This window comes from Andrographis paniculata, unplaced genomic scaffold (assembly GCF_009805555.1).
Source record: "Andrographis paniculata isolate CXL003 unplaced genomic scaffold, ASM980555v1 Contig5END, whole genome shotgun sequence".
Taxonomy (NCBI): Eukaryota; Viridiplantae; Streptophyta; class Magnoliopsida; order Lamiales; family Acanthaceae; genus Andrographis; species Andrographis paniculata.
This window is the reverse complement of record NW_026137595.1, coordinates 2762529-2834617: the sequence shown is the minus strand read 5'-3', so window position 1 is coordinate 2834617 and position 72089 is coordinate 2762529. Positions and strand designations below refer to the sequence as shown.

At 32.3% G+C, this 72089-nt stretch overlaps 8 protein-coding genes across 11 annotated transcripts in view; 6 read left to right on the top strand and 2 right to left on the bottom strand.

The window, feature by feature from the left end:
- Positions 1-2229, bottom strand: part of LOC127258810 (protein TIC 62, chloroplastic) — a 5952-nt gene extending 3723 nt beyond the window's left edge. For both annotated transcript variants that reach the window (XM_051285813.1, XM_051285814.1), the window contains exon 1: positions 1864-2229. In XM_051285813.1, the coding sequence (XP_051141770.1) occupies positions 1864-2155 (292 nt within the window). In that variant the 5' untranslated portion in view covers positions 2156-2229. The remainder of the gene's footprint in view (positions 1-1863) is intronic.
- A 43-nt stretch (positions 2230-2272) lies between these two features.
- Positions 2273-7247, top strand: LOC127258811 (pseudouridine-5'-phosphate glycosidase). 3 transcript variants are annotated; one of them, XM_051285817.1, is made up of 14 exons: positions 2273-2434; positions 2545-2638; positions 3015-3125; positions 3815-3897; positions 4172-4231; positions 4312-4372; positions 4551-4657; positions 4736-4813; positions 5385-5430; positions 5517-5637; positions 5750-5835; positions 6291-6374; positions 6515-6529; positions 6752-7247. In XM_051285817.1, the coding sequence occupies exons 1-13, from the start codon at positions 2369-2371 to the stop codon at positions 6517-6519; spliced, it is 1002 nt and encodes a 333-aa protein (XP_051141774.1). In that variant the 5' UTR covers positions 2273-2368; the 3' UTR covers positions 6520-6529; positions 6752-7247. The 3 variants fall into 3 exon arrangements, with proteins under 3 accessions (XP_051141774.1, XP_051141772.1, XP_051141773.1); XM_051285816.1 differs by lacking the exon at positions 6515-6529 and having other exon boundaries at positions 2274-2434; XM_051285815.1 differs by lacking the exons at positions 6291-6374; positions 6515-6529; positions 6752-7247 and having other exon boundaries at positions 5750-6058.
- On the bottom strand, positions 7092-8188 carry LOC127258812 (protein GAST1-like). The gene is made up of 4 exons (XM_051285818.1): positions 8029-8188; positions 7829-7864; positions 7706-7739; positions 7092-7561 (listed from the first exon to the last, which is right to left on the bottom strand). Exons 1-4 carry the CDS (start codon positions 8092-8094, stop codon positions 7380-7382), a joined length of 318 nt encoding a protein of 105 aa, XP_051141775.1. The 5' UTR covers positions 8095-8188; the 3' UTR covers positions 7092-7379.
- Positions 8189-13539: 5351 nt separating this feature from the next.
- Positions 13540-24423, top strand: LOC127258845 (DDT domain-containing protein PTM-like). The gene is made up of 9 exons (XM_051285877.1): positions 13540-15544; positions 15636-16244; positions 18204-19365; positions 20375-20663; positions 20756-20880; positions 21101-21561; positions 22056-22084; positions 22559-23179; positions 23777-24423. The coding sequence occupies exons 1-9, from the start codon at positions 14022-14024 to the stop codon at positions 24007-24009; spliced, it is 5052 nt and encodes a 1683-aa protein (XP_051141834.1). The 5' UTR covers positions 13540-14021; the 3' UTR covers positions 24010-24423.
- A 10311-nt stretch (positions 24424-34734) lies between these two features.
- Positions 34735-48378, top strand: LOC127258843 (magnesium-chelatase subunit ChlD, chloroplastic). The gene is made up of 16 exons (XM_051285875.1): positions 34735-35072; positions 36201-36379; positions 37077-37161; positions 37235-37551; positions 38240-38363; positions 39048-39140; positions 44207-44302; positions 45033-45173; positions 45274-45471; positions 45589-45744; positions 46109-46216; positions 46655-46789; positions 47132-47287; positions 47463-47583; positions 47664-47759; positions 48128-48378. The coding sequence occupies exons 1-15, from the start codon at positions 34791-34793 to the stop codon at positions 47747-47749; spliced, it is 2277 nt and encodes a 758-aa protein (XP_051141832.1). The 5' UTR covers positions 34735-34790; the 3' UTR covers positions 47750-47759; positions 48128-48378.
- A 144-nt stretch (positions 48379-48522) lies between these two features.
- Positions 48523-50358, top strand: LOC127258844 (transcription factor BEE 1-like). The gene is made up of 6 exons (XM_051285876.1): positions 48523-49056; positions 49167-49277; positions 49360-49425; positions 49505-49573; positions 49661-49738; positions 49810-50358. Exons 1-6 carry the CDS (start codon positions 48676-48678, stop codon positions 49933-49935), a joined length of 831 nt encoding a protein of 276 aa, XP_051141833.1. The 5' UTR covers positions 48523-48675; the 3' UTR covers positions 49936-50358.
- An 11754-nt stretch (positions 50359-62112) lies between these two features.
- Positions 62113-63168, top strand: LOC127259020 (metalloendoproteinase 1-like). The gene has a single exon (XM_051286143.1). It carries the CDS (start codon positions 62201-62203, stop codon positions 63119-63121), a length of 921 nt encoding a protein of 306 aa, XP_051142100.1. The 5' UTR covers positions 62113-62200; the 3' UTR covers positions 63122-63168.
- A 2513-nt stretch (positions 63169-65681) lies between these two features.
- On the top strand, positions 65682-67251 carry LOC127259122 (uncharacterized). Its single transcript, XM_051286268.1, has 5 exons — positions 65682-65810; positions 65919-66179; positions 66235-66525; positions 66685-66888; positions 66961-67251. The coding sequence occupies exons 1-5, from the start codon at positions 65682-65684 to the stop codon at positions 67249-67251; spliced, it is 1176 nt and encodes a 391-aa protein (XP_051142225.1).
- Positions 67252-72089: the final 4838 nt, after the last annotated feature.

The following is a 72089-nucleotide window of genomic DNA, read 5'->3' as shown; positions in this document are numbered from 1 at the left end:
ATAGAGAGTCCCAAGTCAATCCAGAGCTTCAGGCGTGTGAGTCGCAAGTTCATCATTCTACAACTTAGTTATATATATACTTAGATGATCATAATAGAACTTTTGGCGACATGAATCTCAAAGTATTAGTCTTGAGCAAACCCAAGAAAGAGATCATGCATGACAAGCATTCAAATTCACTCTTTGGCAAACTTTTCAGCTTCAAGTTTGTAATTAGAGTCTCATCTGTATCTAAGTTCAGAAGTCATACCATTGTTTCAATAATGCATATGAAGTTTCATTCAAAAGCATGTGAGAAATGATTAAAGTCGATTGTGAGGCTAAAATGTTGATTATCACACTATTCACTTGAACTCATTTGTTTGAGGGCATCCAAAGTACAGCCAAGTAACTGGAGGTTGATGACAAGGAGAGCTTGACACAAATGCATCCTCAGTCAAAAGTAAGTGCTGTTAAATGAATTGGACAAAAATTTGTTATTAAGTTTGTTGGCCCCGAAAAAGAAAGACCTTCAAAATGTTGCATACAAAATCAAGCAGAGTACGCTTGATTCAAACAAACAAACAAGTGTATAAACTATTATTTGAATTGGGCTGAACTCAACTGAAGATAAGAAATGCTTGATCTTGAACCAGGATTAAAACCCAAAAAAAAAAAAAAAAGAAAAAGAAAAAAAGGAAGTTAGACACTACTTGATCAAAAGCTTTGAGTGAAGTGGTGGTGACGCCTAGCCTAACCAAGAGTAATTTGTTCCTAATGGTACAATTCTAATTTAAGCAGTGGAAAATGAAGACTAAGCAGAATGCTGTAGTCTAGAAGTAGCCCTTGTGGGGACACGCCAAAGCAGATCACTCGGCGTGTATCTACTTCCTTTGCTCCACTATTTACTTATATGCCGTTTTGCAACTTGCAAGTGTTCATCCCATTGTTCATACAATCAAGCCACCAACCGGAGATATCGTGAATAACCCTTCCCTGGACTCTACACCGTCATCGAGAGTGCGAGTATCATATATAATTGTTACGCACAAAAAATAATAATAATAATGGTAGCAGGATCTTAAAGAAAGTCAGACAATGATCGGACTTAATAAAGTCAGATACAAAGGTCGGTCGAAACAGTAAGTCGGGCGAAGAAGAACGGCTGATACTGAGGTCGGTTGAAACAGGAAGTCGGGCGAAGAAGGTCGGTCGAAAGAGGAAGTCGGGCGAAAAAGGACGGCTGATACGGAGTTTGGGCCAAGCGAAAGATCTGTTAATTAGTCGCTTAATTAAGTGAACAGTAATTCAGTCGCTTGGTTGAGGCGACCATTGAATCGTCTGGAGAGATAAGATGTTGGTCACTTGTTGGGGCTCGTCTGGAGTATCTCTGGAATGGTCGGTGGGTCAATGGTTGGGTTATGCGTTTGGGTCAGTCGGTCAGCCGCAGTCTGTTTGAAGGATACTGGGCATTTTGGAGCATTCGTTCGGGACTAGCCGTCCATTTAAAAAAGTAAGGCGCCCAGAGGCGGTCGGTTGGCCAATTGAGTTCTGGAACCCGTGGAAGCGATTGGCAAAAAGGTTAAGAACGCGTGTCTATAAAGGAGGAATTGGCAGTTGCTGTAACTAAGCCACGGTTCCGAAATGTTTTCTTAAAGGAATATTTAAGATTCGGGTATGTTCCGACAACAAATTCAAAAGAATTGCCTTTGATCACCAACTCTAGTTTTATTTTTCTTTATTTATGTATTAGTGATTCATAATATCAGACATTAATTATATCAAATTCGGACCTATTTTCGAATTTTATTTTTTTATTGTTGAAAATTGCATCAACAATACTATAAAAAAACAGAACTAAAAAGCGTGAAAAGGGTAAATTACCAACGCCACCGGTTCCTCCGACGACAAGAACAAGCTTCGAGGAAGAGGATGGTGAAGTGGTCGTTTCATCCTGTGTTGACTCGGAGGTCATAGATTCAGCAACTTGTTCGCTTACAGCGCCGGAACATGACACGTATGATGTCAGTGGAACTCTTCCTCTAAATGAACACTCAAAAGCAGGAAAGCTCAAAGGAACAATCGAAAACCGGGGAACTGTTTGCCAGCATTTGTTGAAAGATTTCCTTGCAACGAGACGATCAAGAGTAGGAGCGAGGGAGAGCTTGGACGCCATGGACGTGCTCCAGAACCTTGGAGAAGACACAGGAATGATGTTTGTATGGCGGACGTTTAATTAACGAACAGACCGAGTAAAATAAATAAAACCTCGACTTTTGAAATAAGCGTAGTTTAGAAACACGACTTAAAACCTCATAACCAAAACACGTTTTTTACTTCTGAAAATCCTCTCTTCCGACGCCGACGCAGGGGAGAAGATCAAACAAGAATGGCGGCATCTTCGGCTCTCTCCAGAATCGCGAATCTCGGAAGGCACTTGAACCCTACCTCAAAGGTACGATGGTTTTCGTTTCTTTGAGCTGAGTAGTTCAAGAATGCTTCTTTTAATTCAAGAAAAACCCATCTTCGAGTACTCGTTGCCTGATCAGTTACTAGTTTGTGTAGGGTGAAGCGAAAGTTAAATTATCCAAAGAGGTTTCGGAGGCTTTATCAGCGGGGAATCCGATTGTTGCGCTTGAATCGACGATTATTTCACACGGTACTCTGCCCGAAACGAGTGTTTTTATTTTCGTATGTTGATTCAGTAGAGGTGGACGATACAGCAGGGAATTGCAGAGATTAGTGTTAGACAGTGCGTTCCATGAAAATGCTGGACGCTTTAGTTGTCGGTAATTGAATGTGCAATTGTGTCGTTTTCATTGCATATTACAGTTGAGTTCACTGATAGACAGCTTCTGTTTAAAAAACTGTGGTAATCTACCGAGTATTTATGGAGACACATATATACGGTAGTTCTGTTTCTGGTCAATTTCTAGTAATCATTATCTGTACAACGATTTTTGTGATATAATGACTAATGGTTCCTGTAATATGTGCAATGAAATATCTAATAAACCCCTTAATCATGGACTTAGGGATGCCGTATCCACAGAATTTGGAGACAGCTAAAGAAGTAGAGGCAGTTGTAAGGCAAAATGGAGCTGTACCCGCTACTATTGCTATTTTGGATGGAACACCATGCATAGGTATTTAATCTGAACTTTTTTCATCTCCACTTTTGAGCCTTTTAGTTTCAGAAAGCCCAAACATGAAGTTTTCGATTAAATAGATCTTTTGCATGTAAGTGCTATCAGCTATGAATGATTGAATCCAAAGTTCTGTTTATTTGAAAACTTATGTAGATTATACAAAGGATGCAATACTTATTGAATGCTGTTGGTTTGAGTTAATAATCCTACATATTTAAATAGAAGAAATTCGTCATTTACCCTTTTTTTTCTTCCCATGGTGCTCGATTTTGCATCATAACCAATTTATCTAGTTAGAATGTGTTTGAACAAGGTGAAACTTGGCATAAGTAGTATAATAACATTTTTTAGTTTTCCTACTGTATTTGTATTGCTTTTCTATATAGAATGTTTCTTCTTCACAACACTAAAGTCATGTCCTTATTGTAGTGGATGGATGCATGATCATATAAGATGTGAGATTTGTAATTGAAGGTTTAGGAAATATATGCTACCTAGCCCATTTCCTTTCCATGGGGGATTATGAGAATAGGTTTCTCTCTCCCTCCATGTTGTAGTTGTGTACTTGTGTGTTGTTTCTGTGTTTATTTCTCCAGCTTCCTTGGTGCTTCTTCACTTCTGAAGCCAAGTGAGGGAAAATTTAATTTACACTAATCTAAATTGTAATATATTTATATATATTAAAGGTTTATCAGCAGAAGAGCTTGAGAGGTTGGCTGTCCTTGGAAGAAAAGCTCGAAAGACAGCTCGCCGGGACATTGCACATGTTGTAAGCATCTAATATCCGATTACATGTGCCTGTCCATATCCTTTTCACTGCTATGATGTAAAGTGTTGAGATTGGACTGCTCAATGTTGATCGTGAAAATCATTGCCTTACTGAAAATGTTTTAGGAGTATGTGTATTAAATAGTTTAGATAAGATATTAGAGCTGTGTCGCCAGGAAATACCCACCAGTTGGTGGTATTCCATTTCTTAGACTTGGATCTTATTGTCTATGAAAAGGTAGGACTTTAAACATGATGTAAGCCACCTTTGTCAGGTGGCTACTGGAGGAATTGGTGCAACAACTGTCTCTGCAACCATGTTTTTTGCTTCTATGGTAATTATTGTTGCTTGTTCTCTCTTTCTCTAGATAATTCTTTATAGAGCCTGTATTTTTTATTATTCAAATATTCGCAGGCTGGCATTCCCATTTTTGTCACGGGGGGCATTGGTGGAGTACATCGACATGGAGAGAGTAGTATGTTTAGTTTCTTTTCTAGCAGAATAGTATACAGTCCAAGAGCATTTTAGAAGTGTCTGATCTTTCTTGCTCTCTGCTTGGTTTTAAGGTTCATTTTATTCAATTTCATGAATATGAAACCAGCATGTCTTGCGATTTTGATTTTTTATTGATTGTTATCTTCTTCCTTTCGCAGCATTGGATATTTCTTCTGATCTCACGGAGCTTGGAAGGACACCTGTTGCTGTAGTTTCTGCTGGTGTCAAATCAATATTAGATATTTCAAGAACCCTTGAGTATTTGGTAACCCCCAAACCCTTTTTGCTCTTTAACAATTATTAAAAACTGTCTTTATTTTCTAATAAAACTAATTTGCTTTAGGAAACTCAAGGAGTCTGTGTTGCTGCATACCAGACCAATGAGTTCCCTGCCTTCTTCACTGATAAGAGCGGCTACAAGGTACCCATTTATATGCGGCATACTGGATAGAGATTGCTTGTGTTTCTATCTCACATCATTGTGCTAGAATTCCTTAATCTGTTCAGATTTTAGACCATGAAGCATCATTTGGGGTGATATAATTTTTTATTTCATATTACCTAATAACTGATCCATTCAAACAAATTGAGAGTTATTTGGCATGGAATTCTGTTGGTGTTTCCAAATTAGAGTTCTTTCTTGTTCGGTGAAATTCACCCTTTAATATTATCTCATATCACATCACTTCCATGAGAAGAAAAGCAAAAATATCTAAGTATGGATGTTTAGACTTGAAATCAATGGTAGAAAAGGATAATATAATGTTGATAGGGTGAGCTCGTAAAAGAACATTTTTGTATACAGTTCATGAGATGTTATCATTAGCCATTACTTCACCTCTCTTCGCAAGCAATGGAAACCAGGATTCAGCTTCTGGTAAAAGTGTAGTTCTGGTTAATTTTTTGCATATATGTATATTTACTGGCATTGCCAAATTCTGAAGTTGCAATCTAATCTTATGTTCTTCATTTTCGTGTTTCCATAAATTTAGGCACCTTGCCATGTTGATTCACCTGAGGATTGTGCTCGACTAATAGGTGTAGCATCCTTTGTTGTCTTTTTGTTATTCCTTCTCTGCCTTGTTATTGATGCTACTTTTGGGCTGATGTTCTTAACATCACAGATTCAAACATTGGTCTTGGCCTGGGCACTGGAGTTCTGATAGCAGTCCCCATTCCCAAAGAGCATTCTGCTTCAGGAAACATAATTGAGTCAGCAATACAGAGAGCTCTTAAAGAGGCTCGGTAGGTGTTTTTCCCGCCTTATATTTGAATGATTTATGCTGCTAATATTGTTAAACTAGTTAATTAAATGTTTAATCTTAGCAAATTATAATTGTCTGGATTTGTGACACAGGGAGCATAATGTGACTGGCAGTGCTGAAACGCCTTTCTTACTTGCTAGAGTGAATGAGCTCACTGGGGGAGCATCCCTTGCTGCAAGTATTCTTTATAAAATCATTGGGTGTGTTTGTTTGGGGGTTTGGATTTTGAGTTGGTATTTGAGTAGTAAAATTTTGTATTGGACTATTGTATGATGTGATATAAATTGGTGTTGATGTGATGTTTTGAATGTAAATTGATTTTTAGTATAATATAAAAAATAAAAAAAAAAGGTATTTGATCTGATGTTTTTAGAGTGAAAAAGCTTGATGAATAGTAGAAATCCTGAGAAATTTGGCCAAAAGAGCACACCCATTCAGTTTCATAGCCAAAAATTAAAGAAAAGAAAATTGCAAAAACTAATTAGTCTTGGCCAATAGTTGCTACCCATCATCATTGGCTGCAATATTTTTTATTTATTATGATTTATGGAATTTTATTCCAATTTAAGCTCAACTGCTTGCTTGGCTGCAAAGTTTCCTTTTATTTATTTGAATTTCCTTAATGGTCACAAGACATTGCTCTAGTGAAAAACAATGCCCGCGTTGGTGCACAGATTGCTGTCTCTCTCTCCCAAATCCAAAATCATAAGCGTAAAGGTTAGTTCTGATCTTTCACTATTCCTATCATTTTGATTTTTGAGTGCATATGTGAAGGGATTTTATGAATCTCTAGCATCTTTTTCAGTTATCCCTTTGAACAGAACCTTAACCTGTTTATGTCCTCCTTCATTATGCAGGTTGACCGTTTGATGGTATTTATTCTATATACGTAACTTTACGTATTTATTTAATATCATTATTATGGTTACTATTATTTACATCCAAAATTTTATATAGCAGTAGTTTCTGATTGTTTGGCATTATAATTACATGCTTGTCGTTCATATTGTTGTTTTCCTTATTTGTCTTGAGTCCTTTGTTTGACAAATAACTGTAGAGAAAGTTCCAAAAGACTTACTAGTGTCATTATCCAGATACCTAAAGGAAGCATCAGTGCCAACAGTTTGTTGAGAAGGAATGGGTGAAACTTCAATTTCTCTCCTTGTAAAGATCTTACCCTGCAGAAGAATAGAAGAAATGGTTTGGAGATATGTGGATGTTTCTTGCTGCTCCCACTGCAAAGAGCACTGAGGAACAAAACTGATGGCAAATTGTTCTAAATCGGTTGTGTTAGGACACCTGCATCTGAATCTTAGTGCTTTTATTTCACCTCAACATTATTTAAGATATGTGCATTCAGATGTATAAGTGTCAAATATTTTCTGTGACACTATATTTTGTGTTTTGCTGGAAGACTATTTATAAGAATAACCAGAAGTATAAAATGCTCAGCTCCACGAAACTTGGATTTCCAATACATAGGTAGAACTCCAGAGTTAAGTTACACAGTCAAACAATTAGTGTCTCCCCACCACATTCTTACAATGCATTCTTTTAGCATTGGAAATCCCATAAAACATTAGGCACAGGGCAATATAATGAAAGATAGATAGTGAACTTCCAGTGAAGAACCAATGGCAGGAAGCTGCTGGGAAGTCCAAGAACATAAAAACTTGATTGCTTAATCAGTTGAGCAATAAGGTTTTGGTTCCATTGGAGCCTCTACGGGCATTTGGGGCCACCCCTCTTGGTCTTCCAGTTGTTGTAGCATGGGCAAACTTGCTTGTTGCCGTATGTGCCAGGAGGCACACATAAACACTTGGCACAGCATTTCTGGCAGAAGAACATGCATGGCTTCTTGAACGATGTCTTTGAGCATCTATTACTGCATCTTGGGGCACAGTCTGCACAAAAGATATTGAAATCATATGATATGGAGCTACATTGTGACCAGGTATGATCTCCTCAAAATTCAGTAATTTATTGCTTTGATATTTTTGGGGACACACGCACACACTATATATATATAGAATGCGTTTGTCACTTACCCTGAAGTCGAAGGCTCCTTTCGCTTATGCCATACTGTGGTCAAACGAATAAATAAAGATTTATTAGATATCCAGGGAAAGAACACAGAAGTTTCTATCTACTTTATGAAAATAGGTTTTTACTTGGTGTTGAGAAGCTGGCGTCTTGGAGCTGGATGCCTGAAAAATTATCCAAAAATACAATCTAAGAGTATTGCAATAGTTCTTTGAATTTTGTATAACATGCACTACGAAATTGAGTCAGTGTGGTTCGTGTTTGATCCCATGGATGTCCTGATATATTCCTACTAGTGTATATGCTTAAGTGACTGTTTATGACTTACCTGGTTGTGGGTTACAAGTGTTGCAATGAGTAGTAGAAACAATAGGAAGGTTAGTTTCCTATCCATTTTTCTTGGGCCAACTGAAAGAGAGAGAAGACAAACGAGGGATGAGTTAGTTGTTCGAGGTTGTAACAAGAAACACAGGTATTTATAGAGGATTGTCAGTGTGCTTCTCAGTCGTCAAATGGATAGATTGGCACATGTTACTACAGAAAGTTAGAACAGTTGTGAAAGCCTATTTTTGCCCTTGCCCTACATCCCAACTCCTTATAATTGCACATGTAGCAAAATCTAATGATCTTAAATGACACGATTAAATCACTCGAAGCTTAAGATGTGCTATGTTATTTTGGTTATTGGGATATATTAATTTACATGTCTTAGTAAGAACACTTGCCGGTATATACTTGATCTTGAGTTTGAATTCAAGTTTGCCGTGAGTACAATAGCTTAAGATAACATCAAAGATTGAAGTTTCATTTGTCTCGAATTTACTTGAAGTAGCAAAAAGATTGAGCATTTCATTTCCCAATAGGCATTAAAGTTCTCATCGTTCCCTTGTGCTGAATAGATCAAATAATCTATCAGTTGATTGGTAATTACTATGCAGGGCCATGGATTTCAGATGCAGAGGGCAGGCAGTAAAGATGGATGAAGTTTGTACAAGCAGAGCAATAAATGTGGGGCAGCCATGGGAGGCATGAGCCATGTGCAAGAAGAAGCACGAAAGCGATGTGTGAGCCCATCGACATGTGCTACCACATGCCTGGCCCCAATTGCTCTCTCTCTCTCCTTTCTATCTCCAGTGAATGATGTTGGCATTCAGACAAAATGGAACAAGTGTGACAGAAAAATGGCCTAAGTTAGTGTAAGTCTATTCCTAATCCAATGCTATGGTAGTGAAGTGAGAGAGGCCTTTTAGAGTTGATATGCATATTTGCTTTTTGTGTGGATGAATGTGGGGTTGGCCATAGTCCATAGATAGGGCATTTCTTGCACTTTCCCTCTTGATCATCATCATCAAGAACTTTTTTGGCCATATGTTGGAGGGCAGATGCAGATGATGCATGTTAGTGAGTTTATAATGTTGCATGATCGTGATGCCATTTTGGGCAACTTGTGTTTGCTGTATGTCTGTCTGTTTTGCACTTTCTCCATTTGGTGTGAATTCTCTACACTTGTGTAGCGGGGTGGTAACTATTGCTGTGGTTGTTTGGCTTAAGGCATGTTTGAGCAATTCAATACCAGGGAATGAATGCATTTAAATATCTTAGTTAATCTACTTAGGCACTGTTTGGTTCGATGATTTAGAAGGGGAAAAGGAGGGAATTCTATGTTGTTTTTCCCTTTTTCTTTTTTTGGTTGTTCATCTGTTTTGTAAGAGCAACCAAAATGATTGCTCATCCAGGCTTAATAACTCCAAGTTATCTAAAATCATAAAATTAATTGCAATGATCTTTTTTAGTTATTCAAACAAGAAAAACTTAAAGCTTCCATGGCAGGTGAAAGAAAGAGAGAAGAGAAGTGGAGAGAAAAAGAGGGAAGGGGGCAGAGGAAGAAAGAAAGAATGTGAGAGAAAGAAGTGGGGAGAGAGAGAACAGGGAGAAATAAAGTATCGACTGCACCTGGCCAAATTTATGTGCGTAGATTTCATTGGGATTTTTTTTTTTTTTAAAAAAAAAATATATATTTACGTATTTTTGTGGATTTAAAAAGATCACAGAGCCAATATATGGATTTTATTAATTGGTTTAGATAAAATTTTATAGATTTAATTGAATTTTTTTATAAATTTATATGAATTTTATAGAATTATAAAATGATTTGTTTATTAATTTATATAATTACATAAACTTATGTAAATAAAAATTTTACAAATATAATATATTTATTATATATTATTTTATTTTTATAAAACATAGGTAATATTAATATTTTTATTATATATTTCTATATTTTTATAAAATATAGGTAATAATAAATGTATATAATTATTAATGATATAGAAATATTGTAATATATATAATACTAGTATTTTGTATATTTATATTTTTAATTTTATAACTTTTATTATGTTATCATTCAATATATCAATTTGGGTCTGTTTACTTGTGGGTTTTTTTTACCTTAATATTACTATTCCAAATTTTTTTTACCTTTTCAAAAACATCAAATCAAATATTCTTATTTATTTATTATATTGCATTAAAATTTTATTTTACATTAAAATATCACATCAAATAACTATTTCAATTCAAAATTTTACTATTCAAAACTAAAATCCAAAATCAAAATCTTACAAGTAAACACACATTTTATTTTTATATTTTTTTTATTAGTTATTATTATTATTCTTTTGTATATAATTTTGTAAAAAATAAAGATATAGATTAAAAATTTAATAAATTACACACATTCATTATATTTATATTATATGCACAATTTTTTATACCTTAAAAAAAATTATTCAAAATATTTACAAAACAATCACACAAAAAAAAAATTGCATTTACAATTTTGCATAAGAAATAAAATTAAAAAATAAAAAGTAAATAAATATAACTAACGGTTCAACTAAAGAAATATATATATTTAGTTAACTTTACTAAAAAAAACAATAATACGTATTTATTATGATAATAGTAATTTTCAAATATTATATTTATAATATAAAAACACATATTTTCAAAAAAATTGATAATAATTTATTAATATATTTTATTTTTAAATTATTACCTTTTATTAAATATTGAAAATAATATTAATAAATATTATTATATTCTTTATTATTTATATATTATCAATAACAATAACAATAATAATAATAATAGTTTTAAAAATTCATCAAAATCTCTCTTTATCAAGAGAGATTTTCTTCTCTACAAATTTTTTATAATTATCTATTAAAATTCAATTAAATAAATAGACTTTAAAAGTCTATAAATTATTAAATACCTTAAAATTTTAAAATTTTTTTAGAAATATAGATTGAATATTCCAAATTTTAAAAAATATTGAATACACTAAAATTTTAAAATTCAACAAAATTGTTTTTATTATTTAGAATTATTATTATTTTCTAAACATATTTCCCAAAACCATATTTCATTCATTTATTGGGTTTTCCATTCTCATGCTATACCACAAATTTTCTTTTGTAGCAATATCTAGTTGGGCTTTGAAGATCATCGGATGGCCCAAGAAAATTTAAAAGTTCTATATGATTTACATTGGGCTCAAATTTAGGCCCAAAAGTATAAAGCAGATTGAACTTACAAAATAAAATAATTTATATGTGAAGATTAATTATTTTAAAAATTATAGTAGTAAAATATATTAAATTAATAAATGCTACAATAAAAAAATATTTATATATGTGAAATAAATAAATAACTTTTAAAAATAAATAAAATTATAAAATTATCTATCACATATAAATTATTAGTGTGTCGGATTTAATTTGTAAATTATTAGAGTTTGACCATAATTTATTTGGAACATAACCGAAGAATAGTAATTATGGGTTCGCATGTCATAAAAAATAATGTCTTCATGATCTTTAAAAAAAATCTCACTAAAAAAATTAAGTTTTCGATCTAAATGAGGTTATTTGAAATTTTATAATAGACTAAAAAATAATACTCCTTTCGTCCCGCTGCATGGTTGCCATTGGCTTTTTGTATGTTGATTTTTTAATATTAATAATTATATAAGACATAATAGAAATCGAGAAAAAAAGACAAGAATATGTTTATTAGCCTCTTATAATACCGATACAATGATATTTTTAGAGTAAATTATTCAAATATAAAGATATTTTTAATGTCAACTATAACGACAGAAAAACCAAATGACCACCTTGCTGAGGGACAGAAGAAGTAATTTTTTTTTTTTTTTTTTTGTAGTTATTAGTTAATAAAAATGTATAAATTATTTTAACATTTTTTGCTATACTACTTCATGTATAAATTAATTGTACGTGTATGTTTGTAATTTTTATAAAACAAATTATATTTTGCAATAATAGAAAATAAATACTTTCACAGGGTAGACAAAAAAAATATACTAAAAAGTTTTTAGTTACTGTGGATGAAATTGTATTTGACTTTATTTTAAATATTACATTAAAATATAGTATTTATTTTAAATATTATATTTAATATTACATCAGATATATATATGGTTTTATCTAAAATATTCTCAATATATAAAAACGTATTAGATGAATATATTACCTAATTAATCCCATATAAATAAAAGTATGTATAAGTAATTATATACTAATAAGTTTTTTAAAAAGATTTCATTTACCTAAATTGAAAACATATATTATTATTACAATCTCCCTAATGCAATAGATTGTACTTCATCGGTCCCATATACCGTGTCTGCTACACTGTAGACACGATATTTTAGGAGGGGTGTAATTAGTAGATAATTAAAAATGTATTAGTAAATATAGTTATCCTATAATATAAATAATTATAAATTAAAATTAAAATAATCAATTATTTTAATTAAAATTTAAAAAAATAAATTAAAAAGTTTAAAATGAGATTAAAGTGTGTAATAATATTTAAAAAAATAAAAGTGACGTGGAAAGTAGGATGGACAAAAAGTCAACATGGTATGTGAAAAGAATGAAGTATTAATTTAGAAAATATTGAATAAATATAGATCACAATTTTTTTTTTTTGTTTTTCTTTTTTGTTTTTTGTTTTTTTTTTATTTGTGTATGCATTAGAATTATTATTTAATTTCATTTAGTAACACATATATTTTTTAAACTTCATTATACCCTTTTTGAAATGGTATATATAAAATAACATTATGATGATAATAAAGTTAGATTTTGAAATTAAAATTATTACAATATATATAATCGAACTACACTAAATATTACTCCCTCCGTCCCATGTAATATGAGTGTATTACTGTAGACACAGAAATTTAAGTAAAATATAATTAGTAAATAATTAATAAGTGTATTAGTAAAAATAATTATAAATAAGATTAAAATAAGTAAATAATTTAAATAAAATTAAGAAAATTATAAAATTTAAAATTTAAAATATGATTAAAGTGCATAATTATATTTCAAAAAAAAAAAAAAAGGATAAGTTATGTGGAATAGACGAAAATATAAAATAGGAACAAATTATATGGGACGGAGGGAGGGAGGGAGGGAGTTAAATATTTCATACATATTTAGTAATTCAAATTATTGTCATGCTCCAATGCAACACAATAAATATATAATATTTATAACACAAAATTTATTTTATAATGTTACTTAATTATGCTTACTATTGGAATGTATAGAAAGTAACAGTAATTATTATAAATTAATATCAAATTCTATTTAAAAACACTTTCCAAACAAAAATAAAAATAAAAATAAAATCCAGATAAATAAATATTAAGACAAGAATTAATTGCGATAAGATTTTTAAGCCTTGCATTTATTGCAAATCCTACACAGAGTCTCAAAAATCCTCAACGGTCAAACCCTTTCAAACAATTGTACACTCCGCTTCCCAAGTTGTACGTCAAGAACGGACTTTTCAAGACGGAGTCGAATCCGCGCTGTAATAAGATGTACCTTATGCAACAGGAGCTGTACGTCGGAGTTCCTCGTTGAGTCCGGAGCCACAACCGAGTCACGCAAAAAGGGCAACTCCACCGAGTGATGATGAGTATATGGTAGTCCCCACGTTCTTCCAGCGTCACTACACCAAACTTTTTTTCCAAATCTAGAGAGAGAAACAAACACCCTCCTAACCCGCCAACCATTTTTTTTTTTCTCTCTCACGGGAGTGCTGAGGAGGAGGGCTTTTGCGGAGGGATCAAATTGTGCTGGGCTGTGTTGTTCTTGCATTTTTATTTTTACTCTTCTTGAAATTCAACTGGGGTTCTGCGAAATTTTAAAAATTTTGCCCTTTTGTTGTCTATTTTTTTTTTTTTTCCCGGAGGATTATTTATGAAATTTTGGAATGGAGTATATTGGGAGAGCGGTGAAAAAGGAGGTTCGAGGGCAAGACCCACTATTCGGTTTGGTTCGAGGGTACGAGCCGGGAACTGGGATTTTTGAGGTGGTGTACGACGGCGGAAGTTCCGAGGAATTGGGATTTCTGGAGCTGTCTTCGGTGCTGGTGTCCGGCGGGTGTTCGTCTCCGCCGCCGTTGGGATCGGACGATGGGGGCAATCCGAGGAAGCGGCGCTGCATTGCTGATGAAGGTAAGGGTAGCGATAACTTAGTAATTCTTGGCGGTGTTTCTGATAATTCGGTGGTTAGGGATGGGAAGCCTGCCAATTTTGACTTGAATTTGAATGATGACGACGGTTGTAATACTTTGAATGATGATCGTGGGTTTAATTCTGTTGAAATTGGGGGTGAGATTGGCGGCCTGGATTTGAATAAGGAGGTGAACTTGGAGGTGGGGGAAGGCCCCTGCCTGAACAATGGGGTTTCGGGAGGGGTTTTGGGGCCGAAGAAGCAGATGATTGATTTGAATGTCGATGTGAACGAGGGTTTTAAGAATTTGGGGGGTGGGAGCGGGGGGATTTGCTTTGATTTGAATTTGAAGTTTGTAGAGGATGAGGGAAGTACCCTGGCGGAACGTGGGGTGGGAGTTGAATTGAATGAAGGTGTTTGTGGCGAAGAACGTGAGCGGGCAGGGGCAGATTTAGCAGTGGCTGATATGGAGAGTGGGAAGGGGAATGTCGAAGATCTGGAGAAGAAAGAGGTTAGCCAGCCGGAGAACTCTGCTACAGAGGTTAGCCATGGAAATGTTGCTCCAATAAGTGCACCGAAGAAGAGAAGAGGGAGGAAGCGAAAAGATTCGACAAATAGCAGCATTGAAACAGCACCAGTTTCACCCGATTTCCCTAAATCGAACACAGAAACAGATAAAATGGATGTGGAGCTTGAAAGCATTAAAGAAACTCCAATAACAAATGGTAATGGTGCTGATAATGGAGTTTTGGGAACTATGACGAGGGTAGGGAGGGGTAGGAAGAGGAGGGCAGTACAAGAGGGTGATGTTACATTACCCACACCAGAGACGGGGCTGAGAAGGAGTAGCCGAAGAGCAAAAATAGCTGCATCTTCTGAACCAGATCTAGTTCCTCTACAGTTAGGAGATGGTAATAATCATCAGTTGTCGTCTCCTGCAATTAGCGTGGTGTCTGATGAGAAGGTTATGGCTCCAGCTCGTAGAAAAGCCATTGATTGTGCTATGGATCCCCCGAAGGTGGATTTGCCTCCTTCATCCTGCGATCTTGATATCAATGGGGTATCTATGCTGGATGTCTTTTCGGCTTATTCATTCTTGAGGTCATTTAGCACTTCATTATTTCTAAGCCCCTTTGGACTGGATGATTTTGTTATATCTCTGAAATCCAGTGATTCGACATTATTATTCGACTCCATTCATCTATCCCTCCTTCGGACAATAAGGAAACATCTGGAGTCACTTTCGGAAGAAGGCTCTGCATCGGCATCAAATTGTCTCAGGTATTAAGTTCACTCTAGTTCAATAATTATACATTTAAATTCCATTTTGATGTTCAATACTTATTATATTCTATATCATATTTTGATTCAGGTCTCTCAATTGGGACTTTCTCGATTTGATTACATGGCCGGTGTTCCTGGTCGAGTACCATTTATTGCACAACCCAGGACATGTACCTGATATCGGCGCTTGTAATTTGAAGCTTTTCTACGATGACTACTACAAGCTGCCAGTGTCAGCCAAGGTTGAGATTCTGCGTCATCTCTGTGATGATGTTCTTGAAGCAGAAGTATTTAGGTCAGAACTCAACAGAAGAATGGCTGCAACGGATCAACGGGCTGAGCGCAGCACAAAATTCGACACCTTGAAGAGGAAAAAGGCTGCTATGGATGCTGCTAGCAGTTCCTGCATTACAGAAGAGGACGCTGAAGATCCTTTGGATTGGAACAGCGACGAGTGTTCACTCTGTAAAATGGATGGGAACTTAATATGCTGTGATGGCTGTCCAGCGGCTTTCCATTCAAGGTGTGTGGGGGTTGTCAGCAGCCAGCTGCCTGAGGGTGAATGGTTTTGCCCTGAATGCTCGATCGAGAAGGATAATCCTGGGCTGAGAGTCAGGAAGTCTGCTCGAGGGGCTCAATGCTTGGGTGTTGATCCGTGCGGGCGAGTTTATTACAGCAGCTGTAGTTATCTGTTGGTGTAAGTTCCTTTTAAAAAAGTTATCCAAGTTTTTAAGTTATTTGATAATTGCATAATTTGTAGCATAAGAACATATTTAACTTTGTGGATTGGGCTAGTGTTCTGTTTTCATTTTTATTTTTATATTTTCTACATTTACAGTTTTGGAAATTGCTTCCCATGGTCAAAAGGCAGTGAATTTTAGACAGTATATCTTATTCCTAATATAAGTAAGTGCAAAAACTTTTCTATAAAAATCAACGTGGTTTGAATGGAGAATCTGTTCTATCATGGCCATACCAAAAGATATCTTTGAGAATGTTTTGATATGTGCGATGAAATAAGTGCAACGTGCTCTTTACATGTCTATTAATCTATTTTGTTGTTGATGTGTACAATGTGAAATAGTTTTTGTAACTGTAATCATGTTCCATAATTTGGTACTGAAGTCGGCCTTTCTTGATGATTCTAACATAGATGACTTAGGCCTTTATTATATCTCTAGGACCATAGTAGAAATTGAAGATAGAGCTAGATTAGCTTTAATCGGCTTGATCTAGTATCTCTTTCAAATTTATTTATTTATTTCATGGTTAACTTTCCTTTCCTTTCATTTTAATTTTCATTTCATCTGTTCCCAGTGGAATTTAAGCTGTAATCCCACCTCCAAATGACGTAGAGATGATGTAAATGACATTTATCTACATTGAAATGGGCTTTCTTTCAATATGGAATCTTGCTTTCCATTAAAAATTTCTCGACTGCTTGTTTTTTATTAACTCAATTCTAGATTTCTGTTTAATTGGAAGTCAATCTTTGTTGAAAAACATTAGTTTGGATATCATCCATTTCCTAATGCTATTTAGGTCTCTAATATAAATTAAGAGAATAATATGATTTTAGGCACTGGGTGTTTATTTTTATCATGTTGACCATATATTTATTTCACATATTCGCATGTTCATGTTTTATCTCTATTTTATTTATATATATTTTATTATTGTTATGATTTTTCCTTGTGAAGCATGTTGTTTTGAGTGTTTTCCAGTTTTTCTTTCTTTTTATCATATCATTAGCTTCTTTTTTGGCACCGATAACAATCTGTTCCACATTCAATAATATCATCTGTAACTTTATTCTCTCAAAATGAATATATAACTATGTAATTACGAAGTATCCAAGAATGGAAAGTCACCCTTTCATGTTAAATTAAAACAGCCAATCAACCTTTCTCCCTAGATATACAATTTCTTTTCGAAAATAAATCTTTTCATGCTCAGCCCCGCAGGTGCTGAAAATTAACATGATACTTGTTGTGTTGTTTAGTCACAGTAATTTTCTTAATTTTATTTTGGAAGACATGATACATTATTTATTCATGCACGGACATGTGCATTAGGTAATGTTTCTAATCTCAAATTAGGAGATAATAATGTTATAAAGCCATTTGGGCATTTATCCATGGACTCAATTGGTTAAATGGGCCGAATCATGTGAACTTTGTTTTGTTACGTATTTTTATTGAACATCTCTTTGATATGTTACTATCTTTAAAAAAATTTACAATTAAAGTTAGTAATTTTCCATCTTGTAAGTGATATCTCTTTATTTACACTCAAGGTTATAAATGCAATAACACATTGTACAAATTTCTACTTAGATGTGATTCTTTTATATTGATGCTATTAACTAGTTTGTCATAATTGGTCAACGATTTAATATCAAGACTACCTCAATGATTCCATATTTATTCTCTTTGATTAGCTATGATTGTTTTATAAGCCAAATGCCGTGTTTTGTATGATTATTCTTATTATTTTTCCACCAAAAGGGTATGCCTTGTAAATTTTCTATATATATTATATGTGTCATGGTAATAATTTATGATGTTCATGTAAAATAATTACAGCAAATGCTGATTTAAGTTCTTATGATAAATTTATTTTTATTATGTATTGATCTGGGCCCACTTACTTGCAGATTGGAGCTGTGCAATGATGAATACTTATCTTGGACCTACAATGGAAATGACGTGCCTTACGTTATTGAAGCATTGGAATCATCGCCATTAATATACGGGACAATAATAAATGCCATCTGTAAGCATTGGAATATAGTTCGTGGAGTTAATGGGGCCAGACTTGATTCGGACACTCGTTCCTCCTCTCTACAGTCCATGTTACCTGGAAAAGGCCGAGTTCCTCCAATGTGTTCCGTGCCATCGGAAACTCATAATGAGAATGGTGCCATTGCTGAAAATAGATCTGTTGATGAGTTGACGGTGCCCATTAATTCCTGTAACACGCAACCTGAAAATGCAAAGAGCTGTGCTGTTGTGCTGGAGACTGGTGATGTTGGAGCAAAGATTAATAATCAGTTGGCAAGTTCTGAAGGATCAGCCGAAGTCTCTCAGATGTTCGTACAGTGCGATACCTTAAAGGAAAGTGGGCCGAATTGTTCAAAAACATGTTTAGAGGTATCAGATCAGTGTCTTGGTCAGGGAACCTTTGCAAATGCTGATCAGTATATGGCGCCGACTTCAGTAAATGTTGAGAAAGGGAAGAATCTTAGTTCAGAAAGTTGTGGCTATGCACCGGACACTGCATACTCTAGAGAAGTCCCTGCTGAAGTTTATAATGCTGTTAATTATGTCAATTCTTATGAATTTGCTCGAACACCATCGTCATTTTATGAGGAATGGTCATGTAAAGCAACAGATAAGACCTCTCAAGATACGTCAAGGTCTGCGGGTGACATTGTCGCCAGACAGCTGAAAGTTGTGTCAAATAGATCTGCTGAATTTTCTTGGGCAAATATTCAAACCTCAAAGATGAACTTGAGGAAAGAAAGATGCGGTTGGTGTTTGTATTGCAGAGTTCCTGAGGAGGAACGGGATTGCTTGTTCATTATGAACGATAGTATTCCAGCTGTAGAAAACTACACAAATGAAGTTCTGGGAATCCAGTCAGCAAAGAAGATCAAAAACCACCTTGTCGATGTCATGTGCCATATTATTTGCATTGAAGATCATCTGCAGGGGCTTCTGTTGGGACCATGGTTGAATCAAGAATTTTCAATGCTTTGGCGTAGAAGCGTTCTTGAAGCGGCTGATCTTGCTTCCTTGAAAAATTCGCTACTCATGGTATGTAAAATATTATCACTACTGCATTTTCTTAATAAAATTACATCCCGTTATATATATATATATATATATACCCTTTTCAGTATTAAAATTCTTATATTGCTAAATTGTTTTGATGTGAAATTGTATCGTTAGTCAATCTGACAACGTCTACGAAATTCAAGGAATTCAGCTAGCTTGGAAACTAAAACATCCCCAAAAATTTATATAGATTTCCAATAGAAAATTTATGCTTCTGAATCACTAGATCATGTCATATGTTAAGCCATGGTTGATTTGTCTTGCCATATCACATAGATTGGGATGCGTGTGGCCATGTTTATTATTACATAGGTAATCCTTTTAATAGATTTTTACTATATGTAGAAGAAGTGACTGCTTTGGAAGATCAGAAAAAGCATCACCAGGATTTGGACTGCAGTATGAGTCACTTGAATGAAACTATAGCCTTTTATGTTTATTTTCATTTTAATAAAAATATAAAAGATGAAGATCGGCCTTGTGATTTTAAATTGGCTTCTTAGGTCAATTTGTTTGTTTCTCTAAATGATGCGTCTGTAATCGTGAATACTTGTTAATGTTCAATTCTAATGGTTAATGTGTTCTTTTGCATCCTTTCTATTAGATATTGCCCTGTTTCTATATGTATCTGCTACAGTTTCACAGAAGTGATTTTGATATGCAAAGATAAAATGTCAGAATTATTGTTAAATGATTGAAAATTTGATTCTGGAAAATAACAGAAAAGAACTTAAATGCTGAGGAAGCTTAATGCTGGTCGATGCTCTGATACACTTTGTTACTGCCTTTTAAGGACATTGTTATTACCTTGGAATGACCTGAAACTACAGCCTAAGAGATGGAACAAATAATACTTGTGTCGTCTTCTGGATTGCAAATTTACCTGCGTTGCAAGATATTTGTCATTGGCATACTCATTTTCATTTTCGTATTTATCTTCGAGTTTTCTATGATATATTGTTATCTGATTATGACTTTTTGGAACCAGCTGGAGAAGAACTTGCATCACCTAGCCATTCCTGCTGATTGGCAAAAACAAGTGGATACTGTTACTACAATGGGTTCTGCCTGTCACATTGTTAGCAGTTCAACAAGACTGTCTTCGAAGAATGGAATGGGCAGGAAACGAGAGAACCCTTCCAAGGTGGAGACTTCCCAATCTTCTAATGCTGCAACTGGGCTTAGTTTATTCTGGTGGAGGGGTGGAAGGGGTTCACGAATGCTCTTCAATTGGAAAGTTTTGCCTCACTGTTTGGCTTCCATGGCTGGCCGGCAGGGTATATATTTTCTGTTTCTAACCCTATGTTAAGCTTGTGATCTTATGGCCTGAACAATTTATCTCATGATGTTTCAAATTGAACTATTATAGGTGGGCGTAAGAAGATACCGGGCATTATATACCCTGAAAGTGGAGAATATGCCAAGCGAACTAAGTGCGCTTCATGGAGAGCTGCTGTTGAAGCATCAAGAAGTGTGCACCAGCTTGCTCTCCAGGCATGTCCATGTGATTTGTATTATCACTATTTGCTTTATCTAGACAATTAAATGAATAGTTATTTTCACCTTACTAAATTTCTTTCTCAAATCGGCATGGTTGTGTGAATGTACTGCATTTGTAGCTGTAACTACTAGATCGGTCTACATATGGTAATTTTGGTTGTATTTACTGATAATGAGCAAACGAAATGCTTATATACATATTTTATATCTGCAGGTTAGGGAGCTTGATGCAACTTTAAAATGGGCTGATATCGGGAATAACAACCTTATCTTAAAGACGGATAAGGACACGAAAAAACCTGTCAGATCATTTAAAAAAGTTATAATCCGAAGGAAGTCCTCAGATGGAGGCACGATTAAGTACCTTCTGGATTTTGGCAAGAGGAGATTTATTCCTGATGTTGTTGTGAAACATGGATCGATAGTTGAAGATCCATCGAGCAAGAAAAAGAAATATTGGTTGGAAGAGACTCATGTGCCGTTGCATCTATTGAAATCGTTTGAAGAGAAAAGAATTGCTCGTAAATCTAATGTGGTGAAATCTGGAAAACTTCGTGAGAGCATTGGAGTGTTGAAAAAACCTTTCAAGAGAAAGGGCTTTTCATATCTTTTCTCGAGAGCCGAAAGATTAGAGAATTTTCAGTGTGGACACTGTAAAAAAGATGTTCCAATCAGGTATATAAAATGGTTTTTAATTATATTATTATTTTTTTATTTCTTTCCAAACAAATGAAACAGTAGATGGCCAAATGAATATTTTTTTCTCTTATTTGTTGGGGGGGAGGGGGGGGGGGGGGGTTCCTTTTTGTTTTACTTTTTTTCCATTTCGAAGCTTTGACATTTCATTTTTTGGAAAGTAGAATGGTTTTATACATGAAAATTGTTTAGAATACAGGGATTTAGGAAGTGAGTTAATTTTTTTTTGTCTACTTTTAAGAAACATTCGAAAATGGAATTGAAGGGAAGTATATAGTCTTACACATATTTGTGCTTGCTCACAATTCCTTTGATGAGAAAGTTGTTTTTGCCTTTTGCCTCTTAAACTCACATAAACGATTTCTTTACTTTCGAAAAGTGTTAGAACATGTTTGCCTGAAATTATTTTTGATGTTGCGGCAGAGCATTTAATTCATTACACTGTACTTATATCACCACTTTTTAATTCGCAGCGAAGCAGTGAGCTGTCAGCATTGTCGAGGTAAAATCTCGCTTACCCTAACATTATTTGATTTCTGGTTTTTATGTAATTTAATGTATGTTGTATGAACCCAATTTATATTGCATATCTTATATCCTCGTAATTATTGGCAGCCGAGAAACTGTGTTATCTGATGTTGGATTGTGACTTAAGTATTATTCTTTTTTGTTTCTAAAGTCTTTCCTATAAACTCTTTACACTCGTTAATGTAGTGCGAATGTTATCCAAATCGATGTGCTATAAATTGTTCTAAATTATTGCACACCTCATTTCCTATCTTCTTGTCTTTCTTCCTTGAAATGATCTCTTTTCTAGTTTTAATGGAATGGGTATGGCACTTCTTGCAGTTATTTGTTTGTTTATATCTTCTTTACATGGCTAATTGATAACTTACATATTTGAGCTATTTTTATTTCTTAAAATAATAACTTATTGATTAATGGCTGTTAATTTAACATTTGGCATGTATTTCAGGCTTTTTCCATCGAAGACATGCCCAGAAATCCGCTGGATCCATCGCTTCCGAGTGTACATACACCTGCCATAAATGCCAGAGCGCAAACATCGTGAAAATTGACGGGAGGAAGTCGAAATTCGAATCCGCAAAACAGAAGAAGAGCTTATCAACACAGCCGAAACCTCTACAGCAAGCAAAGGCGAAAGGGAAACGAAAAGGAAAGGGGAAGAGGACGGGAAAGCGACTTGCAAATAAGAAGACAGCAAAAGTCCAAACAGGTATACCTTTGCGGCGTTCTTCTCGGAATGCCGCTCGCGTCGCCAGGCATTGTTTGCAGAGTGCGATCGTAAAAAGACGAAAGAGAGGCCGCAAAGCTAAATCTGCAAAGAGCCCGATTAAGAAGCCCAAAATTAATAATTGGAAGAGGAGGAGGTCGCCGGTTGCTTGTAGTTTCTGGTTGAATGGCGTTCGGTTATCAAGGAGGCCAAACGACGCTAGGCTAGTCGATTTCAGGAGTAAGATGCTTCTTTTGCTGCCCGGGGAGGCTAACAACCACCACGATAATCCGACGTGCAACCTCTGCGCCGAATCGGAGCATAATCCCGAGCTGGTCTACGTGGCTTGCGAATTATGTGGAGGTAACAGATTTAATTTCCGTAAATGTCTACTTTACAGCAACACATAGAGCTGTAAATGAGCCGAACTAAGCCAAGCTTGTCATGTTTGAGTTCGGTTCGTTAAGGACTCGAGCTTGGCTCGTGTTCGTTCATTAAGAGACACGAACTGAAATTTTTGTTTAAGTTCGGCTCGTTTAGCAATTTTTTTTGTTTGTGTTAGGCTCTGCTCGTTAAGAGAATTTTTTGTTTTATTTATTTAAAAAACCAAATTAAATATATTATATTTGTAAAATTATAGTTACTTATTAAATATAAAATTATTAATTTATTTTTTTTGATAAATATTGTCGAACGTTCGCGATCCAGTTCGAGTTCGTTCGTGAATATAATGAGCTCAAATTTATATTTGTGTTCGGCTCATTTAGCTTAACAAACAAGCTCAAACAAGCCGAACTGAACTAAGTTCGCAAATTGTTTGTTTGTTTTCCAGCTTTAGAACACATAATTTTAAAGCTGTTAAATCCCGATTTATTTACTTTCCTCGCTGTGTATCAAATAGTTTGGCCGAGCACAATTCAGTCTGGCTGATTTCTTTTTTTCTTGTGCATTTACTTGCAGTTTGGTTTCATGGCGATGCTTTCAATCTGACGGACGATAGAATTGAAAACATTATCGGCTTTAAGTGCCCCACATGTCTTAAAAGGACACCTCCCGTCTGCCCTCATTATTTTCCTACAGAAAACAAGAAGGCCGATCCTGCTAGAACTAAAACTGATAAGCTCTCGGATTCAGACAATGCAGCCAAGGGCAAACTTTCGGGATCCTCAGGTGAGTCACAGCAGAGAGAGTGAATTATAATCTGCTGAGAAAATATTTTACCTGGCAACAAAGATCTAATGAGCTCGGCGAAGTTAAAGGGAGTGGCGTGTGTTGATTGTTGTCGATATTCGTTAATCTATTCCCTGTTTGGACAATCCTGGAAGAATGGAACTGTTCGAGATCGTGTCTGCAAATAGATTTTTGGCATCGGTCGGGCGAGCCGGCCGTAGGCAGGAGAGGAGAAGATAGATGAGAGATTGTGTTTGTACATTACATTGTAAGGAATTGTGCTGATACAACAGATGGTAAAATTACCCTCTTGTAAAACTCAATATTTGCTGATGGCCAATAGTTCATTTAAATGATTTGCTATAGCAATCGATTTTGCTCCCTATGTATCTTTCTTTTTGTATTTTGGATGTTTTAAGTTTGTTTTTTCATTTTTAGGTGAAGTGATTCTTGGGTTTAATTTTTTTGTATATAAGTGAAATTTTAAGAATGTGGTGCTTTAATTTTATTATTCAAGTGTTTGGCTAATAACTGATTGCAATACGCGTTTCATAATTGGACTTTTTTCTTTTTTACCGCTACCGAAAGTGGTAAATTTTGATCGAACTTAATAGTTTGCAAACTAAGTTCAACGAATCATGTGTAGCAGGTGACATGAGGTGTGAGTTGATATGACAAAAATGACAGGTAAAATTATTGTAATTATCAATATTTTTGATTGATTGAAAAAAAAAAAAAACTATCTTTAAGAGAAATAGTAGAACATTTTGAAAATTTTTAACTACTAATGAATACAATATTGATTTTGAGCAATTATGAACATAAGCATTCTCCAAATTCTGAAGTATTTCAATTTCAAGTTTATTAAACTGGTAAATTTATATTATCAAATACTTTTTACTTTATTTAACTATGAAAATAATTTCAACTCAAAATATATACTTTTACCTTAATGTATATTAATTTTATTATTTTTATTCGGTCCATTTAAAAGGTATTTTCTCCGTTCCAGCTAATTTGTCTATTTGAGCTGGGACACGTAGTTTTAGATATTATGTAATTAATAAATAACTTAAAAGTGTATTAGTAAAAATAATTATAAATTTAAATTAAGATAACTAAATAGTTTAATTAAAATAAAAAAATTATAAATTATGAATTTTAAAATATAATTAAAGTGTATAATTATATTTTTTTAAAAAATAAACAATTTATATGGGACAGACAAATATGAAAAGAATGGACGAATTAAGTGAGACGGAGGGAATACTTTGTTTATATTATAGTAAAAAAAATTATATATAAATACAAAATTATCGTAACTTTTATAAAAAAATGTTAATTCATTTTGTATTTATAGGGACAAAAATATTAAAGTTATCTTATATTTCTACTAATTAGTAAATACTACTCTCTTCGTCACACTACCTTGTCATACTTTCTATTTTCGTATATTCCTCGTATTATGTCACTTTGATTTTTTGGAAAAATATATTATATTTTAATTATATTTTAAAATTTATAATTTATATATTTTTTAAAATTTTATTAGATTAATTAGTTATTTTAATTTTAATTTATAATTGTTTGTATTATATTATAATTAATTTTACTAATATATTATTAATTGTTTTCGAATATCTTTTAAATTCTTGTGTCTACAATAAATGTGACACTATTTTACAAATTCTCGTGTCTACAATAAATGTCAATAAATGTGACACTATTGTATGGATGGAAGGAGTACTATATTATCTTTCTATCCACAGCAAAAGAAATAAAATGTACATTCAGTTAGAATGGAGAGTATAGTTTTTGTCAATAAACTTCTGCACAAGGGTATATGCATGTATGTGTAGTGAAAAGAGTTTATCAAATAAAAAAAAATTTGATATATTTTTCAATTTTATATTATAAAAAAATACAATATATACATAAAAAATATACTATATACTCTATTTATTTAAAAAAATTTAACAATTTTACATTATTATCTGTCTTATTTAAAATATCTATTGTACTTATCAGAATAAAAATATAACTATAATTTTTTATATATTTTTATTAATTAATAAAATATTATTATTTTTTACGTATATTATAAAAAAATAGAGATTTTTTTTTTTTAAATACACCTTACATAAAAAAAAACAACTCAAAATCAACACACAAAACAATACATAATACTACGGCAAAATTACTTTTTCGAGTTAATAATAATAATATGTTATGAAATATACACGTAGCTCACACGCAAATGTATATACTTTATATGATTGGATTTTAAATACATTATTCATTCTATTTTTTTTTTCTAAAAACATTAAATCAAACACCTATTTTTCATTTTTAATATTATACTAAAAATCAATTTTACTTTCAAAATATCACATCAACACCTATTTATATAACATTATATAATTATCAAATTCAAAATTTTTACTATTCAAATTCTAACTCAAAATCCAAACTCCAAACAAACACACACTATGGATCCTTTTAATCCAACAAGTTGCCACGTAGTCAGATAATGGATACATTCACAACTATATATATATATGTAAAAATCTTTGTAATTAATGAATAAGAAAATAAATTTTATTTCACAAACATCCCACTTTATTATTCTCTCGGCGCAATTCTCCCGTTCCCTTTATTTGCATTAATTACTCTTAGATATAATATATATATACACTTACATATGTATTTACATATATCTATATATACTTTGAAAGTACTGCAGATAGTATATATATATTTATACTATCTAATATTAGCATGAAGACTCTTGCATATTTTATTTTTGGTAAATTTTATATTTATACTATTTATATTATCTATTTTCTACACTATGAAAAATCTTGCAAACTTTTCTTTTAAACATTTATCTCTCACCGCAATAATTTTTTTACTTGATTCCTGAATGTAAAAATGCATCTGGTTTCTCTGGGCTTTGTTCATATAATTATCAGTGAAAATACGACTACAAGCCAAGATCGAGCCAAGATTTTTATTTTCATTCGTCACCATTTGGACATTCTTTTACCGACCGAAGATTTGACGGTAAAAGATCAACTTGATTTGTAGAATGAATTAAGGGAGAATTTTGGACATTTGAAATATCACTCTCCCGAAAGCCCGACATGATTGACTTAACCTGCGATTGCAGGATTTTAAAGCTGATACAAAGTACAATTTTCTATCTATCAGATTATATTTCAGTTGAAACTCTGCAGATAAAATGTTATTAGGAATGATAAATTGGAAAAGACTCTCTCTACCTTCTATGCTTCTAATGTGGTGCTGCAATAGCAATATCGTGAGAAATTTTTTCAACAATACTCACAACTCATTGCATGTCTTTTATTAGTTGAAAAAAATGATAAGTTATTGATGCAAAATCATCAGTCTCGGCCAACTGGTTCTAGTCCGTTCCCTGAAGTGAATGCGACATTTTCTGAACAAAGCAGTGGACATGGTCGCCGTCATGAGAGTCAACGTGGTCGATATACCCCTTACAATCACCATAGTTTTGACATCAACGAGAAGCATAATAGACCCCAATATGGGGATGTAGCCGAAAAGGCTAAACAGGGAAATAGACTAATCAACATTTGTCATCAGTGTGGCATTGAAGGTCGTTGGGCCAATAGTCCAATACCTGCAGAATAACCAAACACCTAACTGATCTTTATCAAGTCTCACTGCAGAAGAAGGGAAATGAGATCGAGATTAATCACGTTGATAATGACGACGACCCCGATGATGATCTTCCGGATTACGACACAACACATCTTGACATAGCGAATTTTTTCGTAGATCCAGCAAACCCCCAGTGATAAACATATTATGTCATTTTACATTATGTCATTTCATATTTTGTAATCTTTGAAATTATCGCTTGTACCTTATTGTATTGTATTTTTTAATAAAAATATTTGCTTTTATTAATACTGCATTTATTTATATTTAAGATGAAATAGATGCCAATCAAAATGATGCTAATATGTGTTTCATTGACAATGCAATGACGCATACTATATTGAAATATGAAAAATATTTTTACCATTTGAAAAGAGAAAAAATGAATGTCAATTACAATAAGTGGTAATGCGGAATAAATCGAAGGCTCTAGAGAATCCATTAGATTCCCTCTCGCAGGGACGAAAATTGTGATATAGTATGCACTGTTGGTCACTAAAGCTAGAAGAAATGTACTGAACTTTAATGCATTCGAAAAAATAGTTATCACATTCTGACTATAAGTGATATCGATGGTGAATTCTTGTTGATCACCAATATCATTGATAAAAGAATTGCATCATTGAAAGATTACCCTCACTCTCTACTAGTTTATATTATGCCACATTACGTGTTGTTGAAACACACTTCACGGTATATCAAAAGACTACCAATTTTCAAATATGGCATGATCGTCTTTGACATCCTAGAAGTATTATGATGAGACGAATAATTGAGAATTCGCATACTCATTCATTAAAAGGTAAAAAAATATTAAACTCAAATGAGTTAACTTGTGTTGCCTGTACTCAGGAAAAATTTGATAACCAGATCATCGCCAACTAAAATATGTATTGAATCATCTACATGTTTAAAAAGAATACACGGGGATTTATGTAGACCGATAGACCAATCATGTGAGTCATTTAAATATTTTATGGTGCTTATTGATGCATCTATCAGATGTCCCATGTCTGTTTATTATCTACTTACAATATGACATTTGCGAGATTACTTTCCCAAATTATTAAATTACGGGCACAATTTTCCGATAATCCAATTAAAGCTATACGTCTGGATAATGCTGGTGAATATTCATCGAATGCAATTGATGATTATTGCATGTCGATTGGGATTAATGTAGAACACTCAGTTGCTCATGTTCATACACAAAATGGTCTGGAAGAATCATTTATTATAATATTGCAATTGATTTTTAGATCATTATTGATGAGGTCTATGTTGCCCGTTTCAGCTTGGAGACATGCAATCTTACATGCAGGAACACTTATAAGAATGACGCCGACAAACTATCATAGCTATTCCCATATTCAAGTAGTATTTGGTCACGAACCAAATATATCTCATCTATGTATTTTTGGTGCTGTTTATATTCCTATTTCACCCCTTAAACGTACAAAAATGAGTCCATAATGTAGATTGGACATTTATGTCGGATATGGATTACACTTAATTATAAAATATCTTGAATCTATGACGGGTGATTTATTCACTACAAGATTTAAAGAATGTCATTTTGAAAAATCATATTTTTCAACATTAGGGGAAGATAGAAATGAATTGAAAAGAGATATTTATTAGAAAATCCCATTTGAATTTTTGTGATCTTCGTACAAAGCAATATGAACTAGAAATTCAATACATTATACATTTGCAAAATATTGCAATAAGTTACCGGATTCTTTCAGTGACTCAAGCAAAGTCACTCGATTATATATCCAAGCTGCTAATGCTCCGGCTAAAATTATTTTCCCTGATGGACAAATTACAAGTGCTAATGAATCAGCAACACACTTAAATGGTGGTAGATCACTCGGTTTCAAAGACAAACATCCTCGAAAGAAAAAAGAAATGAATGATGATAATCACATCAGGATTGACAATGATAAACCTCAATCTAATGAGAAAGTCAACAATGAAATACTTGTTCCAGAAGAGCACGATCTTGAAGAACATGATGAAATTATTGAAAACTCAATTAACTATATCACTTCAAGAAAATATTGGAACCGTAAAGAGGCAATACTTGATAATGTCTTCGCATACAGTTTAACACTTTATATAATGGAAGAATTGAGGATTCAGAGCTAAAATCGTTGTATGAATGTCAGCAAAGAAATGACTGGCCAAAATGGGAAAATGCGATTTAAAACCTCGAAATGCATCTTTTAGAAGTAGTTACTGAATATTTTTATGACCATTGGATACTGATATCTATATGAAAGTTCATGAGGATTCAATATGCCTGAAATATACAAATTAAACCTAAAGGAATCATATCCCATCAAATTGAAAAAGTCATTGTATGGACTTAAACAATCAGGACGAATATGGTATAACGGTCTCAGTGAATGTTTAATAAAATGTTATATTAATGATCCAATATGCCCATGCGCTTTTATCAAGAAAAATGGATCAAATTTTGTCATTAATGCAATATATGTTGATGATCTCAATTTAATTGGAACTTCTGAAGAGATCCAAATTGCAATTGAATATCTAAAAAATTAATTTGAAATCAAAGATTTTGAAAAGACAAAATTTTATCTGGGATTACAAGTGTTATGTTAAGAGTACACCAATGGTGATCATTTCTTGATCCCAATAAAGATCCATTTAGACCAAAAGAAGAAAATAAAGAAATATTTGGCCCCGAGATACCATATCTCAGCACTATTAGCGCATTAATGTACCTTGTAAATTGTACCAGACTAGATATATTATATTCAGTAAATTTATTGGTCAGATTTAGCGCATCATCCACAAAGCGTCAATGGAATGGTATCCATCACATTTTTTGTTATCTTCAGGGGACTCATGACCTCGGTCTATTTTATTTGAGTGAATCTCGAAACGAATTAATTGGTTATGTTGATGCAGGTTATCTGTCTGATCCACACAAAGAAAAATTTTAAACTGACTATTTATTTACCTGTAGTGGAACCACAATCTCTTGGAGATTCGCTAAATAGACGAAAATAACTACTTTCTTAAACCATGCTGAAGTTAGCAATGCACGAAACTAGTCGTGAATGCGTTTGGTTGAGGTTGATGACTGACCATATTCAGAAAAATTGTGGCTTGATTTTAGATGATGTATTACTTCCTATAATAGTATTTGAAAATAATGCAGCTTGTATCGCTCAGTTAAAGAGATTATATATCAATGGTGATCAAATAAAGCATATATCTCCGAATTTTTTTTACACTCACGATCTTGAGAAAGAGTGGTGAAATTAATGTGCAAAAAATCAGATCATCTGAAAATTTTGCAGATTTATTTACGAAGGCACTATTGACTGCAACATTCATCAAATTGGTGCAAAGAATTAAAAATGCGTCAGCTGAAAAATATTAAATAAAGTCCAAAATAAGGGGAGCGCATTGATATAAGAATGTTGTACCATTTTTCCGTCACTAAGATTTTTTTTCCATATGATTTTTTCATAATAAAATTTAAACGATGCATATTCTTTGTTTAAAAACATCTATGGGGAAATGTCATACACATAATGAACAACAAAATCATACGTAATGAACAAAAAGGTCATTCGCGAATTATTTTAAACCTGATGTATAATATTCTTTTGCCTATAAATAAACTGATGTTATATATTGCTTTCAATTCAATAGAAACACAAAATTCATTTATTACATTACAATTTTTTTTTCTCTCTCTCTCCCTTTCTCTTTGGGTGTGTTTATTTGGGGGTTTGGATTTTGAGTTGAGATTTGAATAGTAAAAATTTTGAATTTGAATAGTTGTATGATGTGATATAAATAGGTGTTGATGTGATGTTTTGAATGTAAAATTGATTTTTAGTACTCCCTCCGTCCCACATACTATGTCCACGTTGCCGTTTCTGTCCGTCCCACATACCATGTCACTTTCCTTTTTTGAAAAATGATTATACCTTCAATCTCATTTTAAACCTTTTAATTTTAATTAAACTAATTAGTTATCTTAATCTTAATTTATAATTATTTATATTATAGGATAATTATTTTCACTAATACATTCTTAATTATCTACTAATTACACCCCTCCTAAAATACCGTGTCTACAGTGTAGCAGACACGGTATGTGGGACGGAGGGAGTATAATATAAAAAATAAAAAATAGGTGTTTGATTTGATGTTTTTGGGGAAAAAAATAGGATGAACAGTGAAAATCTAATCCAATCCCCCAAACAAACACACCCTTAATATTAAACGCATTTGTATGTTTCTTTTTATAAGTTCGGTAAAATTTTGGTTTGAATTTGATATTAAAATAATGTTTGATGAGATTTTTTGTAAGATAAAAAAATATATTTTTTTCGGAAAACGCAGAGTCCAAATAGTAAAATTTGGAAAATTTGGGGTAAAAAAACATACATGATCATGTATATTATCTTATATATATATATATACATTCTCCGTCCGTCAAATTTGTTTTGAATTTTCTTTTTAGTTCATATGCTAAATTTATCACATTACAAATTTTAGCAAAGTTAACAAATCAACATTTAATTATTACCCTTAATTCAAGACTTATTTACAACAAATACCACTAACTTTATTATTTTTTCCTCTTTTCATTTAATTTCATTCTTAACTAAATTTTTAAAAATACAGTCAACTATCTATCGCTTTTTTCAATAAAATATTTATTTTATTTATTTTTTTAAACTCTGCGCCAGAACCAAATTTGACTATTTTTAGTGGACGGAGGGAGTATAATGTATTGATTTGACCCCATAAGCGGGACCAAGCATGTTGCCGCCAGAAGCCCGTATTGCTTTTAGAGAATCTCCTAATTATTCCGGAGCAATGTTCTTCACTCTCAAGAAATTGTCATCTTTTGTCCCGTAAAAGATGACCTGGTGGTGTAGGGGTTGAATTTGTGACCGTGAGGTCATGGGTTCAAACCCTCGACGCCTCAGGTCACCTGTCACACATAATTTGCCTAGTCACACGGTGGGGATCTACCCAGTGCGCACTTTTGGGTAACGGCTGCGGGTTCCTACGTCGATCTCTTTTATTTGACTAAACATAAATGATCGATATCAATGTAACTAGAATTGGCACGATCCCCCAAACTATACTTTTTAATACTTACCAATATTATTACATTACTAGCGTGTAAACCCGTGTGATGCACGGTTCATATAAATTGTTAAAATAATATTAAACAAATAATTAATTATATTGGCAAATATTTTATAAAATGGTACAAATATTTTTAAGCATTCAACAATTCATACTAAATTTACCATGTGACGAATTCTTCTTGTTGTATCAATAAAGATATAATTAGTAGTATACATATATAAACACAATCTATAAATATGTTAATAAACTCTAATGCTAATTATATATCATTTTCTGTTATATATTTAAAAAAATATATTAGTATGCTAAAATAATTAACAATGAAATAATATATATGTATATTTATACGTGTAAAATATGTTTTATTTTGTAAATTTTTTAATAGAATAGTTGACATCGAAAGATAAATTAAAATTGTTTGTGTGACAATTTTAAATTCATACTTACGGTATCGTATTTTATTGTCTAATTAGCCTTATATCTACACTAAAGATTGTATATAAAATATAACTAAAAAAAATTACGATGTATTTATAGTTATATAAACATAAAATCTTTGTAAAATTAGTTTCAATTCAGATATTTTGAACATCAATATGATCAATTCATCCAATAATACGGAAAAAACTTAACATTCATATAAAAAATAAAAAAAGTTAAAATTATAAGTTGAAAAAATTAATTATAAAGTTAGTATATATTGTACAATAATTATGTAACAATTTTTAGTATAATTATTATATAAAAAATATATGACATAATTAAATTATTTATACAAATTAGAACAACTACTAAAGTAAAATAGATAATTTGTTTTAAATACTAATTTTTATTTTTTTAAAAAAATTAATATATAATCATTTATCTTAATTTTTTATTATCAATTTAATAAATAAACAAAAAATAATGTAATTTAATAATTAGTATTTATAGTTACTGAAATATCAACTATAATTATTCAAATTTATTTTTTAAAATAAAATTAGACATTAAACTTATAAATAAAAATATTATATTAAAAAAATCAATTCATTTCAAATTTTAAAAATTGACTTTTTTTTTAAAAAATTATTCAAATATATATTAATTAAATATAATATACGTGATAGATAAGAGTTAACAATAAATTTACATATTAAATACAAATCCATCATTCTTCCCCATATATGATTCATTTTATCTTTTTGTGATATTTTTTATTTTTAGTAAATTTATTAATCTTAAATACACTTGACAAATATTAATCAATTTAATTAAATTTCTAATGTTTTACACGTATGACCTCCTCAAAACCCTTTATTTTTATATGTCTTTCCAATTAACAAATATTTTATTTACCTTTAAAACTCTCCATTTTTTTACAAAAATAATTTATAATAATTATAAAATATAGTCTATAGAATTAATGATTTTTTAACGTAGAAAAAAAAAAAAAATCAAAACTGTGAATTTTCAATTCTTCTCTATCTTCATATTTTTTTAAAATCAAAATAAATATAAAAATAAAATATGTTGAGAAATATGTTAAAAGAAATGAGAATATGAATTTCAACAAAAAAAAAAAAAAAAATAATTAAAATTAAACTTTAACACTATAAAAAAAAACTGTAAAAATTATATAGCTTTTAAATATTATATTATCATAATAAAAAGTTATAAAACAAAAAGAAATAAAAAAATAAAAAAAATCCAAAAAATATCAGAATGGAGGAATTAAGAGTGATTTTAAATATATAATATGTAGAATATAGATTATAATATAACAAAAACAATATAATCAATATTTTTTAGATATATATTAAAATCGTTGGGCAAACGGCTAATTAGAAACGCGATTCTTAGGTAGAAGCGCCACATTAGTTTTCGACGTAAGGATAAGATGGGATTGCGTCTAGTTATGGAGGGGAATCCCATTCCTTCCGAAGATAGATGAGATTCTCATTCAGTAATGGCGCTCTGCACTCCGATTCCTGCGTCCTGTTCGCCTTCCAACTGTGTACTGAATTCGAAATCCTTAAAGCCATTGAACCAACTCCTTGTTTTTTCTCACTCTCTGAAGCCAGGAACACACTGTCTTAGCAGAAGAAGTAGGCGATTCAGAGTAGAGGCCACTGCCGCTCTTGATTCCGGGAATGGCTCCGTTGGAGTGGCACCCGAAAAAGAGGGCGAAAATTCTTCTTCCAGTTCGTATGGCCGACAGTTTTTCCCATTGGCTGCTGTTGTTGGCCAGGTTGTGCCTCACTTCCGCAGCAATTTGGTTATGCGGTCACAATAAGTATATATGCAACATGATATCACTGTGTTCTTGAAATTTGCTTGCGTCCTGTCAATAATTTGAGCTGTTTCTGTACATATGATTGTCAGATGAAACTTTTCTAATAATGTGATTTAATTTGCCTATGCTGTTCGAGGTGCTTATTTGAAGGTCTCCTATGCTGTTTTCTATCTAAGACAATTTCAATGTGTCATTGTTATTATACTTACCTTCTGTATGCTTATTTATTCTTGTTTTGGTCTGTATTCTAGTGGAAACTATTATTGTCTTGCTCATTGAACTAATTGTTAATCTTTTTGGTTTTTGGAAAGTCGTTACGAGGCCTTTTGATATCTGATTATGTAGTTCATCCGGAGTAAGTAGAAATGAGCTTGTTCTGTGAGGTAGTACTATCTTCTTTTTTTTATGTTTGGTCGAATAAAAGACTCACCTAAAAGTTTAAACTATTATGATACTAATTATTTATTTATATATCTACAAACGAGAGTCAATCAACACGCCCTCTCACAGGCAAGGGGATAAACGCTCCCAAAAGAAACTTGCCTTTGGACAACAACAAATGGGGGATGATGGAACTCGAACTCGAGACCTAAGACTCTGATACCATGTTATATAATGTAAATGACCGACTCACCTAACATGGTATCAGAGTGTTAGGTCTCGAGTTCGAGTCCCACCGTCTCCCATTTGTCGTTGTCTATGGGTAAGTTTCGTTTGGGAGCTTTTATCCCTTGCTCATAAGGAGACATGTTGGTTGACTCCCGTTTGTAGATAAATAAATAGATGATGCGTATCCTACTAGTTTAAGCTTTTAGGAGAGTCGATCATTTATTTCATCTAGCAAAAGATACAATATAACTGTTAAATAACCACTGCAAATTTTTGTTCTGTATTTTCTTATGGCTGTGCTTTGAGGAGCATTATTGTTAAATAATATTTATTTAATCAGATATTTACTTGAAATCATAGCCTTCTTTTTACTATAGATTCTCATGTTTATCGTCGAACCACTAGCTATTTTGAGTTTCTGTGTAAATAGAAAAAGTTGCTTATGTAGTGAGCCACTGGGACATACTTATACAGGATGCAATTAAGACTGCACTTTTACTTGGGGCTATAGACCGTGAAATTGGAGGAATAGCAATTTCTGGAAAGAGAGGCACAGCCAAAACAGTTATGGCCCGTGGCTTGCATTCTATTCTCCCCCCTATTGAAGTAGTTGTTGGATCAATTTCAAATGCTGACCCAACATGCCCTGAAGAGTAAGTTTTAAAATATTTGGAAATCCTGTTAGCTATTGGACATGTCTCTTAAACTTACACTAAATTTGAGGATTTTAGGATCTTTCAGTGTTCATCTACAAAATATGATCCATGCTGTTTTAAAATGCATTGGACAAATTTATATTTAGTTTTTATGGTTTCACATGGGCAATTGATACGCTATATTATGAGCAATATACATATATCCTGAGAAATGAATTTAGCAAATAAGCAGTGATAATTCTGTTATGTTTTGTATAATTGGTTTTGGGGTATATGATTAGTCCAGGCAGGCCATTTAAGGGCGGACTATTTACACTTTGTTCTCCCAACACAATTTCTCAATTGCAATTTCCCAAAAATAATAATAAACAATACAAACAACTTTTTACAAAAAATAAAAGAAATTTAAAATACTCATTACAAAAAGTCAAATATTCAACTTAAAAATAATATATTTTATACTTTTGACACAATTCCTCATGCCATATATAAAAAATCAATCCATGCTGCGTGAACGGAACTTTAAAATGATTTTAAATTTATCTGTAAGCTTCCATACCATCAATGTTTATTATTCTTTTTCGTGATATATGGAAAATCTCTTGTGGAGCTTTGGTTTCAATGTTTATCAATTGTGCTTTTAAATTATCTGTTCTTATTATCTTGATGTAAGTATACATTATCTTTTGGTAAGGTGGGAAGATGGACTTTCTGACAAAGTGCAGTATGATTCTGCTGGTAATATAAAGACCCAAATAATCAAATCACCTTTTGTTCAGGTACCTTTTCTGAAGAAGAAATTAGAAAACAGGAATATCTATTTTTTAATTTATACTACTACTTATTCTACAGATTCCACTTGGTGTCACTGAAGATAGACTAGTAGGTTCGGTTGATGTTGAGGAGTCTGTGAAATCAGGAACTACAGTTTTCCAGCCAGGGCTTCTTGCAGAGGCTCATAGAGGAGTTTTGTATGTTGATGAGATAAACCTTTTGGATGAAGGTATCAGTAATTTGCTTCTAAATGTCTTGACGGAGGGAGTCAATATTGTAGAAAGAGAAGGGATCAGCTTTCGCCACCCTTGCAAACCACTGCTCATTGCCACTTATAACCCTGAAGAGGGTTCTGTTCGGGAACATCTTCTGGATCGCATTGCAATAAATCTGAGGTAAGAAAGGTGCTCAGTTTTAAGATGTCCACAAATCTTTCTGCTTGTCATTGTGCATGTCTACAAGAAAAAATATATTATTCCTGTGGTCTAGAAATTTGTAAGTGAGTTCATTAAGTGATTGATAATAAATTACAAAATTTCATTGAACTCTCCATGGATTAAATGAATAAGACACATTAACTTGTTTAATTGGCAGACTGAATCATCACGTTTTAATAATTCCATTCATATGCCACATTTTTTTGTTAACTTGCTTTAACTAGCCCACGTCCGCCACTGTTCATCAAATGGCTTATTGATTTCATGTAAGTTGTTTCCTTCCCTCACCCATCTGCCCTCTGTAATGCTTGGCAATATTCCCTGACCCCCCATACATATTTCTTCTGAAGATACACAGTTACACACCCTGTCCATCATCCGGCATTCCTTAATACATCCATTCTTAAAAGTAAATTTCACAAATGATTTTCTACTTAAGTTAGTAGTACAAGCATGTCCATCTTGCATTACAACATGTATGCAGCCAAATCCCAGCAATACAAGACTTGAGATAAAACATCTGCGTTGAACATCTATTTCTTTCCTTTCCCATTTCCATACACCGACCTTTCAACCTTTGCATTAAGTAATGTTATTTTTGTATTTAAAGTGCTGCATCATTTTAAATGACTCCAATATTCTGCAGTGCAGATCTTCCAATGAGCTTTGAAGACCGTGTTGCAGCTGTTGAAGTTGCAACGCAGTTTCAAGAGCATAGTAGTGAGGTTCTTAAAATGGTTGAAGAAGAGATGGACCTTGCAAGAACGCAGGTAGTACTAGTTTGACAAAGTATGAATGATTAAAGAATGTTCTATACAGTTTGAATGATATCACCTATAAGAATCAAATTTAAATCTCCAGATGACTATAATGGGGCGCCTCATAGTTTCCAAATTTTTCAGAAGAGAGTGTGCTCATATAGATTTGACTATTGTTGGAGATGACCCCGTCCTTCATAAGTTCGCCTGATTATATATACTAATCCAACAATGTTATAAATTTTGAAGGGCACTGTGGATATTTCCTGCAGTCTAGCCTAATGCTATTAGGAGGATTATTCGATTTTAGCAACACGTCTCTTTTGTTTGACACCATCAAGACACATATTTCTATGATGACAGTTGTAATAATCGTTGTAGTCTTATGATGACAATGGAATCAGGAATTGAATACCCAGAACTAAAGTTCCCCCACTTTCTGAACACCGCACCCTATTTATAAACATGTGTAGTTTAGTGACATTTTCAGGTTTACATCTACATATCATAATATATTGTGCATATAACTAAAGAATTCATGTTAAATTCATTGGCTGCATGTTTGTGACAAGTTAGTTTGATTGCTTTTTGATGCTTAATAGATTTTCATTGCAGAACAAGTGCTATAACATGCAAATTGAATGCTCTACAGTTAACTACTCCGTAACCATATTTGCTTCTCATTTGTCTATGCAGATAATTTTGGCTAGAGAATACTTGAAAGATGTTGGTATTGGTAGAGAGCAACTAAAGTATCTTGTTATGGAAGCTATCCGAGGTGGTTGCCAGGTTTTGGTTTGATGCTTTACTTGATTTTAGCACATATTATATTATGAACTCTAATCTATTATTTGAATGAGACGCATGATTTTATTCATTGAACCTATTCTAATTTCTTAGGCTTGGATGTCACACCAGGAAATAGTGCATAATGCCGTAAATTAGAAAATTCAACACCACTAATATGACATCTCTTTGTTCCAACTTACTGTATCTTCTAAAAACTCAAATCAGATCCAACTATGTCACTATTGGACTCGAGTAGTAGGATCATTTGCAATACAACCAGATCAGCCATAGCTTAGAAAATTCAAATATACTGTGGTGTTTTTATTTGAAATAAAAAACAAACACACTCTTGGTTTTTCAACCTATAAAATTTGTCTTAATCTATATTTTGTTGAAATATATTTTAGATTGATATTTTGATTAATATTATTTAGATTTGATTGTTATTATTTAGGCTATCTACTAAATTAGGTTTTTATTATTTAAGTTTATTCCTTTTGTACTATATGTATAATACTGTAGGTTCTAATTTCATTATTACTAAATAACTAAAATTTCTCCCAAGATATAACATGATATCAGAGTCATGTTTTTTCCGAATATATTCCTGTTGCCTGAAATATACTTGAAGGACTATCCTCAATCATTCTGAAAATATTGAATCCTCTCTAATTGCAAATGTTCATCACTTTTCCGACACAATTAACTTACGCAGCCACCACCATTGTGTTCCTGACTTGAAATGATTTGACCACCAAACACTGTTGTTAAAAGTAGTGTGTGAGCCACCCATACTAGTGAACGTTTGATTAACAAACAATCAAGCCGGTCAACATTTTGTTGCCGCTGACTATAGCAACTGATAAACGAAGTTAAGCGCTGAAAATATTGAAGGAAAAACCATGTGTTTATGGCATAGAGTTAACGGTATATATTGAATAAAAATGAAGTCGAAGTTGTAGTTATTAACTTGTATAAAAAATATATTTGTACTCCTTTTTACCAGTGAATGTTTAGGTCAAACTCATAGATTTTAAGTTTCGAAATAAAATCAAAAAAATACTTACAATGAGTATGACAGAACAAATAAAGTGAAGGTAGAAATGAAATAAGCAAATAGAAAGGTAAATCTTAGTCTAAAAAGCAGATAAAACGAAGTTTAATGGGTGAGATGATTTAAATGAGCGAACAACGTGAACATGCATAAGGTATGTATATATATATATATAAATGAGGTTGGGTGCGGAATGGCTACGAGTGTTTGTGGATTTATGAGTGGATATGTATATAGGATGGGGAGGATAAAGGGAGGTGTTTGTGGCTAGATTACCTTGGCTGAAATGAGCGAGAGATGGTGATAGTATTTTAGCGAAGATATATGCATAAAAGCGAAAGACGAACTGTATGTGATCACACCTGTTAGCTTAAAGTCTAACTTTGACTCAATTGGTACTTACTTTAGGAGTTACTACGGAACTTAAGATTCACAACTAAGAACATTATCTTAAAGAGAAGTCACTGGACATTTTTGTCACATGATAGACAAACACCTATGTCTAGTTAATTATTACTTAAGTATGTTCACTAGCAGCCTACCCTTGTCATACCTCTCTTTAGTCCGCATTAAATTCAAATCACAAACTAAGTAGGTCTACAAGGCTCCTGCGTACTTAGTTACGTACCACCTAATCTTTGTTAACAATGCGACACAATCATAGGCATAAATCCCTCTCTCTCCTTCCACAATCTTGTCCAGAAGTATGAACATGGAAATGTGTGCGGATCAAATAAACAAAGAATAAAGATGATATTTTATGTCTACTGGGAGCAGTAACTCTGTCTACATTAGTTCTACAAAAAACAGAGTAAATCCGCCGGAAAAGGATTCTGGCGGTGGCTAAGGGAGGTCAGGGGTTGAGAATTTCTATAAAGTCTAATGACCACCGTGCTAAACTACCTAAAAGAGCTCCTTATAGTTTGGCCTTTGAAGAGTGATTACATAACAATAACTGAATGAATGCGTAAAAAACACGAATAACACAGTGGAAGGCCCGTAGTTATAGGCTCTAAGGGTGGTGGTTGGACGGTTGATTTGGCAGTTGAATGGTAGTTGAAACAGCTGGATAGTTAGGCGGTTAAGTAGTTTGAGCAGTTGGAACTACCATAACTCCCAGTTTCGCACTGGATGGCACGGATCTTCCTTCTAATAGCATGGGTCGCACAGGACTCCGCACTTGGAGGGAAAGACGTCACTCAGGATAGCTAACACCTTCATTGTGAGTTTGAGGTGAATGGTATCTCCGTCATGAAGCTTGCTTTCGCTGAGGTAAGACCTAGCTTTGTTTGCATAAGGTTCACTTGGACGGGCGAAGTTCACTGGCCTCTAGGACGTAGGCTGCCTTAGAGAGTTCGCTGAGCTTGGCAGATTTGGGCCTGAACTTTGCTTGATCTGGAGTAAAAGTTAGTAAATCTCATCTAAGGAAAGTTGGATCATATAAGCGAAATATAGCAATAATGTATGCCATAAATAAGATATTGTTATGGTTTTGCACAAAAATACGAAGTAAGAAACATGTTTTAAAAGTAGAAATATGCTCAAATTTGGGGTTATCAGCCACGCGTAGAGACACATTTTGGCAACATACTGGGAATATTTCCGACCTCTCTGTTAAGTTAGATTCCAGTTTTGATCAAGTTTTTGGTTTGGTCTTTGATGTTTATTAAGGTGTAGTTTCTTACATTTTAGCGCTATCATAGCGATAGAGGATCACCGCCACTAGAAACCCTAATTTGGAAATGCTGATACATCATAGAATCTCCGCCGCCTCCCCAATAGAGGAATAATAAAAAAAAGCCCTAATATGGCCAAAACTAGGGTGTGTTTCTTTGGGATTTTGTAGTTTTTTACTATTCAATTTTCACGTTCTCAAATAAAAATATTTTGAATTTGTTTGTTTAGTATTTTAGTTAAAAAATTTTTTCTATGGGAGATATGAGAAATTGTGTCGGTAATATAAAAAATAATATTTTGTGTTAAATTATTGATTTTTTGTGAGAATAAAATACAAATATTATATGTATTGGGAATTGCATCGGGAAAAATTTTGATTGGATGAAAAACCTTTTTTTTCTCTCTTAAAATATTATATCAAATCATTATTTAAACAAAAACTTCCAAATTCAAAAAAACCCCAAAGGAACACACCCTTAAAATTTATCACCACCGCTATGACAAAGGATCACCAGCACTAGTTTGCCACCACCAAATTTTTTAATTTGGCCAATTTCTTAGGGTTTAGTGCCGCCGCTACATCGCCGGTGTTGCCACCGCCATGGCATAGGATTGATTTGAGTGGTCTAAATTTGATGTCCAATCACCTCCGGTCTCTCTTGTAAAACACCTTGAGTTTGAAGAGAGGTGTTTGTTTTAAATAGATATTTTGGTTATTATTATTTACGTTATTTAAGTGTATTCCTTTTGTACCAATAAATAGTTCTTAATTTCATTATTAATAAATAACATAGAAAATTTCCCAAAATATGATAGGGCATTGACGTAATCTTATAGAAGAAAGTTGGTTTTTTTTCGCATTAAAAATTGGGACCTTTTCTTGGTATATTTAGTAGAGCTGGAAAACATTTACACATCACAACAATCCGATATAAAATAATTGGGTTTGGATAAAAAATTTCGACCTGATCATATATACGAATGCACACGAATCTCACTCTTTAATAAACTAGTTCGTTTAGGGTTGAGGCCTTTAACTCAAACCCAACACGACAATCCAATTATAATATGTTAGTATTAATTAATATATTTATTATATATGTAAAATAATTCTAATTTGATAATTAACCCACATATTAATTTAAATTAAGTTCAATTATAAATAATTTAACATAATTCACTATACACACTACACTAGAACCGACAAACACTAACATAATACGACAATTTGACAAACAATAATTAGATTTGGATCAAGAATATCAACCAAATTATGCATATGGGTCAATACGAATCTAACACGATAATAAATGAGTCAATATGAATCTGACACGATAATAAATGAGTCAATACGAACCCGACACGGTAATAAACAAGTCGGGTTAGGGTTGATTAATTTAAACCCGACACTACAACCCAAAAAATTAATTAGATTTGGATCAAGGATTTTGATCCAATTATGTATATGGGTCAACACGAATCTCACATGATAATAAACGGGTCAATATGAACTTGACACGATAATAAACGAGCCGGATTAGGATCAAGTAATTTAACCTGTTTAAAGTATTCAACCCGACACGAATTGACCTATTGCTAGGTCTAATATTTAGTTTAATTTTGACACAGATATCAGAAGTGATCTTGCCTTTAAATGATTCTAAAAGTTAGAAGATATCTTCTAATCTGTTGTTTGTACTACTAGTACATTTAGAGCTGAATAGGAGATCCGCATGATTCGCATGATATTTAAGAAGTGGCTATGTGATTCTCTCATATGGAATTTGTTGGTTGGGAATGACTAAGCAAAATCAATGAAAGTTTGGTCCATGTTTATTAGTTAGCATTCAGATGTTATCACAACCGCTCAAGTCATGATGTTCTCATGTCATAGGTTTTGAAAATTGTTTATCCTTACTCTATCCGTCTAGAAAATTTATGTTTATTTGAGTTGGACACGAATTTTAATGAATATAGTATTATATTGGTTGATTGTAATATATAAAAAAAAGGGGAGTATTTTGAGAAATAAATTAGTGAGTTAACGAGGTGACATAAAATTTTGGATATATTGAATATGTAAATGATTGTGATATATTTGTAAATAAATGTAATGTTAAAGGGCATAATTAAAGAGTGTAAGAAATTCTAGTTATAAATGAAAAGTGTATAATTTTTGTAAACATACAAAAAAGGAATCCAGACATATTTGATGGAATGAGGGAGTATTATTATATTATACATACATATTATATTGAAATATATCAAGAAAAGGCAATAGCTAGCTTTCCAATAATTAGCATTGTTGTTCTTAGCATTTTGATTGCAATTTTAGGGACACAGGGCTGAATTATATGCTGCACGAGTGGCTAAAGCCTTAGCTGCTCTGGAGGGACGTGAGAAAGTCAATGTAGATGATCTGAAGAAAGCTGTGAGTAAAATATTTTTTCATTTCTGAATCCTTGCTCCTCATTTGCCCTGAATAGATTGTTTAATGATTTGAAAATTGGTGTTGTTTATCCTTTCTGTAACTGCTGTTTGAGTAAGTTATCTTTGTTACTTTTCTCAACAGTTTACCACAACGGATTGAAGTTCAAAGTGAGGTTGTTAATTTAAAAGAGCTTCAAATCAGAAATAATGTACTCCTACAAAACAGTTGATGCATTTCTGTGATGAAATGGTCATGCTTTTATTGACTCTAACCCTTATTCTTGCAAAACAAGTCATCCAACATATGATAGCTAGTTTTCTGCAGAAGTACTGGTAGTAATTACTTTGTTGGTAATTTATTCGAACTGAATCACTGATATTATTATTAGGTACACTTGACTGTTCAGAAAGGCCTATCATTTGCCCAAAACATGCACGATGCATTTTTCTTAAGAGCATTTAAGAGCCATTAAAATGGTTAGTAAATGTGTATAACTGAGATTATAAATTATTTAGTTTTAATAGCCAGTAAGCTGCTTAGGATGGTTTTCACAGTTGCAGAGAACCAACTATAAGTACAAATGATAATAAATGATATGCCAGATACCCCAAATTTGTAATTGGCCTAATATCTACGCACCAGCAACCATGCCTAGTACTTTCTTGTTAGCTATGTTTTGAATACATCTCCCTCTTTCAATTTAATGAGAGACACTTCACTCTTTGTGCAGGTGGAGTTGGTCATTCTTCCACGTTCTGTCATTAATGATAGCCCACAAGATCAGCAAAACCAGCAACCACCACCACCTCCTCCCCCTCCCCAAAATCAAGATCCTGGGGAAGAGCAGGATGAAGAAGAGGAAGACCAAGAGGTTTTCTTGAAATCTGTATTTTGAATACTATGTTACAGCTTAGTTTAGGACGATATTGTACCATTATGAATAGCTTTCTCAGGATGATTACCCTTGATAGGATGAGAACGATGAAGAGAATGAGCAGCAGGAGCAAATACCCGATGAGTTCATCTTTGATGCTGACGGAGGCTTAGTGGATGAGAAACTTCTTTTCTTTGCACAACAAGCACAGAGACGGCGTGGGAAAGCTGGGAGAGCAAAAAATGTTATCTTCTCTGAGGACAGGGGACGGTATATTAAGCCCATGCTTCCGAAGGTCAGATCCTTTTTTTTTTAAATTTTTGGGCCTTTGGAATAATCAGTGGTTGAATGTAAGGATGAGCTCCATTTAAAGTTTACTGGAAATATTATGAATTTCTCCAATTAAAAACAGGGTCCTGTAAGGAGATTGGCTGTTGATGCGACTCTCAGAGCAGCTGCACCATATCAAAAGCTGCGAAGGCAGAATGATATCCAAAATAGTAGAAAAGTTTATGTAGAAAAGACAGACATGCGGGCTAAAAGAATGGCCCGAAAAGCAGGAGCTCTGGTACAATGATCAATCTATCTTTTTATTCTTGATTTTGTATTTATGCCCTCTACTTTCTAGCAATCTGAACCTCACTTTTAAACTGATTTATATTTAAACTCTTTCATAACAGAAAAACAAAGAAAACTAGCATGAGACCATAATGATTAGGTGCTGCAGAGCTTCTCTGTATCACATTATCACTTGATTGATAGATCAGATGATTCAAAAATCGTTTTTTTAATATCTAGAAATGGCGCAACCACACACACAAAAAAATGAATGTGAATGATAATCTAATCTTGGAAGTTTTTAGTTTGTCATTGTTGTTGCCGGGGGCTTATATGTTATTGACAGCATTTTATAAGAATTTATATAATGACAGGTTATATTTCTTGTTGATGCAAGTGGAAGCATGGCATTAAACAGAATGCAAAATGCTAAGGGTGCAGCACTTAAGCTACTTGCAGAGAGTTATACAAGCAGAGATCAGGTGTGTTTAAAGGAAGCCTGTTTACTGATGTTGGATGCTGTCATTTGTTGTTCTAAATTCTTCAAACCCTAGTTTTTTATTCTAATTAATTGATGGTAAAAATCAATCCCAGATCGTAAGTTTTACAAGTCACAGCCTGCTGTAATCTCTTCCCTTTGGTTTAAGAGGCAGTGTATTTGGATTACTCGCATATGGTTACAATCACTTAAGTAGGAAGATGTGACTTTTCTGTATGATCAATTTTATGCAACTCTTTCAAATGCAAGGGCCAGTTTCTATTGACTAGTACTGTAAGGGTAAATACTGATTTTTTGTTTCATTGCTCACTACTTTTGTGAATTTTTACCGAAGGGAATGGGCTGTGGGATCATATATTTTCAAGTTTTGTTTTTAGTAAAGGATGGATGAAGAGGAATTACTTTTCTTGTTATTTAATAGGTCTGCATTATACCATTCCGTGGAGACGCTGCAGAAGTTCTATTGCCTCCTTCCAGATCAATTTCAATGGCAAGAAAACGTCTAGAGAGACTTCCATGCGGGGGAGGGTCTCCTCTTGCTCACGGTCTTACCACGGTATGTGAATCAATTATACTGTTCTTTAATGAGGTTATAGTAACAAGACAAGGCCCTTTAAGGTGTTTGCTTCCCTTTGTTTAGAGCCAGTCTGTATCCTCTGAATGATTTGCATCATTTTAACAAATGTTACTTCTATTTTGGATATGATGGAGCTTGTATACTTATCTAATACAAAATAAATAAATATTAATAGTTGTTTGACCATGTTTTCAATCTTGCTCCTGATATTTAATGTAAAGAAACTGGAGCTACATGCAGTTAACATCTTTCGTACAATCATTGAACAATAACTGTTATTAGTTGTATATATACTTTTGAATCCTGTTTTGTCCTTTACAGGCTGTCCGAGTTGGGATGAATGCAGAGAAGAGTGGTGATGTTGGACGCATAATGATTGTTGCTATAACCGATGGGAGGGCGAACATATCACTGAAAAAATCCACTGACCCTGAAGCAAATGCTGACATGCCTCGGCCATCTGCACAAGATTTGAAGGTATAATCATTAAAACTCTGTTCCATTGATATAGATCTTATTACCATCGGCTTGATCTCTGAGGATAAACAACTAAATTTTAGTTGTATTCTCTTCCAACAATGTTCTGACTTAGGTGAAATTAATTCATTGTCAAAGATCGATGTGATTCATTGTTTCCCGCTTTTAATTCTAGGACGAGATTCTCGAGGTTGCAGGGAAAATATACAAAGCAGGGATGTCTCTTCTTGTTATTGACACGGAGAACAAATTTGTCTCAACTGGTTTTGCCAAAGAAATTGCTCGAGTTGCCCAAGGTCTGTCATTTCTATTATGTTTCTCATCCAAACTTATGAACCCAAACCTTTTAGATCACTCACCTGTTGTCTAATTTCAGGAAAATACTACTACCTCCCCAATGCCTCAGATGCTGTTATCTCAGCAACAACAAAGGATGCTTTGTCAGCTCTGAAAAACTCGTAATTGGACAACTGTAAGCACCAACTTGTTATTAGCTAAACATAGATGTGATATTTGAAATGTACAAAACGTGGCGGGGCTGTTTGTTTAATGAGATCTTTATATGTTCTGTTAACATATTATGCACACCGCAGAACCATTGGTGGTCGAATATAGTTGTCAATAGGCACATGTAAAACAAGTTTTTTAAGTCTATATATATATATATAGATATATAAATGGCGAAAGACAATGGTCTTTACCTTCACGAATGAAACTCCTAAGACTCTAAAACTTCAAACTTGATGCTGAACAAATTTGTACATAAAAACAAAATGGCTGCAAGATTTAGCAATGAGTAAATTGTCCTATCTAAAGGCTCTTTTCTTTTATCTTTTTCAGACAAATCTGAGCCTCACAAATTTGTCAGCAATGAATCTCTCTGTAAACAAGAGGGGGCTGGGCTGTTCATATTTCATCAAAGGAGAAGATTAGGGCAATGGAGGAAGCTGTGGGGGTGGGTCAAATAGCACAGCATTTGTGTCTTGTCATACTGTTATTATTCTTGTCCTCATTTCATGTATGCTATTAAATAATGAAGTCCAGCTGCAATTTGATCTTTTTTATTTTATTTTATTTTATCTTTTTATTCACTGGTGTTTCTGAGTTATGACTGCTGCAGAGATTGGACCCCTTGTTTTGGATAAACCCCCTGAGATGGACCCTATCAAACTATAGAAGCCTAAAGTGCCACGTGGTGGCATCTAAAGGACCCCTTTACAAAGCTGAAAAATAGTAACCTAGCCTATGCATCTATATTTGTGTCTATATATATGTGTGTGTGTGGGTGAATTTTTGTGTGCAGACATTCAGGCACAAGCCAGAGCTTGAAGAAGCAGCCGAGCAAAAGAAGTTGGATGAAATAGAAGTTGGATTTTTGAAGCTGAGACATGGCTGATCACTTCTTACAAAACCTGAAACAGTCTTTTTCTTTAGCCGACCTGGATCCAATCATTGATTCCATGTACCATTTTCCAGGGATGCATCCGGGCCTGTCTGGCTTGAATTCACTCAGCCTGATGGGATTTCCTCAGGACAACATAGTTCCTAAGCTGCCACCTGATTGCCCTAGAAACCTGGAAACTTTACCTGGATGGTTTGTCCACCAGGACAACTGGACTATGATTCCCCCTGTCCAGGAGCCTCCCATTGTCTCCACTGACAATGATCTTGCAGGCAGGAAAAGGAAAGGTGTATTGGAAATCAGCACCCCGGAATGCAGCCCTGCCAACAGCTCGACCTATTCATCGCGGAAGGGATCGAAGACTAGTGTAAGTTTTTTGTTTGTTTTTTTTTTTTTGGATATATTGATCAATTGTTGGACTTGGAAATTTGGGGGGCACAATTTGATTGTGTTTTTTTTTTTTTTTTTTGTTTTTAGCATGCCAGAAGGGGGAAGAAAGTGAAAGTTGAAGACGAGAAACCGAGAGAAGTGATTCATGTGAGGGCGAAAAGAGGCCAAGCAACTGATAGCCATAGTTTAGCAGAAAGAGTAAGTTTGTTGTAGTGTAGTTGTTACAATTTACAGGGCTCTTATAGAAAACAGCAAACACATGATTGTAGCTGTTCATCAGGTAAGAAGAGGGAAAATCAACGACCGATTGCGGTGTCTTCAGGACATCGTGCCCGGATGCTACAAGGTGATCAAATTAATCTTTTATGCGCTATTTTGCACACAATTCTTGATTCGATGTGCTTAATTTGATGAAATTCTTGCAGACAATGGGCATGGCAGTGATGCTGGATGAGATCATCAATTATGTCCAGTGCTTGCAAAATCAAGTGGAGGTGAGTGATAAAAAGATATAAAAATTGCTCGATTGGAAACTCGGAAAAGTTCGATGTAATAAATTATTGTGTTTTGTTCGGTTTCAGTTTCTTTCGATGAAGCTTACTGCTGCAAGCACGTTCTACGACTTCAACTCAGACGCAGATACCGTTGAGACAATGCAGGCATGTTCCTACAACCTCGAACATGCTCATCTAATCATCGATTTTACCTAATGTAAAGCTGTGATTTGCAGAGACCGAAGGCATTTGATGCAATAAAAGTTGAGAGCACAGGAAACCAAGGTATCACTCCTTCGATTCATTTTGGTTCATCGGGCCCGAATTTCAGTTGTTATTCTCAGGTGCCGCGCAGCAGCTGAATGCTCCCGATCTTGTCTCTTTGTGTTCTTTCTTCCGTTCAAGTAAACATGTATTAGGCGACGAAAGGCTGTAGTAAAAAGAACAACATATTATACACTCAATTTCATAGTTCCCATTGTCCTGAGAAATCTATTCAGCTCATCGATCCTTTCTTGTTCTGATCGATCGGCACGATTGGCGGATTTCGAATCGGATCAGATTGGATTCATTAAATGGAAACACAAGACAATTCTTGATCTATATAACAGGTAGCTAGGCATTATTGTATCTCCAGTTGGTGTTTTAATTCAGACAGAAATGTTAATTTGTGTCGAGAAATTTGCAGTCCCCAAATGGGATGATGAATATAGAGAGAGTGTGTGTGTGTGTGTATGTATATGTATGAATATTGGTAATAGTTGATCAATTATTGTATTTGTAGATTCTTTTTCTTGGTATTAATGGGGAAGGGATTGAAGTTTTTCTTTCTTCTTGTGGATGTCTTCATTGGTTTTGTCCTCATCAAATCAACTACTGTTGTCCAACAGCAACAAAACTGTAAGTGGACATCTAATTTGGTGTATATATATATATATATATATTTATTTATTTATTTATTTATGAAAAATTGAAATTGGAGTAGGGCCATGACTACATCGACAACTTCCATTGCACAAGATTTTTATTCCTTTTTAGATTACGTGTTTGTTCCATGTAAAGATGTTTAACTTTAAATTTCATGATTATCTTAGTTATCCGAGTGCAGATTTATCAGTATACTGATTGTTTGAATATACGAGGCCATTTTCGACCCTCCGCTCCATTTTTTCAGTTGCTACCGTAAAAATGCAGTTGATCAATAGTAATTTTATTTCAATTATAAACTTCAATTTTTACTTTAAAAATTATATTTCTTATATATTCCTCTTTTATGCTCCGTCTAAAAACAGATGTCTTTTTGAATACTAAAAGTAAAAAACTAAAATACGCTTGCTTTTTTTGAATGATTTTAAAAAGTATATTAGAGTAATAATTAAGGGTGGTTTGAAAAATTAGAAATAATTTTGTTATAAAGTGAAACCATAGTTACTAAATAAGGAAACAAGACAATTGTTTTGAGACCGACAAAAATAGAAAAATAAGACAACTCTATTGTGACGGAGGGAGTATTATTTTATATAACTTTTCATATTTATAAATTACACCATAATTTTAATTTATTTTTACATTAGATCCATACACATATCATTTATATTTTATAATTACATATATGAAAATGAACATATATAGTTAATAACTATTACAAATAAAATTATACAACCCACTGCATAAATGCATTGGATTGGAGATGATCTGAAAGTACTATATAGATAATATATAAAAATATTACATATAACACATGTTGTATAAAATATTATTATGTATTGCCAGTTCTAAATTAAATTTTTATATTTAAATGTGTTATTTGATATATATTATTGAGTTATCAACACCATAACCATCACTTGTCGAGTGATAAATAGTCTTAAATCTTTTAAAGTAATGGTTGAAAATGTTTTCTACTTTTAGTATTAAATATTGTCATATGCATCGACATGGTAAAGTTGAAACTTATTTGGGTTAACAATATAACAATTTTTAACATCAAATGTTGATATATATTTAATTTCTTAATTAGATATGCAAAATTGAATCATATCAATATTGGAAATTATCATATACCTAATTCATACCAATAGTACACATTTTAACAAGGTTCAATTGTAAATATATTTTCAACAATACTTTTACTATACTCAAGTACGGTCTGGATAAATTTCGATAGAACTTACTAGCATGCAAATTAGACCGAAAACACAAATTACTCTAGACAGATTGCATAATTTCACGATCATAGATCGAATTCTCATATCACTGAATCATCTTTTACACTTATATATATTGAATATATTAAGATGAGGCCATGAACACGGTCCATCGTCAAATACTTCATCCAATCATTAGCAACATACTCCCTCCGTCCACTTACAATGTTTACATATTTCTATTTTGGGACGTCCAATTACAAAGTTAATATTTCGTTAAATACTCTACTTTTTTCCATAAATACCCTTACTTTACATCATAACATTACTTTTACACAAAAAAAAAAGTAAGGGCAAAAATGTCATTACACTACTTTTAACTACCAAAAGTAAATGTCAACCTTCTAGGTGGACGGAGGAGTAATATTTAAGAAAATGATGTTAATTAGTTAATAATAGTGACTTATGATATTATTTTATAAATTTTTATATAATTAATAATATTAATAGTTTTCAAATAAATTTAATATATATGATTAAAAAATTAGAATATGTATTTAAATACTTTAAAAATTCTATGGTAATAAAAAATATATAAAATATGAATATCATTTGTAGATAATAATTTTTTTTTATAATATTAGTAAATAAAAAATACTTTAATTTAATTATAGTTAACATAAACTAATTTTATAAAAAATTAGAATTTTAAATATAAATATAAATATTTATTTTTCGAAGAGTAAAATAAAAATAACGGGGTTTTGAGTGGTTCAATTACGATGTTAAGTTGATTTATATTTATTAATTATATTTTAATTTAATAAATTTTATCTTAAAAAAAAATGTCAATTACTATAATACAGACAAAATAGAAAAATTGTAGATTGTTATAAAAATAAGGAATAGTACAATATATATATATATATTTTTTTTAAATTCAAAATAAATAAATAGTACAATATAGATATTATATGAAATGATAGACATAGACATTCATTATTGTAATGAATTATGAATCATGTCACATATCAATAGTCTAATCCACCACCAAATTTCATTTTCACAGGCATTATAAAATTTAATTTTATAGTATTTTATATTCCAATAAGTAACTAATTTAACTAATCGCATTAATTTAAGATAAATATTTCCACATATATACACTAATTAAGCTTAGAGAAACCCCTTATTTGTCACATATATATATATATATATATAATTTTGTCATTAGACGACATGCACACGTACTTAGCAATCAAGAAATAATTTATAAAAATTTGTCTGAATATTAGTAGTATTAATTATTAAATGATAATTGGTCCTTTCTATGCCACAGAAATCCTAGTCACAATTATGACAAAAGGGAACCAAATCTTTACAATTATATTCTTATAATTTAATTAATTAAGTACTAAATAAATTAAATACTTCCATTATACTTCTCTCCATCCGTCTTTAAGGGTTACATTTACCTTTTGCGTGATTGTACTTGACATTAAAAATATCCTTATATTTGTATAATTTTTTTTACAAATTTCCTTCTATTACTATTATAAGACAAATTTGAAATATTTTTTCAATTTTATTTTAATTTACACTATATTTTAATATAATAATTAATATTTAAAAATCAATACGCAAAAAATAAATGAGAGTCTTAAAACTAGTTTGTAACAAATATGTATCAATGAAGTAAGTGGAGCCCTACAAATAATGCACAAGCTAAATCTCAAGGATGTTGCCAATTCATCACATCAAACTATTATTAATTAATCCAATCTAATTGAAGGTTTTTGTTATATAATACTCCTGTCACTTCACATGTTACTTTTTTATTTTCGTACTTCCCACTTATTTTATCATTTTTTTTAGAAATAAATATACACTTTAATTTTATTTTGAATTTTTAAATTTATAATTTTTTTTATTTTAATTTGACTAATTATTTTTAATAATACATTCTTATTTATTTACTAACTGTACCCTCCTATATAGGAGGAATAATAATAATAATAATAATAATAATAATAATAATAATAATAATAATAATAATAATAATAATAGTGAATTTTATATTGCACGTTAAAAAAATTGAAATGTAGTAGTATAAGTTTTGTTTTCTTTACACTACAAAAAAAAATCATTTTCGTAACAAAAATTTTTTGTCTCTAAATCTACTTTTTCAGTTACTAATGACATTAGAGACGAAATTAGGAATGAAATTACGTTAGCTACGTGAACTTTAGGGACGGAATTCCGTTACAAATAAATTATTTTTTTGTAGTGTTAATTTTTCTATACTACTTTTATGATTCCATATAAAAATGTGTGTTTTTTTTCACCCACCAACTTTATGCATTTGTTTTTTTTTTGTCCACAATATATATTTCATTTATGGTAAATTATTCATACATTTCTTAAATTATAGGCTTCAACAGTACATTTATTTACAAAAGTATCAAACTATATATCTACACATTCAATTTATATATATATATATATATATATATTTTCTCACCGCATTAAGTCACCCTTATATACATTTCAAAATTTATATTTATATATATCACAATTAATTAATATAATATATTCATTAAAATTTGTATAAATCTAAAACGACCATAAAATTCATAAACAAATAGAGTAATATTTTCTCTTAAAATATCGTATATATTTATTATTTAAATACAAATACAAACCAAATAAATCTATAGAGTTTGTTTAAATGATACTCCTATTATATATATATATATATCTACTCTCTCAATCTACCGAGGTATCAATTTTATCATTTTCGACTGTTATAAAAATTATAAAGTATTTACTTAATTTTAATAAGTTTGGACCCCTACTTCATATATTACTAATACTATTAAATTTATGCATATTTATATCAATACAATTACATCAAATTTATATATAATAGAAACTTAGTCTTTGCATATAAATGTATCACAAACTACTATTAAAATACTATATTTGTCAGTGTGCATAATATTTATATTATGACATTTCATAAAAATCAAAAAGTCAATATATAATAATATTATTTTTTATATTATCGACATAATTCTTTATATTTTATATAAAAGAATATTTCAAATTAAAAAATACTGAATAAAAACACCCATAATTTATTCTTTTAATGTTTAATTTTTTTGATGTTTTATTTATTAGTTATCAATGTGAAAGCATTACTTCTCCGTCCCATTTAATTTGTCTATTATTTCCATATTCATTCGCCCACATAAATTATCTTTTTTATTTTTAGAAATATAATGATATACTTTAATCACATTTTAAAATTCATAATTTTTTATTTTAATTAAAATATTTAATTATTTTTATCTTAATATATAATTATCTTTACTAATATATTTCTTAATTCTTTACTACTTACGTCATATCTAAAACTTCATGCCCCAACTAAAATGAACAAATTAGCTAGGACAGAGAGAGTATTATTTGTTTTTATTAGGTGTGTTTATTTTGTATTTTTTATGACTTTTTTTTATATTAATATAGAGAATTATATTGGTAATATTGTAAATAATATTTTATATTAAATTATTGATTTTTATGAATAGATATAATATATATTATATTATACTTTTAATAATATTAATCAGAAATCGTGCCAATAAAACATAATTGAATGATTATTTTTTAAATATTGTGAGATAAAATAATATATATATATTTTTTGTCATTCAAATATGTAGTCAAATATTTTGGTACAAATTTAAATAAAAGTGTATAATAATTATTTCTTTTTTATAATAGAAAAATACAAAAATTCAAAAATATTTTATGATTTTTTGTTTTTAAAAAAAAAAAACATAGATTTAGATAACCGAAATAATACAATTTTATTGAAAATAGTACATAATATTTTGTGAAAATAAATAAATTATTTTGAGTTTGGATATTTTAAAGGTAGAATAATTGTTGGATCAGATATCATAATTTTATATAGAAAATAAGCATAGATTTGTTCTCAACAATGTTAATGAATCATTTTCAGAATCTTTTAAACGCTAATACATTGAACAAAAATAAAAAAAATTCATTGAACTCTGATAAATTTATTAAACTTACATATAATCTATGTGTTTACATAGATTTTTTTTTTTTTGTATTTGATAATATTTATATAGATTTTTTTTTTTTTTTTTTTTTTTTTTTTTTTTGTATTTGATAATATTTATCAACAATATCACTATAAAAAAAATAATATATTTGTAACGAAATTCTATCGCTAAAATTCACGTAGCCAACGTAATTTCATCCTTAATTCCGTCTCTAATTTTATTAGTAATAGAAAAAGTGAATTTAAGAACGAAAAAACTTCGTTACAAAAATAATATTTTATTATAGTGAATAATTTTCTCGAAAATAACTCCACATCACATACTCAATTTTTTAATATTTTTAAACTCTTTAAAAACTTCAAAACTTTCAGATTTATATCTAAACTGATCATCCAATAGTACCAAACTCAATAATAATAATAATATGTAAATAAATAAATAAATAATGGTAAAGAGATGAGGGGTTGTCATTGCAAGTGCAATGAATCCATTTAAGGACAGCTTGAGATGGGCCATGTCTTAAAGGAGAATGCATAATATATATATATATATATGTATATAGTGTGGGATCATTCTTCTTCATGATAAGAGTTTATATATATATATATATTTATAATCAACTTTTTTTAATTTAAGCCCTCCTTTTTGTTACTTTTTTTACACTCAATAAAACAATAATAAAAAAAAATTAGAAAATAAAAATAAAAATAGCCTTCTTTTTTGGAAACCCCCTTTTGACCACATTAATGCATGTTGATCATTTCTTGGAGCATATTCATGCACAAATTAAAGAATCAGCAACTATGGTTAATTTTAATTTTAATTTTAATTTTATGCACAACATAGATTGCCTAACAAAAGAACAATTATAAATTAATGATTAGTATTTTTTCATTCAACCAAAAAACTACTTACAAAACATAATATCGGATGACCAAAAAGTAGAAAAACAGTCATTTGAAATACTAAATAATATCAAAAAAAAAAAAAAAAAGGTTTTTTCATCCTACATCTCTGGTCTATATTGTCGTTTCAATTCATCTTACATTTCCTCTCTCAAGTGGCTGAACTAGCCCACCAACTCTGGAGGGTTGAATGCCAATTTACTATTACTACTGATCCTATGTCGAACTCCCTCCGTCCCGGTCAAGATGACCTTTTTACTTAGGAACACGATATTTTAGGTAGTGTAGATTAGTAAGTTATTAATAATAAGTTATGATATTATTTTATATTTTTATATGAGTAGTGTTGTCGGTATTTTAAATATTTTTAGCATTATAAATCAATAAAATATATACAATATGAATATCATTTTGTAGAGAATAAAATTTCATATAATACAAATAAATAAAAAATTAATTAATTAATTAATTTATAATTAACTTAAAACTAATTTTATTAAAAATAAGAAATCTTAAATATAGATAAAAATATTTATTTATTGAGGACATAGAGATAAAAATAAAGGGATTTTGAGTGAGTAGCACGTGTAAGAGATTATAAATTTAATTAAATTGATTTATATTTGTAAAATATATTTAAGATGAATAAATTTACTAAAAATAAGGTCATCTTTAATGGGACAGCCAAAAAAAAAAAAGAATCATCTGTCACGGAACGGAGAGAGTATTTTCTATGACACAATAATAGCAGATAAAGAAGAAAAAAAATAGAAATAGAATATGATGATAAATTTATAATTAAAAGATAATTTAATATAATTATATAAAAAATATATTTTTTATATTAGAAAAAATAGGGGCAAGAGGGTGCTTGCCCCAAAATGCATCCGCTATTGCATATCTTATTTTCTTTTGAAAAAAATTATATATTTTAATAATATATTTTACAATTTTTAATTTACAATTATTATAATATTAATTAAATTAATAATTTATAATCTTAATTAATAATTATTTGTATTTTACTGTAATTACTTTTAAATAATTTACTAATTATTCTATTCCTAAAATTTGTATCTATAGGGTGTGTTTGCTTTGTATGATTAGAGTGAATAATATTATTTTATCCAATATAATAATATGTTTATTATTTATTACTATAATCCGAAATTAAGTAAAGTCATGTGTAATAATACTATAATCAAGGATTATTAATTAATCTTTTATATGTGGTATTAAATAATACTAAGGTATAAATATTATAAAAAACTATTTTATCTATTATTAATACCTAACTTACTATTAATTCTATCATTTAACTAAGAGTATTTTAGGCAAAATTAAAAATCTTATACAACAATTCACTATAATAAATATTAAATTATATTGTCATATGATTATATATTCCATTAAAATAATAAATATATTATAATAATATCCTACAAAGTAAACGGCCCTGAGACAAATGAAAATATCATAATTTAATCCAATTCTGAGTACATATACAAAAAGATGAAAGAAAAAAGATAAACACTATGATTTGATTAATATCTTTGTATGCAGTGATAGTAAAATTTTGAAAAGAGTAATTTTGTTATGGGCAAACTATTTTTTTAGTCTCATAACCGGACCCTTTATCATTTTAGTCTCGTAAGTGGAGCCTGTCGCAAACTAGTTTCATAAGTGAAAAATTTTCGCTGTTTTAGTCCTCCGGCGCCAGAGATACCCGCGTTGCTCGCCCGAGGTGACGTGTCCGCCAGGTGTCGCTGACTTGGCGGACACGTAGATTTTTTTATTTTATTTTTTTCATTTTTTAAAATTTTTTTAAAACTTATTTTTAATTTATTTTAAATTTTATTTGTATGTTTTTATTTATTTTATTTGGTCTAATTAAAAAAAATTAAAATCCGCCAGGTGTCGCTGACCTGGCGGGACACCTGGTGGACACGTCACCTCCGGCGAGCCGCACGGGCTTCTTCAGCGCCAGAGGATTAAAAGAGCGAAAAATTTTCACTTATGAGACTAGTTTGTGACAAACTCCACTTAGAAGACTAAAATGATAAAGGGTCCAATTACGGGACTAAAATAAACATTTTACCCTTTTGTTATAATTATATTAAGTTCATGGTTATTTGCATTAAGTGAATCGATACATACTATACCATATCATTACATAAGGTGAATATATAGGATGATAACACCCCCCCCACCCCACCCCACCCCACCCTACCCATAATCTAATTACAAGTACTAATATATGGGCAAGTTCAAGGATCCATGTTCTTGTTTCTCCATCCAACTTTACAAAGTGGTTGGAATGTCAAAAAAAATTAAAATACAGATTGTGGGATCAGCTTTGTGTCATGTCATGGACATATAAGTTAGTCAGCATCATAATAATTTTTCTTGCAATCATGTTTTTTATTTTTTATTTTTTAAAAAAATATTTATATAATGATGGGTATTGAAGATCCATTTTTTCATAGATTTTTTTAGGGGCTCAATTAAAGCCATTAAACCTATAGGATCATCTCATGGACATGATATGGACACCAATCCCTAGCTTGTGCTACAATGCTTATATATATATATATATATATCCAAAATCATTTCATGGAAATTCTCTAAATATTATAACATTTTAAAAAATAGTATCTAATTCAATAAATTGTGGGAATTAATTGAGTAACTAAATCTAACATTTTATGCTTTTATATAATTTATTTTATTTGGTCTTGGGAGATTAAGGGTGTGTTAGATATATTTTAATTCTTTTTTAATGGTTTAAGAAATAGTAAAATTGAATAGAAAATACATAATGATGTGACATAAATATATGTTATATGTAATATTTTAGATAAAAAATATGTGTCGGATGAAATGCTTTTCAAAGAAGTTGAAAACATAAGGGTCTATTTGGAATGAGATGTTTAATGGGTAAATTATGAGTATAACATATATAGTTATACACAAATTAAAAAAATATATTTAAGTGTTTTAAAAATTAACTTCATTCAATATAGTAATTAATATGTATATCATTTTATAAGAAATAAATAATTATTTATATATAATTAATATAAATTAACCTTATAATAATAGAAATGAAAATAAGTAAAAATTATATATATTCTACAAAATAATTTTTAGAAATGCATTGATGATTGTTTTAATCTATAGCCCAAATAAATATACTTCTTTGAATTAGAATTTAATACAACACCACTTAAAATCATAATAATAATAATAATAATAATAATAATAATAATAATAATAATAATAATAATAATAATAATAATAAAATCAAGTATATATATTGGGCTGGAGAATGTATCTAATTTGGTCAGCCCAACAAGATAGGCTGCAACCTATAGTTTTAGTACACCTAAAAGTGTTGGAAATTATACTATAATATCCACTTTGGCTCGAATAATGATCATGTGTTACCAACATTAATCATGTGAATATTATAGAATAATTGTGAAAATCATAGAAATAATTATAGCATTTTAAGTAAAAAAAATATATTGTACTCAAATATATAATTTTTTTTTATTATTTTAGAATTTTTAAAATATAAAACATAACTCAATTCGAATAGTAAAATAATATGATTAATTTCTATTTGTTATTAATCTAACAATAATACATTAGTAAAATATAAAATATAATTCAAATCTAATAAGAAAATAAAAATAATATAAGATAGATAATAAATAAAATCTAATATTAAACTAATGTATAGTTTTCACAATTATTTTATAATATTCACATGATTGTTTTATTAATTGATTTTATATGTATATATATATGTATATATAAATTTTTTATTTATAATTTGTCTAAATTTATAATTTTGATTAGATTATTAAATAAAGATGTTTAACATATTTTTGATATAATCTTGTAAAGTTTATTTATTTTTTAATTTTGTTTTTTTTTTTAAATTTTTTTTAATATACTAAAATGCAACAATTTTCTACCTAAATTTCATACTTCTTTGAATTGTTTAATAATTAAATAATACAATACTGAGCAAATGAATATATATATGTTTTAATATGTTTTGGCTCTCAACTTCCATGGCCTTCGAGAGTTGGGGTTTATTTGTACTGTGAAAATTAACGGTAAAAAGATAATTGAATGTAAGATAATGCTAAAAAAAGTTAATAATTATCAATTAAAATTTAAACGCGATAGTTATTATTAGAACTAATTTAGTAAAAAGAAAGAAAAAAAAAAACAGACAATGAACTTGAATAAGAAAATTATATATATATATATTGCTCGAAAATTAAGAAAATTTTAATATTTTTCTCAAATAACTTCATAATAGTCTCGGAATGTTTCTGATTTTTTAAATATTTAAAGTATTTACTTTGAAAATTATAAGAGTTTTCTCAAATGGCTTCAGATATTTCCTCGGAATAGTTCAAGGCAAAGTATTTAAATAATTAATATTAAAATTAGCATTAGAAATTTCGACAATCTTTTTTCTAAATATTAATATGACCATAAAAAATATGCCTCGCAAATGTTGAGACATTTTTCAAATAGTTCGGAATATTGTCTCGGAAAGTCTCGAGTAAAATACATTAGCCTCGGAAATTCCGAGAACCTTTCTTATTCCAATAGTAATATTTAATATATATAAAACATTGGCTTCGGAAATGCCGAGATCTATCTCCAATAGTTTTGAAATACTGTTGCGAAAAAGTTTGAGTAAAATACATTAGCATCGAAAAAGTCCGAGACCCTTCCCATTCCAATAAAAATATTGAATATATAAAAGATTGACCTCGGAAATTCCGAGACCTTTTCTATGTAAGGCTCGGACTTTACTTCGGGGTATTTTAAACGTTTAAATAGACTTGGAATCTCCAACAATGGACTCGGAATTTCCGAGACCAAAAATAAATAAAGTTGTTTATATTAATTAAAAGACTTAGAATAGTTTCGGAAGTATTATGAGACAATTTTTCGAGGTATACTTGTAGAATTCTAGTAGTGTATATATTTTCAATTAAATTAACATATGATATATTGATTAAAATCATATGTTATCTTCTTTTGTTTTTGTTTTCCTTATATGTACTAATTAGAATAATCAACATCATATTTATCATTACCATTAACACCATAATCATTGACAATTGTATGTTCTATTGCAAGTGAAAACACTTTGATTCCACAAAGAAAATTAAAATTATTTTAAAGCAACAAAGTTTTCTCCTGTATTTAAAACGGAAAATATAGAAAATAACAATTTTTAGGATAATATCAAGAAATCAAAACACAATTCAAGCACACACAAATTAAGGGCTAATTTGCATTAATATTTTACATACATCTCATCAACAAATTGGAAAAACCCTATCTTTAATAAAATCTCAAACTACATTACTTGTCCCATTAACCAAAATCTCAAATTAACTACCTTTAAACTACATCCAACTAATCAATTCCACACAATTCCTACAAATGAAACCCTATAAAAAGGGTCCATTCTTAACCTCAAATCACACACAAAAACCAATCATGGAATCCAAATTCTTTCGATCATTCCTAATAACAATAATCACTTCAATTTTCTTCTTCCTTCTCCCAATCTCCTCCGACTCATCCATGGACTTTCTTCGAACTCTAACCGGAGTCCGGCCAGGCACCTCGGCTGCCGGAATCTCCAAACTCAAACAGTACCTCATCGCCATCGGCCACATGTCCGAAAAATCTCAGTTTGCGAACAACGACAATTTCGATGAAGAGCTCGTACATGCCATCAAATCTTACCAAAAATTCTTCAGCCTCCCCGTCACCGGATTTCTCAACCCCGAAACCCTAGATCAGCTGCAGAAGCCCCGCTGCGGCGTCCCCGACAATCCCACCGCCACCCAAAGCCGAATTCCGGCGGTTTCATACTTTTCCTTCTTCCCCGGGAAGCCCCGGTGGTCGCCCACCAAGAAAACCCTTTCGTATTCTTTTCCCAAGGGGACCCGACAGGATGCGTACGCCGCCATTAGCGCCGCCACTAAGGAATGGAGCCAGCAGGCGCCGTTAAAATTTGCGCAAACGCCCGATTACGACAAAGCCGACGTTAAGATCAGCTTCCAGGTCCGGGACCACGGGGACGGGTCCGCGTTTGATGGCCCCGGCGGGGTTTTGGCGCACGCGTTTGCGCCGCCGGACGGGCGGCTGCACTTCGACGGCGACGAGCAGTGGGTGGACGCGGCGCAGGCGGGGAAGATGGATTTGGAGACGGTGGGATTGCATGAATTAGGGCATGTTTTAGGGTTAGGGCATTCGACTGATAAGGATGCCGTTATGTGGCCGTACATCGATTTTGGAGTTAGGAAGCATTTGAATAAGGATGATATCGATGGGATTAAGGCATTGTATAAATAAACAAGTAACTAACTAAATAAATAAATAATGATGATTAATAAAAATAATCTAAGCTATATACTGCATTTGTGCAGTATAATTTTGTCTATTTTGTTTATATTTCAATTTTTATTTGATATAATTTTATAAATTCTATGCATAAAAGTAAAAGAGAAAAAATGAGTGAATAAAAAAATATAAAATTTTTGGGATATATATATATATATATATATACTCTATTTTTCATCGAATTTATACTTTTCTTAATCAATATATTCACTATTGCGAATGAACTGCACACACCTGTATATATATTTTACTAAATATTTTAACTGATACAATAACATGAGACTTTGACTTTGGTTCAAAATATCAACAAACATCCTCTAACATCACGTAATAATTTAAACATTTTTACAATAATATTTAATTCTCTGAATACAATGATTTCTCAATGAGCGAAAGCTGCTCAAATAAAAGTAGCACCCAATTTTACTTTGGTGCAAAAAATTTTAAAATATATATATTGCTTAATAAAAGTAGCACCCAATTTTACTACATCAATTTATTATTAAAAAAAAAAACGTATAAAATATTATAATCATTACTAAAATTAAAATATTATAATCATTGCTGAAACTATTAGTATTGTATATGGACAAGTGGAAAGGCATTCAACTACGATACTATAAGGGCATCCACAACGGGAGACGCTTGTTGAGAAGCGCCTCCCACGTCATCATTTATTAAATAAAAAAAAAATTAAAACACCAATTAACATAAGGAACGGTACATTGCGAGTGTACCGTTTCTTCTAATTTTTGTGGGCCATGGTCCACTTTTTTATTCAATAAATATTAAAAATAATATTTATAATATATACTTTTTTATATATATTTATAATAATTTGTTTTATTAAAATATTAGATTTAAATTTTATTATATGAGTTTTATTTAATATTTATTTTTTTATTAAAATAATATTGTTAATAACTATAATTTTTAATATAATATTTTTATATTTTATGTAACTTTTTAATGCATATTTTTGTAAAATATTTAATTAAATATCTATTAATTCAATTATAACATTTGTTTAATTAAAATTACATGCAATACAAATAATAAATAAAAATACATAAAAATATTCATAAATTTAAAATTAAATTTACATGACTTAATTAAATTATACACACTACAAATATTAATTGAAAATACATAAAAATATTCATAAATTTAAATGCAAACCTACACGACTTAATTAAAATTACAGACAATACATATAATAATTAAAAATACATGAAATAAATACCAATAAATTTAAATGCAAACTTACGGAAAACATTTGCCAACCTTTGTTTCAACTGTTCTTCAAATTCCGTCAGATTATCCCCTTTGGCCATTATCATTATGAGCATTTCCATCTTCGTCTTAGCAAGTTTTAACTGTTTAGCTTCCCGATCAAATAATTATATATTATGCTAAATAATTATTTTATTTTAATTAAATATTATAAGAATAAAATATAATGAAAAAATATAAGTTTATTAAATAGATAAAATATTTAATGAGGTGGAAAAAGTAAAGATTTTAAAGGGTTATTTGATGTGAATGTAAAATATAGTTGGAGTTCTTCGTGACGTGGCGGAGAGAGAAACTGACGTGGCACAAGAGAGAGAATGGGAAGAAACCCTGGATGGGTTTTTGTGTTGTGGATGGCCTAAGTACCTAAGATAGTTAAATCTTTGTTGCACTTAATTAATTAGTCTAATCATAGTATCTAAACGTGATCATTATGTGCTTGATCCACGACCGCTTATGCAATTTTCACCGTCCCGATCATGTGCATAACTTATAAAGGGCATATCTGTTGAGAAATAATTAATCCTTACTTAAAATTGTTTTGAATAATTACCGCGTGTTGCAAAAATTTAGAAAATTTAAATTTTCTATTTTTAGAGTATTTTGTTTTGCTTTAAAACTTTTATCCATTCATGTACCATCTATAAATACTCGTACGTATTTTATTTTCCACATACGTTATGTGAGCTTTTCAGAATAAAGATTTTCATATTCCTGCAGTCAATCTTATTTCCTCTCCAATTCATTTTTTCCTTCACGTCACATCTCATTAAATCTTGTACTATCTCCTTTTGCTTTCGATTCTCTCTCCTCACTCCAAAACAAATGCTGACACACATATGTATATATATATATATATTGACATATATATACTTGGTTTGAGTTTATATTAAAATAATGTTTGGTATGATATTTTTGAGAGGAAAAATTGAATTTTTTTTTCGAAAAATACAGAGTCCAAATTTTTTTTTGAAAAATGCAGAGTCCAAAATAGTAAAATTTGAAAAAATTTGATTAAAAAAACATACTTAGTAGGTTTGTTTTATGTTTGAATCGAAGCAAAGCCATTCCAGAGAGAGACTTGCGAGTTAAATATTTTCGTTATCCAAGGAGATTAAAGAAAAGCAGTCGAGCGTAATTAGATCTAAGTAGTGGATTGTCATATTACACCTGGTATCAGAGCAAGGTTTGCATGCCAAAATATCTCCGTCTTGATCCGATGTCGAGTGTTGAAAATGAAGTGGCAGTAAAAGACAACGGCAGGGTGTCCTTCGTCTATCCGCAATTGAGATCGACGAATTATACCACATGGCCGATTAAGGTGGAGGCTATTATGGAAGCCCGGGGAGTATAGGAGGCCATCGAACCGGAAGAAGAAGCAGTTGTGGAGGCAAGGAAAGACAAAGCAGCGAGAGCACTTCTGCTCCAAGTCCTTTCGGAAGATCTCCTAGTGCAGGTTGCCCAGAAAAAGACGGTCAGGGAGGTCTGGGACAGCCTCAAGACGAGGTTCGTAGGAGCTGATAATGTTAAGGCAGCGCGACTGCAGACGCTGAAAAACGAGTTTGATGGGTTGAGAATGAGTGAATGGGAGACATTGGAGAAGTATGCTGCAAAGCTGAGCGCCATGTCGGCAAAGTATGCCAGCTTGGGAGCTACGTTGAATGATGCAGACATGGTGAAAAAGTTGTTCGACACTATGCCTACTCAGTGTTACACGGTCATCGCCAGAATCGAACAATCCTGCGATCTTACCACCATGCCTTTCGAATAAGCCGTTGGTCGTCTTAAAACATTCGAGGAGGTTATACGGCAGACAGCACCTAGCGGAAATAGCGGCAATCAACTACTTCTTGCCCAGATATTGGAAAGGGCGGCAGAAGTACAAAGGTGGCAAGGAAAAGGACACAAGTGAAGGAATCGGCAATCGCGGCCGGGGCGGATGTAGTCGCAGGAGAGGTCGTGGTAGAGGTGAGCACACTGACATTACACGTAGGGAGAATAAAAATGGCTCTAGGGGAGGAGGCCGCGAAAAGAGCCATATAAGGTGCTACAATTGCAACAAGGTGGGTCACTATGCATCAGAGTGTTGGAGTAAACAACGGAAGGCAGAAACCAACATGACGTGCACAAAGTAAAATGAGCCCGCACTCCTGTTGCCAGTAGCGGCAAAAAGAGAAAACTGAGCTCTATTGAGCAAAGAACAAACAAACACTCGAACTAAGGGCGAAGATGGACCCGGAGATGACACTTGGTACTTCAACAATGGAGCAAGTAATCACATGACTGGAGATCGCAAACACTTCCATGACCTAGATGAATCGGTTCAAGGAGAAGTGAAATTTGGGGATGGATCCAAAGTTCAAATTAAAGGAAAAGGATTTGTATTATTCGAGTTCAAGGGAAGCGAGCAACGATTACTCGATGAGGTATATTACATCCCTTATTTGCGTAATAATATCATTAGTTGTAGACAGTTGGCTAAAACAGGGAACAAATAGGTGATGGAAGGGGAGTACCTATGGATATACGACTCGAGTGGGATCCTGATCATGAAGGTTAAATGCCATTCTAACCGGCTATACAAGGCTACGATCACCTCCTGCGCTCCAGTATGCTTGATGGCAAATATTTCAGATCATGGATGGTCGTGGCATGCTCGGCTCGGGAATGTCACCTTCAAGGCCTTGAGAAAGCAGAAAAAAAAAAAAAAGAAAATGGTGATTGGTGTACCACTGATGACACGTCCGAACCAGCTATGTCAAGGATGCCTTATCGCTAAACAGCCATGACAACTATTTCCAACACAGACACAGTACCGAGCAAAGAAACCACTTGAGCTTCTATACGCTGACCTCTAGGGACCAATCATTCCCTTGACACCAGCTGGTAAAAAATATTTTATGTTAATTGTTGATGATTATGGGGGATGTGGAGTTTTATGATCAGATCAAAGGACCAGACGTGTAGTATATTCAAAACGTTCAAGCAATAAGTGGAGACTGCCAGTGGGTACCGAGTCAAAATATTGAGGACCAATCGTGGTGTGAAACAAAAGGGATTCAGAGACATTTGACCGTTCCCTACACGCCACAACATAATGGAGTAGTAGAGCTCAGAAACCAGACAGTGATGGCGATGGCGATATCACTTCTCAAAACTATGCATGCCCCAAACGAGTTTTGGGTAGAGGCCGTGAGACATGCAGTGTACATCCTGAACTTGCTACCGACAAAGGCACTCAATGATTGCACACCATTTGAGATGTGGTGCGGAAGGAAACCAAACCTCACTCACCTAAGAGTGTTTGGTTGTACTGCTCACTCATATATTACGACACCTCATCAGAAGAAACTCAATGATTGCAGTCAGAAAATGGTGTATCTTGGCGCTGAAAAGGGTTGCAAGGCGTATCGTCTTTACAATCCTCACCAAAAGAAGATTTATACAAGTAGGGACGTCAAGTTTGAAGAGAACATTGCATGGAGTTGGGATACAGACTCAGAAATCAGTGGTAGCCAACCTCTTACTATCGAAGGATGCCAAAGCTTGAGGCCTCAGTCGGATTCAGTACCATATACATCCTATAAGGAAGATGCAGTGAGTCCCTCAGGACAGAGCACGCAAACTCGAGGATCACCCGTGTTTGAACCTGTTACTCCAGTTGTGCCTATATCACCATCATCAGGAGAACGCTCCACCAACACTGACGACAGACCCATGCGCTTCAGAAATATTGATTTTGTAATACGAGATGCCTGAATAGTGGAGCTTCAGGAAGAAGATGACAAATATTTACTACTTTCTGACATAGAGGAACCATCTCACTACCACGAAGTTGCCGGACAAGTTGCCTGGGAGAAGGCGATGACGGATGAAATCAAGTCAATCAAGAAGAACGCAACATGGACTCTCATCGACTTGTCACAGGGACACAAACCCATAGGACTAAAATGGGTTTACAAGCTAAAGCGAAATTCAGATGGTGAGCTGGTTAAGCACAAAGCAAAGCTCGTTGCGAAAGAATACGTACAACGATATGGCGTGGATTTCGAGGAAGTCTTTGCACCAGTGCCCAGACTGGATACTATATGCGTAATCTTTGCCATATTGGCTAGTCGTGGTTGGCAGGTACATCATCTAGACGTAAAGTCAGCATTTCTGAGCGTCGATCTTGAGGAGAAGGTGTACGTAACATAACCAGAAGGGTTCACGGTGACAAATAAAGAACATCAAGTCTACAGGCTACAAAAAGCATTATATGGGCTCCGAAAAGCACCGAGGGCTTGGAATATCATATTAGACAGAAGCCTTAAGCAGCTCGGCTTACCAAATGTGCGGAGGAACAAACTGTTTATACCAGAGGACAGGGACAATCAGGTATCATCGTTGGTGTGTACGTCGATGAGTTAATTGTCACCGGAGAAAGCCCGAAGGATATCAACCCGTTCAAAAGGCAGATGATGTCTGAGTTTGAGATAAGCGACTTTGGACTTCTTACATTCTATCTCGGGATAGAAGTGGCGCAAGAAGAATGACAGATAACTCTCAAGCAGTTAGCATACACCAAGAAGGTGTAAACTCAATTCGGCATGGCAAAATGCAATGCAACAAAAATACCGTTGGAGCCAAAGGCATATATTCATAAAGACCCATATGGAGAGGCGGTGGATGCAACCGAATACCGACGTGTAGTTGGATGTGTAAGGTACTTGCTACACACTTATCCAGATTTATCATATTCAGTTGGACTTACAAGACGGTTTTTGGAGAGACCTACAACCATGCACCATAAGGCTGTGAAGCAGATCCTGAGATGCTTGAAGGGAACAATCCAACACAAACTGATCCATCAAAAAGATGGAATTGAGGAAACCATCACCGAATATTCAAACAGCGCTATGGTAGGAGACATGGATACAAGGAAAAGTACTTGAGGGATGGAGTTTTACATCAATAACTCTCTTCTGACGTGGAACTTACAGAAGCAGAAGACGGTAACACTATCATCATATGAAGCTGAATTTATGGAAGCAACATCCGCAACTTGTCAAGCATTGTGGCTAAGGAGTTTATTGGGAGAACTGACGAAACAAGAACTCAAGCCAGTAAAATTGCTCGTCAACAACAAATCAACCATTGCTCTGATGAAGAACCCTGTCTTCGATGGGCGAAGCAAGCACATTGACACTAAATTTCACTTTATCCGAGAATGTGCCGAGTAAAAGCTAATTAAAGTGGAGTTTGTTCGGGCAGAGGAGCAGCGTGCTGATGCACTGACCAAGAGTCTTTCAGGAATACAGTTAGCGATGAAAAGACATTTTATGGGCATACGTGAACTCGGGCCAAGTCATGATTAAGAGGGAGCTTGTTGAGAAATAATTAATCCTGACTTAAAATTGTTTTGAATAATTCTGCAACGGTTACCACGTGTTGTAAAAATTGAGAATTTCAACTTTTTATTTTTAGAGTAGTCTGTTTTGCTCTCAAATTTTTATCCATTCATGCACCATCTATAAATATTCGTCTCTATTTTATTTTCGACATACGTTGTATGAGCTTTTCAGGATAAAGGTTTTAATATTCATGCAGTCAATCTCCTTTCCTCTCAAATTCACTTTTTCCTTCACGTCACATCTTGTTAAATCTTGTACTATCTCATCGTCTTTCCAATTCTATCTCCCCACTCCAAAAACAAAGGCTGGCATATATATTTATATATATACTTCCCATTACAATACAGTAAGTCTGGGTGTGTTCCTTTTGAGTGGTTTGGAGAAATTTTGAACTGAATTTTGAATTTTAGGATAAGTTTGATTTATTGTGTTTCTTTAGAGTTATAAGTTTGGTTTGAATTTGAAATTTTTTTATATATATTGATTTGATATGTATTAATTACATTAGATTAAATAAATGTAATTTATTATTAATAATAATAATTTTAAATTTATAATATGTTATTTTTAATTATAAATATATTAAAAAAAAAAACTAACATTTGGATCTAAAACTCTTCCACAGAAGCCGCCCACCAAATATACCATCGGCTTGGTAAGTAGAATCGTCCCATGTCATTTCCACAACTTTATGGAGTCTTGTTCAAATCATTGATGTTCATCTTAATGTTGTCGCAGCACTACTATTAGGATAAGTTGTATAAAATAAGCCGTCAAATCTTGCAAAAAATTCTTCAGCCTCCCCGTCACCGGATTTCTCGATCCCGAAACTCTATCTCAGCTGCAGAAGCCCCACTGCGGCGTCCCCGACAATCCCGCTGCCGCCGGAAGCCGAATTCCGGCGGTTTCATACTTCTCCTTCTTCCCCGGGCAGCCCCGGTGGTCGCCCACCAAGAAAACCCTCTGGTATTCTTTCCCGGCGGGGAACCGACAGGACGCGTACACCTGTTAGAATGAATGCATCTTAAAAAGTCATTTAAATTACTAATTTATTAGTATGACTTTTGATTGTCCTAAGTAATTAAGTGTCCTAGATCTTTCTATATGACACTATAAATTGTAATACAAAGAGATGGAGTAACATGCAGTAATATCTATATTCAATTTTTGTCTATTAAAATTCATCATTGAGAGTTGCAACAGCAACCCTACACCTTTCAAACTGATATCAGAGCTGGCCTACGGTTCCACTCCTACCGCATCACGTCTCAAGTATCCTCCGGATCTTCTATGATTTCATTCTTTGATGGCGAGGATTACAAGTATTGGAAGATCAAGATGAGGACATATCTAAAAGCTGAAGGTTTATGGACTGCAGTAGTAAACGGATACACCGAACCGGAATATGAAGCTGGAATGACAGAAGCCAACAAAAAGATAGTTGAAGCCGAACGGCGTTCCGATGCAAATGCACTCAGCAAAATCCATATGAGTGTCGCAAAACATATTTTTCTTAAGATTGCTGCTGCAGAAACATCGAAAGAGGCATGGGACACCTTGGAGCAAGAGTTTCATGGTGATGAGAAGGTGAGAACAATCAATCTTCAATCCCTCATGAGAGATTTTTAGAATCTAAAAATGCATGATTCTGAAAATATTCAAGGCTATCAAACCCGAGTAATGGAGATTGTGAACCAAATGAGGATGTACGGCGAGCATATCACTGATCAACATGTCGCAGAGAAAATCATGATCAGCCTTACTGAGAAGTATGAATATGTGGTAGCAGCCATCGAGCAGTCTAAAGATCTCACGGCAATTTCAATACGCGAACTCATGAGCTCCCTTCAAGCTCATGGAAAAAGGCGTTTTTCACGAGCATAAAAAATGAATGAAACTGCATTCCAATCCAAGTTACATCAGAAGAAGTCTACCCGAAATTTTCAGAAGAGAGAAAATTTCAAGAAAAAAGAAGAATACGAGACAAAGAAAAATAATCGAGAAGAAAAATTCAGAAACTCAATGGTGGCATGCAAGATTAGTAAGAAGACAAATCATTCTACGGATAACTGCTGACATAAAGGTAAGCCTAAATGTTCCTTTTGCCATAAGTTCAATCACATAGAAAAATATTGTCGATTTAAAGCTAAAAAACAAGCTAATTTTTCTGAACAAGAAGAAGATGACTGCGTGTTTTATGCCTCACAAATCACTTATAATGAAGAAAATCATAT

Bases quoted from the DNA above. Each gene is read 5' to 3' on its own strand.
- LOC127258845 (XM_051285877.1), top strand. From the start codon at position 14,022: ATGGAGTATATTGGGAGAGCGGTGAAAAAGGAGGTTCGAGGGCAAGAC. The intron at 19,366-20,374 runs GTATGTAAAATA...TTTTGGAACCAG, and splicing joins TGAAAAATTCGCTACTCATG to CTGGAGAAGAACTTGCATCA. The intron at 21,562-22,055 runs GTATATAAAATG...TTTAATTCGCAG, and splicing joins AAAAAAGATGTTCCAATCAG to CGAAGCAGTGAGCTGTCAGC.
- LOC127258844 (XM_051285876.1), top strand. From the start codon at position 48,676: ATGGCTGATCACTTCTTACAAAACCTGAAACAGTCTTTTTCTTTAGCC. The intron at 49,057-49,166 runs GTAAGTTTTTTG...TTTTGTTTTTAG, and splicing joins GGAAGGGATCGAAGACTAGT to CATGCCAGAAGGGGGAAGAA. The intron at 49,278-49,359 runs GTAAGTTTGTTG...GCTGTTCATCAG, and splicing joins GCCATAGTTTAGCAGAAAGA to GTAAGAAGAGGGAAAATCAA.
- LOC127259122 (XM_051286268.1), top strand. From the start codon at position 65,682: ATGTCGAGTGTTGAAAATGAAGTGGCAGTAAAAGACAACGGCAGGGTG. The intron at 66,180-66,234 runs GTCATCGCCAGA...CTTTCGAATAAG, and splicing joins TGCCTACTCAGTGTTACACG to CCGTTGGTCGTCTTAAAACA. The intron at 66,889-66,960 runs GTATATTACATC...GGGAACAAATAG, and splicing joins AGCAACGATTACTCGATGAG to GTGATGGAAGGGGAGTACCT.
- LOC127258843 (XM_051285875.1), top strand. From the start codon at position 34,791: ATGGCGCTCTGCACTCCGATTCCTGCGTCCTGTTCGCCTTCCAACTGT. The intron at 36,380-37,076 runs GTAAGTTTTAAA...TCTTTTGGTAAG, and splicing joins GACCCAACATGCCCTGAAGA to GTGGGAAGATGGACTTTCTG. The intron at 46,217-46,654 runs GTGTGTTTAAAG...GTTATTTAATAG, and splicing joins GTTATACAAGCAGAGATCAG to GTCTGCATTATACCATTCCG.
- LOC127258811 (XM_051285815.1), top strand. From the start codon at position 2,369: ATGGCGGCATCTTCGGCTCTCTCCAGAATCGCGAATCTCGGAAGGCAC. The intron at 3,126-3,814 runs GTATTTAATCTG...TATATATTAAAG, and splicing joins GGATGGAACACCATGCATAG to GTTTATCAGCAGAAGAGCTT. The intron at 4,814-5,384 runs GTACCCATTTAT...CCATAAATTTAG, and splicing joins CTGATAAGAGCGGCTACAAG to GCACCTTGCCATGTTGATTC.
- LOC127259020 (XM_051286143.1), top strand. From the start codon at position 62,201: ATGAAACCCTATAAAAAGGGTCCATTCTTAACCTCAAATCACACACAA.
- LOC127258812 (XM_051285818.1), bottom strand. From the start codon at position 8,094: ATGGATAGGAAACTAACCTTCCTATTGTTTCTACTACTCATTGCAACA. The intron at 7,740-7,828 runs GTAAAAACCTAT...GTTTGACCACAG, and splicing joins CGCCAGCTTCTCAACACCAA to TATGGCATAAGCGAAAGGAG. The intron at 7,562-7,705 runs GTAAGTGACAAA...TCTTTTGTGCAG, and splicing joins AAGGAGCCTTCGACTTCAGG to ACTGTGCCCCAAGATGCAGT.